Here is a 62,050-nt window from a genome sequence, read left to right on the forward strand (position 1 = left end):
GACGGGGGCAGGCAGCGCCCAGCCACCCCGCCCGCGCCTCCCACAGCCTCACCAGGGGAAAGCAGCCATCTTGGCGCCCCGTCACATGACGCCGCGGCCAGGATGCGCCTTCCGCCGCCATTTCCCAGCCCGCCCCGCGGCGCCTCAGCGCTAGCGGCGGCGGGCGGGTGGGGGGCTGGCGGGCGCCGCGCCTCAGCGCTGGCGGCGGCGGGCGGGTGAGGGGGCTGGCGGGCGCCGCGCCCCGCGGACGCTGCGCGCCAGGCCTCGTTTTGGAGTCTCGTGTAAAATAGCAGACAGGGCTGACGCCACAGCCAGAACTGCTCACGGAGCGGCCGAAAGACCCTTGTTGACCAGTACGAAGTGCAGCGAGGTGGGAGGTGGAAGGCTTTGCACCATAGGGTTTGCATTTTCCTAATGTTACATCAAGTGATTTTTTTCAACCCAGAAAAAGAAAAGAAATGCAGTTCTTAAAGATGTAGAGTTTACTGTGCCGTATGTTTTAAGTAAAAAGCAGGACTGGTGAAAATGAACTGAAGTACAAAAATAAATACACTTTTATAATGATATTACAATTCCACACAAAGTAAAAAGATAAATATGTGTAAATACAAAACATCAAGTACAAAACCAAATTCTGGCACTTGTCAAGAGAAAGGCCTCATGAAAGTTAAAAAAACTCTCGTGCTACCATGTTTTATTACATATATTGGAAGCATGCTTAAAGTAAAAAGAGGTTTAGCTGTGAAACCTGAACAGAAGGTAAGTACATTAAGGAAAAATTAATGCTTAACACTTAAAACTAAACCTATTTTTACATCAACGTGTTGCCTATGCTAATAATAAATACAGCACATAACATCCTTCAAAAACATCAATCTTAAGCACTGATACATGAACAGCACACTCTGGCACCTGTGACACAGGCTACTGTTGTCACTTCAAATTTTTCCCCTGTTGAGATCTTTTCCACAACTATGGAAAGCTGGGAACAAAAACAGAGGTTTGGTGCCTACTGGGTGAGCAGGAAGCTTACCTCCGGCATTTTCTGTATTAAAAAAACATTTCTGTCTGAAATTTTAAAGAACCACAGCATTTGTATGAAGGGAACAAGGTCCTTCACTGGTGAAAACTCTCAAATTTACACCATTAGCGGAGGCCCCCCGAAGCTTTCAAATAAACGCTACAGTAAAGAGCCACCGACCAGTGTCATTCTTAAAAGCATTTAGGCAGCATTTCTGCCTTTTTCCCAAGTATACAATTTGGTAACTTACTGCATGGTATAAAACATTTGTTTTGAGCAATGTCACTAGCTGAAGAGGACAGACTCGGTGGTAGATAAAAGCCACAACTAGAGCCACAAACAAGCCAATTCACTCATCATTGCTCCTGAAGACATTCTCCTCATCCCACCATTAATGTCCCTCTTTCATGCTGACTGTTTAATTTAACACAACGAAATTTTTGGTCGGTCATTTTTCTCTTCTATCTGTGTCAACATGTTACAAAGCCTCCAAAGTTAGAGCATTGCATGCTATCAATACTGGGAAAGCAATGACATATAACTCATTTCACATTCCGGTGGTCAGTTCTCTACGACTACCGTTACACAGCAAAGCAGTAAGCCTGCAAAGACTTACACAGCCAAGCTTTTCTCTATTGGGCTTTGAACGTTAACGTCATGTCTCAAGTTCCTTAAAAGGCAGAAGTTACAGAATTATGCTCCCCTCAAGCTGAAGGATAACATCCTTCAGTAGGAAGACCAGCGTAAAATACGAGCATGATCTTTTAATGTTAGATTTTCATAAATATAAGAGTGTGGTTGTTGGGCTTAGGTAGGGATTTTTTTTTTCCCCCTGAAATCATGATTTCGGTACAAAGGCCTGTTAGATCACGGTAGAAGAGAAACTGCTCAGAAAAATTGCGACTGTTATTAATGAAACTTAAGGTATCAGAATTATTATTATGGACAATCATTTGTAAGTCTGAAATGGTAAAACATTTAAAATCTTGCCTTCTGAAATTTTTGTAGAACACATACTTCTCTTCATCTTGGTCAAAAGTTGTATCCATAAGAAAATGCAGTAGACAGCAAGGAAAAAAAATCCTAGGACTCTTCCAGCACAGTGGTTTGATCTACGTGTATAAATGCGCAATTTCAGTATAGTCACTGAAAGCATGTCTGTCTGCCCAGAAGTTAATCTGGATCCATATCTGTCCAACTCAGCAGAAATGCAAAATATTTAGGCCACTAGTATTTAAATTGAGGTAATCGCATTCATACAAAAAGCACATTCAGAAAGGCTGCTGACAAATCATTGATGGAAGAGCTCAGTTTTGTCTGAATGAAGTTGCCTTTTTTTCTTACTTAACTCCTTTAACTTTATGGTATAAAACTAAGAATATATACACACAACTAACTTCTGGTGGCAACCATACACGGAAATTGCAGTTTTAAGTAATGCAAAATGCATATGTCAGACACAAGAAATAGAAAGTGTGAAAAAATCACAAATTAGCTTAATGTTGACTTATGGTGGTCTTTAAATAAACAAGAACATGAATCTTACGTGTACACAGTAGTATGTATATATAAGTTTTAGCATGCAATTTTTCTACAGGTATTAGAGCTTCACAGCCCTTTATTACTTCAATCTGCTTGTATTAACGTGTCATTGTGTGTCTATCATTTCTGAATATACATATATGTATAGAAGATGCAATATTTGAATCAGTGCTGAGAATGCCATTCATGCTATTAAAAAATAGCCATTTTATCCTAGCGAGTGCTGTCGTCTTAAATTGTCACAACATTTGGCTTCTTTCTTTGGGTTCTTCCTGCATATGCTCCTAAAAATGAAGTAGAAATATTACCATTTTAGAAGTAGTAGTTCTGTTTTTTTGTAACAGGATTATCCAACAAAAATAGCTGAAAAGTTTAGGACAATTTTTTTTTAAGCAGTATTTATATATTAAATAGCTACTTTTAAATGACAAGTTTTCATAATGTTATACCCCAAATGCCTTACAAAAAATACCTATATGTTTGAAAGTAACATTTAATAGTACTTCCTTCCTCACAGTAACTAATCCATCTTTGTTTCTGCTACTCTAAAATATCTACAACTACAATTCACAAGTTTTTTAAAAAATAAGTCTGTCTGTAACATCACCAAGACAGAGATTAAATGACTGACAAGTTTAGTAATGCCATGTACTACTTTTAAACAAACTATCAATTAAAAAAAAATTATACAAGTCAAATACTTTTCCCCAGCTTCCATACTAATAAACTAAGAGACAGTTGTAGGTTTCCATATGTCGATATATACAACCAGAATTAAAAGTGCAGTATGAATAAGGTCATCAGGCAGAGCCTTTATAAACGGAAAGCTGCTCAAGTATAAAAATAAAGAAAGAAATCTATCCACATGGAACAAGTATATACATATATATATACACTTAGAAAGCCAGATTATACTATGCATAGCACAAGTATCTTCCAGTAATAAGGGTTTAGCACTGCAGGCTGCTAAGAGTAGCACAACCCAGCATTCATTAGGTTCAGGCAGTTATCAAGTGTCCAGCAATGTGAGCAAACATTTACACAAAGCAGTGAAAATCATACCACATGGTGCAGAGTGGTGGAAATGGAAGACAGCCATGGAAGAGAAGTAACTACCAGGCAACTAAATGAATGTGACAAAGTAAGTGCCAGTCTTTTTTAGGATCCTCAGTTACTCTTTGTCAGAGTTGCAGTGGTTACTTACAGGTGTCCAAGGGCTACAGTCAGCACAGTGCAAAGCAGCTTTGGAAATGCCCAGAGACCTTACCACAGCGGGATCCCTCACATCTGAACACTGTTCCCACTATACAAAAAGGCATTCTTGCTGGCCCAGCACTCGCCAGTGCTGTACTCTTCAGCTCACCTGTGATCTCATAGGACAAACAACCAGGCTGACAGGCATGATGCTTTGTTAGTGATTTAACACTGCCTCTTAACTCCCCTCAAGTGCACTCCAAGTTACATAAAAATCTCACATACAGAATAGGACAGTATAGGGAAGTGTGAAAAAAACCAGCAAGCTAGACTAAGGAACTGAAGAAGGCAAATTTTATTAAAAAGAGTTATAGTCCTTGTGAACAGCATTATCCCCCAACCTCTTCCAGTGGCAAAGGGAGCAGTTACACAAGGCCTCTCTCCTATGACGTAACGACTGACTAGCTGTGCGTGAGTAGCTGGTCTGGCGCCTTCCTGAAGTGCTGCCCTGAACGCTAACACACGTCACAGCACACGCCATCTCACACGGGCAACCTGCCCCCTGCTCAGGCTGGGCAGGCATGCAGGAAAGACCATGCTTGGCCAAGTGCTGCTACCACCCAAATACTCTGTGTGCCTCATGCCCCATATTTCTTTTCCACAACACCAACTCAGACTGGGTAGAAACAACAGAGATTAATAGGTCTAGTCGCAGCACCTGCCTGATCTCAACCACCTTTCTAGCACGATCAGATCACATTAAATGCTCTGCCTGGCACAGCTTGGAGGCTATTGACTGAGCATCTCTGTCCTATTTAAATTTTTTTTTTTTTTAAATCAAAAAATAAGACTCGTTACAGATTTATTAGTTTGTACTTTTCAGCACAGAACTCTGGATTGAAGGAGTACAAAATAACAAAATCTAAATTTAGGATCACCAGTTGATTCCTAAAAGAAATGCCTTCTTGCTAGAAAAAGACAAGCAGCAATTGGGGTGGTATTAAAGCTAGAAAGCACTTTTCAGACAGAATTTAAAATGACAGCCAGAAGTGGGGGGGGGGGAGCGAAGAAAGTTAGTTGGATGAGTATGTTATTGTTTTCTTCTGAGGGTATGTCTCACATTGAATTTGAATGTGTAAGTGACATTTATATGTAATAGTTGTACTTTACTAATCCTCCTTCCCTTTTGCCCCTCTAATAAGGACAATTTAATTGTAAGTCAGGGATGAATGAAGACAAGAAATTAAATAGAAATATTATGGGTTAGGACTATAGCAGACTGCATAGTTGCAGATATAAATAACACTCTGTGTTATCACTGCTACAACTCTTTATTTTCTGACATGCACAATTTCCACTAAAATAAAAGAAGCATATGTATTTGTTTGGCTTTTTACATTTTCTTTTCAGACTGACTTGAGATTGTATTTTCTCTGTCCATGGTCTTTCCCAGACAGAATTTGTTGCCTCACTACAGATGACTTTCAAGGATCTCTCTTGAAAAGTATTTTTAGTACTTAAAAAAAAAAAAAACACAGATTAAAAAAAAAATTCCCCCCCAAAAAATTCAACATACTGCCAAGCCTTTCACTATTCACATTTTATCCACATTTAAAGAGACTTGGTTTTCTTTATATGTATTCAACATGTATTAAGGCTTTTCATTATTGCAAAATTATGCAGATTATTTCTTTCACAGCAAGTGTTCCCCATCTAATAATTTCAGAGCGCATTTCTATTTATTTAGTAGAAGTAGTCTAAGCTATTTATAAGGGAGCACAGGGAAGTACTGGTATTACGCCATGGGAACACATGTGATGTCCGAACACTAAATGAGGTTACGTTGTGTAATCAGAACTAGGCAGCATACAATTGGTGAGACACATCTGCTTTAAGTTCCAGGAAGGCCACTACAGAAGGCATTATATAGCTTTCCAGATATTCAACAAATAGCAATAAGGAAAGGCAGAGATAAATTTAGAGATATATCCCAAAGGATTCTTTTCATTGCCAAGTATCAACTCTCACAACTTAGATAATTATGACTAAGATAAACTCAGGGGCTTAGCAGAACAGCACACACTGGCAACACAGAAGAGAAAGAATGTTTTAAGTGGCTGTCTGATGCCAAACGCAAATGTAAAAAACACTGTAGATCATTACGAGCTGAGCATGAATTCTATGAGATTGGGGATGGCATCCAAGTGTTGTATTAGTGCTAAACTTGACACTGACACCACCCTTACACTACTTCTCTTTTACAACCTCTGTAATACTGTAACTGGTAGAGGTCTTGATTGTTTTGTTTTCCCTGTTCTTCAGCACTCCCATTTACTAATTAATACCAGACACATTTTTGCAAACTTGCAGATGAAAACTTGCCTTAATGGCTACCTCTGGTTACCTGGTTGCTAAAATTATATTGCTTACTTAATTTTCTTCTTTATATTTCAGAAAGATTATTTAATACCTTTGCTAATTTTTCTGTAGTGTCACTGACTGCAACTGAACAACTGCCTGCTCCACTTTAGCGGTGACAGCACTGCCAGAATTGGCAACAGAAAAATAAATGAACAAACCTTGGTTATAATCTCATCGTTTACTTTTTTATTTTGTCCTTTTTTTCCCCCTCCTTCTTCAAACTGAAGTGCTACAGATGCATATGCATAGTTTCTTACTATACGTCCCTCTACAGCCACTTCTCTTGGCTTCACAAAGTGCTATGAGAAGACCAAACACTCTGGGAAAACATGACATTTAAACAGTGTACACACTGCACTAAAACTCGCGTATACTCCCTGCCAGCATTGTCCAGGGCTTCCCTTATAGGAAAGGTCTGATACTTAATACATAAAGATAATTCAGATCACTATGGAAAACAGGTGAAATCTTACTACATTATAATTTGCCTTATTGAGCCCCAAAATTCCCAATTTTTATACTTGACTTGTGGAACTCTCCCTTGAGAGCAACGTGTAATTAAGATCTTAAACAGTTTTAAAATGTATAAATCACTTTATCTTTCAGTAAATTAAGGCTTGTCACTTAAGAAATTTAAAATCCAGTTAAAAAACAACCTGAAATTGTGGAAGATGTTTCATAGTGTTTTATTCCCTTCGTGGCTGAACAGGCTGAAAACTGAGAGGTTTGGCACTATTATCAAACCTTTTTAATAAAAGGTAACCAATCAGTAATCTCTGTATGCAAGTACAGGAATACTCCACTTTTAAAATTAAGTCATTAAGACTCAAACATTCTGTAAGATACCCCAGTAATATATATATTTTAGGACTGTATGGTGACTGAACACTGGTAAGTCTGAAACTGTCCTTCCTGTCCTTTCAGTAGGCTTTGTGTTGAAGACAAGTTACACGTGTACAGAACTAAGAATCAAATGGCATTTAGATTCTAATCCAGGTCTAGTTTGACTATTAGCTTCTCAGTTACAGTGAATATATCTGGCAAACTTTTTTACAACTGGGCATCTGGTGAGTGAAAGCAAATGAGCCGTGCAGTACATTCTATATACTATGTTCATAGAATTTGAAAGTGGATGGTTAAGTTACCAGCACACGTTTGTTTAAAGAGATAGGTTAGATTTAAGAGATAGCAAAGCAGGTGCACAAGAAAAGGAAAACAATATATCCCCCATTTACTTTTTCTAGATACTAGTAACTTATTTACTATAAGATCCAAGCACCAATTTTCTACACACCTGAAACAGCCTTGTTAGACACTCTGCTCTCTGGGGCCTTCTTTCTATTTTGCTCAACCCCCTTCATTGAGGTCTTAGGGGTTCTAATTAAATATAAAAGAGTTAATAAGTCACTTGCATCAAAGTTGAAAGGCTGTATCCAAAAATATAAAGACACTATCAAACTGTGTTTGACAGGGAAACATTTTTTACAGTGTCCCACAGAGCCGCCTCCTGAGTACGTGTACAATTCCTATTGACATTATTATGGCTTAAGTAGATACATTAAATAGAACATCTCCCCATGAACAAATTTTTAAAACTCTATTCAAGAAACCGATTTAGTTAGGATACTGTGGCATTACAGTCTACGTTTAAAAATATACGTATTTCATTAAGTGGAAGCAAAGCTTCATGGAATGAATGTTACAAATAGAAATGTTGGAACAGTGTAAATGGAGACAATACACAAGAGGATGAGAACACTAAATATTTTCTTGCAGTATAAGGTAAAACAAAGCTTCATCACTCTCAAAATACTGTGAGAAGTAATTATTTTTACTTTGAACAGAAGTTGCACCAGTATGTGTAAATATTATTCAGAAATCACTGTGCTCTTGCACTTAGCATTTACTTTCATCTTTAGGTTATAAACATGCTATGCCCTTACCCTTGTCTGCAAAGCAGTCTGTGAACTGGGGCATTCTGTCCTTGATTTGGTTGAAGCACGCTGTTAAAACACAAACTTTTATTAGTGCTTTTTCCCTTCTTTAAATAAAAAAAAAAATCTCATAAGGAATACCAAATTATGCATCATGTTTCACATAACAAACTGCAGAAAGGCTGACAGGTTCTGTAATGCAGATGACACGTAGGCAAAAGTGTTAGGAATTAAAAGTTCCAGAATAGGATTACTACTTCCATAATTTAAAACGAAGAAACAAAAAAGCATACAGATAAAACTCCCTCAACAGTGCCTGGCGTTCCTAGTCATTGAGAAGAACATACAGGAAAAAAGGATTGAATTGCTTAAACTACCCAGTGAAGAATGAACTGTATTAGTAGGCAGCACATCTTCAAAGCTTTTGGGTAAGCATGGGATAAAAATGGTTTTTAAGGGATGACAGGTATCTGACTTTTTATACTAGAAAAAGGTGCAGACAGGCCTCGTAAGAGAAGGGCTGCTGTATTCCTGAACAGCAAGTATTGAACACTGTAATTTTTGTGATCTAAGCAAACAATCACACAATCTAGAAGCAAGAACTTTTCCTCATAACAGAAAGCCCCTTCTTTTCTGACAGCTTTCTAAACACAGCATATCAATGATTACATTGAAAAGTAAAGGGTATTAGGAAAAGTAGTGTCAAACTGAAACTTTGAGATACTAATAGTGTTATCTCAGAGAAAAACCTTGAACCTGAGCAGAGATTTAAAGCCATAAATAAATAATTTCTGAAGATAAACTTTCAGAACTGACTCTGAAGAAAATAAGTATTTTCTAACTTCTAATGAGCTAATAAACCCCTTTCTCAGACCATGCTAAATCAGATTTCATTACTGTCCATCATAATAGTGGCAGGAATTGAGCTGATTGATGGCAAACGAGTGATGCAGATCAAAGAGTCTATCATCATAAGACAGTTCTTTAAACACATCCTAATACAAGTAATCTTCACTCACCGGCTTTCAGGAGTTTTTTGTTTTATGATTATTTTTTTACTTGGCATTCCCATTTCTGAAGCCCTAGAGAAACAAAAGTATTGAAACATATTTAAATCATAAAGTTGTCATCTAGGTCTTAAACAGAAACAGTAAGAGAAAGCCTACAACAGGATCTACATCTGCATGTAATACTGCCAGAGCAGTACTACAGATTATCACCTTTTACTCATGAGCAAGTGTAAGACAACCGTTCAGTCCACTGTGTTACAGGATATTGCCTGCTACCACCCCCCAAAAAAACTTTGCCAGAGATACTCTACCAAGTTATCTCTTTTGCTAGGCACTTTAGAAAGATTGATAAAATAACTTGGAGCACTTTTTACAATTTACAAAATCAACCACAAACCAAGTGCACAAGGATCATTTTGCTCACCAGTGAAATGTAGCATAAATGCACAACTCGGAACATTTTTCTCCCATACAAACAAGAAGTCTCTTAAAGAGAGTGAACTACTATTAGAAAATCACCACACACCTCAAGACTTTTATTATTCATTCTTCCTACAGAAGATATTAGTTTGCAAAGAAGCTGTTACACCAAAAACTTCTTTTCACTATTTCTAATGCCTCCTACCCATCCTCTTGCACCCTGCCCACCACCACAACAAAGGGAGAACTGCACATACTTCATGTACTTTTTCCTGTCCAGAGATTTTTGTGTAGCTGTGGAAAGCGTTGCCTTCTCTCTTGGGCTCTTTACTTTATCCTAAAAAAGCACAAGAACCGATAATAACACTAGTTACTGCTTTTATTGAGCTTAACCCCATCGGACCTGCCCCTTCTTAAAAAAACAAAATTAAACAAACAAACAAAAAAAACCCCAACAAAACCCAAACAAAACCAACAGTGTTTTCAGTACTAAGTTCACATTCAGGCTAAATTCAAGGGGTTTTTTCTTTTTCTAAATTAAAGGACCTTCCTTATATTATCAGATTAAAAATATTTGTGTGCCATAATGAATACTTATTTAAAGTATTAACTTTTTGTTATTACTTTGAACATGTTTTTCATTCTATTTTTTTATACATCTACACACTACGTTTCAACATAGTAATCTCCTAGTACACTGACCTCTTTTTTATTTGAAAAAATTTATCTACAGAAGCATAATTAAACAACAATTCAGATTTAAAAATAACCTTTTTACTGGGTGAGGAAGAATCTCTTAAAAGCAAAATTATTCCATACTTAAAGTCTTAAAACAGTTTACATTCTCTTGACTGCAACACACCATTTGCCTGAGCATCTTCTCTTTAAGAACTTCACGATCATGACGCAGAATATTCATTCTTTCCGATGCCTCCATCGTAAAAAAGATGTCATGGATGTCATACAGAGCAGCTCGCAGCTGAAAAGAGTAATTAAGGTTTTAATAAAATATTCAGTCAAGTTAACATTCCCATGACCATCAAGCTCTTCTCACTTTCAATTGAAACAAAACACTTGAAAACATAATTTTGAAATCTCTCTTAATGTGTCAGCACAAAAATGGAATCTTCTCTTCACAGCGATAGTTTAAACCTTTTACTTTAAACAAAGTCGCTGTGAAGGTTTTAGGTATTTATATTAAAGCAGGATAGCTAGGAAAGAAGAGAAAAAAAAGGTTTAAATTGTGTCACCTGAGCCATTACTCTTTCATGAAGGGATGCATCTTGTGCTGAAACACTTCCTCTTTTTAACGGGGCTTCAGACTGAAAATTTTTAATGAACTCCATAGTATCCTGGGGAAGACAGGAAAATAAGATCAAGCACCAAGCACAATCCTTCACCACAAAGGAATCATTACAAACCGTACGCATAGGACATACAGTCTTTGTTTGACTTGGACCTTATGACACTAAGCAATGCAACACTCAAACATGTTCACATGACAGACATTTACAAATTCTTCTGAAAGCAGAAAATTCATGACTTCAGATATGAGCAAGACACGAGCAAAAACAAACAGGAGAAGCTGCATAATAAAAATGCTGATCTTACTTTTACAGTTTGCTTAAGATGTTTCAGTTTTTCTGTCCGCAGGAGTCTACGAGTGAGAAACCCCTTTGCCACAGCAGTGATCTTATCGAACTTCATTTGTATCTCCGGACTGAAAACCTTAAAAGAAAAGAAGTATCTTCTAAACATTTGATAAAAAGCAGGAATTATGAATTATTTTTCAAATAGCATCAATCAAGTAAGAAACAAGCTGTTGATAAGGGGTTTGGCTAGGCCAGAAGTACCCACCATAATATTAATTATTGTTAAATGATTATTTTGCATATATGAACAAGAAAAATATTCTACACAGTTCTCTTGTGTAATCAACGTCAATATAGGAAAGGATACTAAACTATTCTGTGAGATTTATTACTGCACAGCTATTATAAAGTTACCAGTGTCTTACAAAAACTAGAGGGCTTTTTAAGCTATAAATAAACCTTTTTTTCCTTACCTGAGTCCACCTCGTTTTGATCCTGTTACTTGGCCTAGACACTGAGGTTTTTATAACTCCGCTACCTGATGGTCCCCAGAGAAAGAATGAAGTTTCACTTGTTGAAGCAAAGGTGTTAGGTGTTGTAGTATGAGCAAAACCTGCATGCAAAGCAGAATGTACAGTTCAACACACGGACTTTGTTCATAAAGTAATGACTGTGTGCATATAACACATATATATACACACAAATACACACACACTCCATAAAGAACAACAAATGCAGATAAAAATCAAGCACATACATAAACTTTAACTCTGGTTACAGTCAGGAAGCCTCTTTGGGCTTAAGAACAAGGAAACTCCCAGTGCTGTTAGTTATTCTTACTCAAATTGCAGATTATAATACTTGTATATTGGGAGGAAAAGCATCCGTAAGCTACAGCATGAAAAATCACTTACCTAATGTTAAAATTGCTACAGAAAAATCTTACAAAGCATCTCAAAGAAAATGGTTTTAAAGTGTTTAATGTTGCGATCGTGGATTCTAAAGATGAGCAAGGAATAAGCATACAGTTCAGCAATTTCACTCTCAAATTAAAGTTCCTTTGCTGTTTGCTGGTTCGAATACCCAATTTCCATTTGTGTTTGATAAGCGCATGTTAAGATACTCAAGAAACAGAGCTCAGCTCAGAGGTAGCAGCTTTGTTTACAAGGTCAATTACAGGCAAGAAGCAATCTGAGTATTTCTGATTCATTTCCTAGCAAAATTTACTAAACAGAAGACAAAACAAAACATTTCATAATGTACTGAACAGGTGAGACGTGTTCCATCAGCTATAGCCGTACCTCCTTGCAGTCAAGACCCCGTGGCAGAGCCCTTCTACCCCTCCTACACAAATGAGAACACTTGGCCCACTGCTGTGCAGCTACCTGGCATGAGGATGAACCTTCTGTGACATGATGCAAGTCCATCTCCTCATCCTTCATCAAATCAATTTACTTCTAGCTTGTTTTCCTCAAAAAGGCCCTCTAATAATTATATACAAATGCAATACATGAAACAGTACAAGGATGGCTCAAAGTGTGCTAAATGCCAGCTAGACAAAGATGCAACACGGAATTTGTTTTATGTATGTACTGAAGGCACCAGCTGTCCGCATATCCTGACCAACAAGTTCCCTAGGACAGGGACAGTGGGGCAGCTGGTCCAGCCAAGCACTGCAGAGTAAAATATATCACAACATTTAATCTATATTCTACCCTCACAGTTTTACCAATGCTGGTAGAGTTTGCATTATGGACCGTCTCCAGCTGAGACTGCACACTTTCCAGCAAGCCACTTTCGCTTTTTTTCCTCCACTCCAACTCCATCCTACTGTTAATATTCACTTTGGAAATTTCTATTTCCGTTGTAGCAACCTTCTTTCCTTTCAACTTTCTCTCCTGCTCTTCCAGTTCCTACAAAAGAAAGAGTCAACTATAAGACTATTTTTCTAACTCTGCAAAGCAATAGAATATACATTTTAAAACCAGTTGCTTCCTGACAAACTGCAATACAACACACTTTACTTAGAATTTGTCCTTTTTACCTTACCTTCTGCAATTTCTCCTGTTCTCTCTCTTGTTCAGCTATCAGAATTGACAGTTGTTGCGCATGCTGTTCTTCAAGTCTCTTCCTCATTTCTTCAAAAGCCAACATTTTTGTTTTTAAAATATCTTCTAAGAAGATACGTTACAAAAAGAATCAAGCATTAAATAATTTCTATGTGATCTTTGCTACAGACATACATGCTTTTAAGAGTAGTTTGCATCATCCATAAAAAAGTACAACTGTCTTTGATATTAGATTTCCATTATGTACTGCAAAGAACCTCATCATTTACTACAGACCTTAAAAAAATTTGCATGTTCATATTTGTTGGATAAGCATGTGAATGGAACAGCAGTAACACCAACTGAGCCTATATTAAAATAAGGACACAAAAAAATCTAGCTATAAGAATAGTATACCTACACTTGCTTCAGTAAATTAAAATTATTTATGCCACTTCAGCTTGATTTGGTAGAGACACATATAGATGTAACAGTCTTGAATTGGAAGAAAATACCTATATAATGATTTGAAACCTGTTAAAAGGTATTTTAATTCAGAATCTTTTCTTTTAGTAGTCTTATTTACGCCTAATGGAATAAGACATTATTTTCTTAGCAAAACTAAACTTTCTACATTCCAATGGGAAATTAATATTTGTGGTCTCAAATGATACCCTTGAGAATAAATACAGAATTCACAGAACTGATAACCAATGTTTTAGCTGATGCTTCCTCATAAATTGTTTAATCAAGTATTTGTTCCAAATAGCTGTTATAAGACTTTTGACTCCAAGCAACTCCTCAGACAGCAATTACTCCATTCTGTAGCAGTCAAAAACAGCTCAACTATCAAGCTGAATTTCAGAATGGCAATTGAAAATTAGAGAAATAATGAAGTTGCTGAAAAAAAGATAATTTACATGCAACAAAATTTTAGTGTTTTGATATTATATACATACTTAGAACCACCAATGAATGACTAAAAATAACTGGAGGGTTTTTTTCCTGAAAGATTTATAAATTGATAAAGTAAGCTTAAGAAAAAGCCTCAACTACAGGAAATCTTTTACCTTTTGCCATACTATCAGGGACAGCATTCTTGGCAATGTAAACTGGTCCCACAGGATATTTCTGTTCTTGCAACCACTGCTTCTCTTGTTCTTCCTTTCCAACTGTTAGAACACAGGGACTAGTTTCTTTTTGGCAGTTGTCGGTGTCCAAATCAAGTCTACGTTTTACCTTTTCAAAACTATTTTCTAGAACCTGCTCATTTGCTGCGGAAACACTTGGAGTGTCCATCTGCTGTGGCATATTCTTGTTCTGCATTAGTAGTGGGGATGGGTTTTCTACATCGTAAGATTTATTGAGTTCTACTGGTGAATTACATTTAGTATTTTCTAGCAAACTAGATGGTTTGGTTTCATTCACAGCTAGGAGCTTCTGTGTTACTGTAGACTGACTGATGGCAAACGGCTCATTCAATTTTGGAGCTACAATATTAGTACTAGTCTCTACTTTATATGGCCCTCTGCTGTCCATCACTACCTGTCCTTCCACTGTAGCCGACAAAGTTCCTTTGCTTTCCAAGTGTCCAAAGGAATGGCGATTTGGTTTGCCAACCCCCAACCCATCACAAGGACCTGAAGAATTCCTGTTAACACCAGGAACTCTGCTAGGGCAAACCATAGTGAAGTCCACCATGAACTTTGGCACTGATTCAGACACATTATTTTTATCCGCAATATCTTGCATGATTAAATCCATCGCTCTACCCTTGCCTTTAGGACTTAATTCGTAAGCATTCACAGGGTTATTTATAACAATGTGTCCCATTGATAAAGGTCTTGGGCGCCTTCGGTGCATTTTAGGGCTCATGCTTGGCTCTGGGCTCGGCAATTTGGCATAAGAGCCTGTGAGGCTCCTGACAATGCTACTGTCACGATCAAACATAGAATTCTTTTTAAATTCTTCATCCGAATCCGAATCCACCATTGGGGGTGTTCCAACTCTCATAGGTATGTCCACTTTAGAAAAACTAGATAAAGTTGACATACTTGTGTTATTTGTATGAGTAGAGGCACCTTGAAGAAGGGTATTTGATTTATTAAGACTGGGTTTATCAAGTGTCAGAGCAGTGCAACTTCTGCCTGTCAGCTTTACCCTTTCTTTCACAGAGTCAGTTGTTTTAACTCCATCATTTTCTTTGTCTGAATGACTTTCATTCATACTCCTCTTTGAATTACTTTTTGAGCTACGCTTGATTTGCTCTTTCTCTATGTACTCCCTAGATTTCTTCATCAGGTTCTGAAGACTCATTACGTATGGATCTTGGACTTCCTCGTCTGGTGGCAGCACTCCTAGTCCTTCTTGCTTTTGCAAAGTGTGTGACACAAGCTTACTACGTGTGTTATCAGGAGATGCAGCCCTTGAACAAGGTATATCTTCTGAGAAGTGACTCTCACTTTGCTTTGGAAAAACATTTTCTTCTGATGCTTTAACTACTTCTGTCACATTTGATGTCACCTGCTGAGCAGCATCTCCTGGCATAGGTTCTGGTGTCTTTTCAAGCGCTGTGGGACCATGCCTGTCAGGAGAACATGCCAAATTGACATCTGATAGAGTTGTGAAGTCAGCTGAAGCTTTTGAATCTGAATCAGGGCAAGTATTCTCAGCCTCCTGTGCATTCACATCACTCATACTAGGTCCTTTCCTGATCTGCAAATAAAAATTGAAAAAAAACACGTATTTTTGATGAAATCTCCTCAGATTCCTGCAAACTTCCCCTGAATTTAAAAAAAGAATGCTACCACCTTAAAACCAATAAAAATTTTCAGTTCAACTGTTACCGATTTCCTAAAAATTACAGTACAGAGCTCTTGGCAATGAGAAAGAGGTTCTTGGAATTAGAATATAAATTTGAATAATGCTCCACTCAGCATTTTTACTGATACCAAGTATCTGAATGCAAAGATGCCCTCTTTTCCATAAGGTAATTTGGATATAGTCAAACAAATGTATGGCTTCAAATTATCTTGCAAGATTCCTCTTAAAATATTAATACATGCTTGTATTAAATAAGAAAAGTAATTGAAATAGTACAGCATGAAATATAGACTAATCTATAGACAACTAAGAACAAATCAACAGAATTCCTAATAAAAATAGTGGAACTATAAAATAATTTCTTTACTAATCCAGAGACAATTAAATACGAGTTTTCATTTGTCAAATACTTGAAAAACAACTTTATATAAGTGAGAACTACATGCTACTTCTAGCCAGCATTTGTTTAAAAGGATTTTCACACTAAAATTATCCTATAGGTTTATCCTATAGGTTATTCTTTGTGTTGCAACTCAATTACCAAGGACACCTTTGGGGGAAAAAAAAAGTGAATTTATTTTTGTATTGAACATATGTTCCTGGTCTGCTCTTCAAATCCCAAGCCAGGTGACTGTTGCCATGTACACTCCAGTAAACAAAGCAAACTAGTAAGTTTTGTTTGCCACCTTAGTAACTCAACAAATTCAGTGTTAACTGTACTTGTATAAGCAACAGGTTATTATAAAGACTGTATTACAACTGTTTCAAATGCAGATAATACTGCTTGATTAGATGTATTCAATATTCTTTTCAATTTAAGCCTCTACTAAATTTATCATTGAAGCAGCAAAGAAAACATAATAGTTGCAGTAAAATTATAAAGGCATAGAACAGAATTACAAGTTGTTGTGAAGGTACTTTTAATTCTGTAATCATGAGAATGAATATAGATTATTTTCTGATTAAACTATGAGCTTGCAAATAAAGCAAGCCGGTTGCTCTAACACTGAAGGGTTTGTTCATTTGTTTTTACAATCTATTCCTTTCAAACACAGTTACAAAAGCAACAGTCAGTCATCTGGTGTGGTCAGTCTTTTGGCATATTTCAAAAGCAGCAGTGAAAAGCAAGTCCCATGCATTACAAAGAATGTAGATATTCTCACTAAATGATCAATTATCAGGTCACGTAGCATGAAATACTAGCAAATGTTGGTTCTGGAGAGTTAACTGCTCCTAATTTCATGCTTATATTGGTGAATACTTAAACCCCAACACTTTCTCAAAATGTCTATAAGCAGAGAAGGTGGCTTTGGACTAACACAACCTGAACATTTTCAAGAATCTCCTGAACACGATTCAATAGAGCTCTTTTCCGGGAGTTCTGTCTCCAGGTCTCTAGGTCCACTGCTTTCTGTTTATATTGCTGTATTTCCTTTTTCTTTTCAAGGCTAAGCTGCAAAACAGGGTGTAAGAAACATTGTTCATATCACTAAATGCCAACTTCAATACAGAATTACAGAAATAAATTAGAAAGAAAAACAACAAAATAAAACAATAGAAAAACAATAATCACCCAAGTTGAGACTTTGCGTGCATTTTAAACAACAGCTTCTTTTTAACCCACTGTACTTTTTTTTAATGGAAGATACACCAAATGCCTTCTTGGCACACATGCAAATGAGCATAAATGTAAAAGGGCATTTATAAAAAATTTGCACGAATATTACATGCTACAGTACCAACTTCAAATGACACAGGACTCAGACTGAAGGATGGGTCTTTCCCAGTCCCCTATGGATGATGGCAGGATTGGGTATCTGGTAGAGCCCTCTGTGACCCATCTTCCTACCTGTACTCAAACTATTAAGCTCTATGAAGCACTAGCTCACACTTGCCCTCTTGAACCAGAGGTGAATTTCACAAGAAGACAGGAATGTATGCAAGCAGTCTTCTGGATCCTTTCAACAATCAGAATCTGAAAATCTTCTGAGTTACTGCTTTAGAATATGTAGCTTGGATAAAAGTCAAAACTAGATCTACAAAACTACATCTACAAAAATTGGTTTCACAAACTTCTACAAAATTAAATAGTCTCAAGTCAAATTATGCATTTCTTCCATGAAACCTTAAAATATCCACCCATTTGTTAATGAAAAATATTACAATATATCATTTAGTCTCCAGTGTATATCTGTATCATGATTTTTGGAGATCATTTTTAGAGAGTCTCTCCATTCATACTTCCCATCACTGAAACAAGGAAGTCAGCTGCACTGTTGCACAAACCACCAACAGTCTTCTCCTAGGCTCTGTTTGCATTAAGCATAGAATGACTTAACGTAATTGATGAGCCTGTGAAATACATTAGAGGAAGCTGCAAATACATGAGAAAAAGAAATTTACTTAAAAGCTTTTTAACAATCTCAGTATTTCCTATTTGGACTTTTTTTTTTGGACACTTTTAAACAAACTCACATATTCAATATTTGAAATGTCAACATGATTTTACATCAAATTAAGCCCAGCAAAGAACATTAATCTATTTAATGCCACATTTTTATTCCCCTTGTGAAGATAACAAGTTTCAAGAAATGAAAGCAAACTGTAGTCAATGCGGAAAAAAGTACATTTTACCCCTTTACTTTGAAAAATTAAGGCTGGGAATGCTTAGAATATGCTAAGCAGCAGGCCAGATGATACCTCAAACAGACCTGTACCTCCAGTGGAATCATTACATATGGACATTGAAGCTAGTGCAAATAGCACCGTTAGCACACCAGCGAAGAAAAGAAAATAAACAGGAAAAAAAAAATCCTTACCAGCGGGGAAAGCACAGGAACTCCATAGAATTGAATGAGGGAGATATTTTTGTGCTGAACAGTGAAAGAGGTTTCTCTTTTTATTACCTCTTCTTGGATTCTGGAAAGATGCTTCTTACAGAATATTTCATAGTCCTCCATCTTCATGTTAACTAAGCTGCAAAGAATAATAGCATTACTCTTCCATGTACCTCCAAGACCACAAAAGGAAAACACCACCACAACTAATTCTGTATCACTATATTCCGGGAAAGAAATTATACATTAGAAAAATCACTTAAGTTTCTTTTCTTCCCATCATTAAAAAAAGCTGCGAAGTTGTTCTTTTGTTTCCCCATATAAAAAGAGAATCCACATATATGAGCAAAAGAAGATGACCATGGGCACACTGAGAAGAAAGCAAGCATTGAAATAATCGAGATTTACAAAACTACACATTCTACAGATAATTTTCATATTTTCTGCCAAAAACTAAACCAGGACTATCAAATAGATCTGTTCAACTGTAAAATAAATAAATAAATAAATAGCATGCAGCCAAATTTTAAAAATAATTTTTAAAAAAGCATTAAGCTGGTATTAAAGCAAGACCAGCTTTTACATTTAGGGGGCTGAGAGGAATTTGTGTCTCACTCCCATGAGCCTCCTCCTTGATACATCGCTGTGTGAACAGACGCCAATGCTTCCACCAAAAAATAAACTACAGCCTTTTTTTCCTTAAAAGAGCCTACATATCTCACACTGCTCATCCCTTCCGGAGTAAGAATTCGGAGCCCAGCACCTTTTGGCCAGGCCTGCCAACGCTTTTGTTCCCCTCGCACATCACTTCGGCTGATGTCTGCCTTCCTCCGGCCCTCCCCGGGCCGCCAGCGGGACCCCTGCGCCCGGGCCCGGGCGGCAGCCGCGCCTTTCCCGCCCCACACCCGCCTCCGGGAGGCAGGTGGCACCGGCGGCGCTGGGCCCCGCGGCCCCCCCCGCGCCCGGCGGCAGCGCGCCCACCACAGCCGCTGCCCGTCCCCGCGGGCCTCGACCAGGCGCACAACCCCCCCGAGGCCCCGCGAACCGCTCGGTACCTGCACGGGGCGCGGAGCCCCGGCGCGACCCCCTCGCTCCCCGCAGCCTGCGCGCCTCGCGCGGCGCCGCCCCGCCGCCTCCCAGCAACCGCCCGCGCTCCCGCGCCGGGTGCCGCGGCACTACAGGCCCCAGCGCGCACTGCGGGCCCGCTCCGCCCCGCCCTCCCCGGGGCGGGCCGCGGGGGACGGGGCGAGGCGCGGCCTCCGCTGCGGCCGAGCGCTTTAGGGAAAAACCTCTTGATTCGGTCTAGGAGAAGAGGTGAGCTCGATCTACAAAGCTCTTCACATGACTGAGCCCCGCGGGACAAATCTGTGCGTTTCGGGCGAGCTCCCAGGCAAAGGTAGCTCCAACTTTCCGAGGTACGAGGTGGGATGGAGAGCCATCCTGGTGCTCTGATTTCCAGTCGTTCCCACCCATAGGCCTCCAAGACCAATTACCCAGTTAGCACGAGTGAAGTCTATTCTGCTTTAGCACATTAAATATCATATGGCTGTGCAGTCCTTGTATAGTCAGGACCACAAATGTGCCAACAGCAGGTATCGGTTTCACTGAACACGCTGCGAAGGGAAGGATGGACATGAGAACTCGTTAATACACTCTCCAAGGACAGCATCGTGGTGTCACCGCAGACATCCTACCCCTCCCGCCGCAGGCGGCAGCCAGCTGCTGGCCTGGCCAGGCAGAGGAACAGGTAACGCTCACCCAGGAGGCTGGTCAGGCAGAAAATACACCCTTGTTTGCCAGCATTCGGCCCAGGCAAAATTCATTTAAATTTACAGAAACGTCTAGTTCCCAGAGAGCATTTGGAGATATTAACACTGTTGTTCTTGTTTCAAAAAACAACTCTTTCATCTGTTACCTCTTTAACATGTTAAGTATTATTGAGGGTTTTTTAAGTCTCCATCTTTAATCTTAACAAATGCTGTTGTTTATTAAAAGATTTTTAAATATGTAAGACCCTTAATTAGATGTTCCATTATTTGTTATGTGTCTGCATATATATGTCTGATTTTTCTTCAGATACACTGACAGAAGCACAAAACCATTCACAGAAAAGAGTAGCTGAGATGCTCAGAACCAGCTAGGACAATATGTGACAAATACTTATCTCAGTTATTAAAAAAAAAAATTAAACCCAGTTTAGACGATTGCCTTGTGCCTGCTGCACCTCTGGTTGGCAAGAGCTCCTCACTGTAAAGTGAGTTTCTTCCCAAACACAGAGAACACAAAAAAAAAAAAGGTCAAAGTCCTTTATGGGAATGCAAACTGCTATTTCCTCTGCTTTGCTATTCTATTTCTAGACTAAACAAGCCCAGTTTCCTCAGCCTTCACTGATTTCCCTGTCTAGTTACTCTTCGCTCTGGATTATTCCTTGCTTACACTTTAGTCATGCACAGTGATACAAGTGAACTTCCCTCTCCAGTAGAAGCCTCTCTTCACCCGGGAGGGAACTGCTGTCCCTTGGATGGCCCTTGGGATCTCAGCCCTCCTCACAGTATCAGGGTTTTAGTCTCGCCTGTGAGCAGGCGTGAATGGATAGTTAGCTACATTATATAGATAGCTATATAATACATATGATATATGACATTGTATATAGAAATACAATAATCAGCCGGAAAATAATGAATATTAATATTATATTTCTAACTCGCTGGCATAGCTGGAAAAACCCTCAACGCTCTCCAGACAAACAGATCTTCTGCAACTGTCTGGGCAGCGGTACCTTGCTTTCAGTTAACACCATTTACTTTTATCTACGCCATTTTTTATCCGGAATAATCCATATTTTCTTGGAGAGCTCCTCCGACCTTTTCCTGAGGGGTCTTCTCAGGCCCGGAGTTGCCTGCCCTGGCCCCGCCGTCCCTCCGCCCGCCTGCGACCGCCCCTCAGTGCCTGCCGGCGGCGCTGCCCGCTCCTCGCGCGTGCCGAGCGCGGATTGGCTGGCGGTGACAGCTGCCCCGTGCTGGTTAGCTGAAAGCAGGCGAGCGGCGGGCGCCGATTGGTTCCTGGTGGCTGCGTGCTGGTTGGCTGGTGCTGGGTGTGGCGGCGTTGCCCTTGTCCTGAGGAGAGGTGCGGGCTGGTGGGTGCCGCCGTCGCCATGTTGTGCCACGGCGAGGGCCTGCTGAGCTCCCTCACGGCGCTGCTGGGGGTGGTGCTGGCGCTGAGCCGCAGCCCGGCGCTGGCCTGCCTGCTGACGGCCGGCCTCTACCTGGCGCTGCATCTCTTCAGCCTGGAGCCCGCCGCGCCTCAGAGTGCCCAGCGCGTCCTGCGGCCTCGCGGCGCCGCCGCCCGCATCGCCCATCGCGGCGGCGCGCACGACGCGCCCGAGAACACGCTGGCGGCCATCCGACAGGTCAGAACGGCGGGCCTTCGCCGTGGCCGTGCCCGCCGCCCCTCTCCGAGCCCCTCCTCACCCGGCCCCGCTCGGCTCGGAGAGCCGGCCCTGCTCCGTGGGGCGCTGGAAGCGCGTTTAACATGCCCAGCCGCCAAGGGACGTGCAGGGCCTGGGACGAGGTTAGAGGCGTGAGGCAAATCTCTGCTCTGCAGAGACAGAGAGCACCTCGGGCAGCCTGTTTCCCCTAGGTCTGGTGGCTGAGAGACTGAAACCGATGGACAGTAATACAAGCCTGTGGATTATGTTTGATGATCTGTCTTTTCAGCAGGCACCAAGCTGTTGTCACCTGAATAACTCCAGCTTTTTCTGTCTTGCCGTAGGAAGCCGTATGACTTGTCAGTCCTTCATCCCCAAGCAGGTTCAGAACAGTTTGATCAGATCTTTCTGTGGGAACTGTGTTAGATCCTTGGTGTTGATGGATATTTTGGCAGTGTAGCAATAAGGAGTTACTGTATTTTGCTGATGTTGCAACAGAAGGTAGAGTGCAGACAGCAACTTAGTAACAGGCTGTTTGCTTTTTCAGCCTTGAAGACCTGTAATGAGAATCCAGAGTTATGGGAAAATCTGGTTTTGTTAGAGCTTCACTGTGTACAGCCCTGCCATGAAAAACTTACTGCTGCCTTGTCTGGGAGGCATCATGGTGCAGCCAGGGATCAAAATCAGTTTCTGAGGATCATTTGAAATCACGATTAGCAGTCTCTCTAATGTGTGTCTGTGATGATGAGATGCTGCTGATCTGATGGTTTCAGTGAGGCAGGGCTATTTATTCTGATAAGTTCTGAAGCTGCACAACGGAGATCCTTTACTTGGCAGATACCTCTACAGTAACCTCTAGTGCATACCTGGCATTGTCTTTCTGGTGCATTAGCCCTTTTCCCAGGAGTGCATTTGGCCTTTAGAACAATTAATCTTGCTTGCAGTTCACTCAGGTGCTTTTCTGAAGGAAAAGGAGTTTTCCCAGGAACTCCTGGGAAAAAGCCAGGGCAGGAGCAGGATATATGAAATGTTCTGAGGCAGCCCAGCAGCTTATTGCTCCCTGATATGGGGATTCCTCAGAAAGAAGCAGGGATTTGCCTATATACATCTACTGTTTTGTACAAGCATGGTAAGTGGTGCTTCTGGGAAGTTTTGTATCTACTGCATATGGTGGATCAACTGTACTGCACATGAATGGTGAATCAGACTCTCAAAGGAAAAATCGCACCTGTGTTCCATAAAAAAAAAAGGGATGATAGCTTTTCCTTGTGCAAGCAAAGACTTTTTGCTCTGATGGCCTGCTCTGATTTGGGCTTGTAAGTGTTAATCTGTAAATTATTTAAACTGTAGGCATTTGCTTCCCTTCTCTTTTAGAAAGTAACATAGCTTAAGGACTCGGGAGTTATTGAACCAGAAGGAGAGAGCAGGATTCTTTTCTGCGTTTTTGTTCTGAAACAGTCCCAAGATGGAGACGTTATCACAGGTTTTATCTGTAAAATAGATTGTATACTTTCAGTTGATCTATGAATGCTTCTCACAATAACTTGGATGAAACCTACTTTGTTCTGTAGATCAAGTTTATTGAAAAGAACATTAATAGTTTATTGTTTTTTACCAGAATACAAACTAATTTTAGCTGTACCTATATTAAATCTGTAAAGTTGTCTCTTCTGTTGTGTATGTGATTATTTTTTTTAAGGCAGCTGAGAATGGAGCAACGGGTGTTGAGCTGGATCTTGAATTTACTGCAGATGGTGTTCCCATTCTAATGCATGATGAAACAGTAGAAAGGACAACTGATGGGTCTGGAAGATTGTCTGACTTGACTTTTGATGAAATTAGGAGGCTTAATCCATCTGCAAAACATAGGCTATGGTAAATTAACTATTGCTATTCTGAAACTACGGTTTCAAGAGTAAAACAAAATGTTCTTGATAAACAAAATAATTGCTTTGATCTATCACTGATTAGAATTCTTGTAAATTTAAAACTTAGTTATTGTTACTTCTTATTTGATTTTAGAAGCATAGGAGAATAGATCTCCTTACCCATCTTTACAATAGGAACAGTGAAGCAGAGTCAAGATAATTGGCTTTCAAGGACAAAATACACAGGCACCTAACATGAAACAGGTTAATCTCTACGTAAGCTTCCCTTAAATTGGCTGCAGGGCACTAAAGATACTGGGGGTTTCACAATATGTCAAAACTGGCTTGAGTAATTACTTCTAAAATTAGCTTTAGTCACATATATTTCTTGACTGATTGTGTCTTGGGGATTCTAAACATCAGGTTTATACTGTTGAAAAGGAGCTAGGCAGATTTCCTGGGTAGTCTCAGGTAGGAGCTATGACCCCAGTGGCTGATTAGGTCTTTTCCAGTGATATGCTGGGGAAAATAGTTTTATACATTTTGATAACAATGCAACTTCTACAGTATCATAAATGAATCCATTTTAGAGGAAGAAATTTTAGTGTGTGTTCCATGTATTTCTGAGATACTGTGTTTGGGATTTCCAGACTCTTGTAAATATACCAGCCATGAGTCTGTTACTGGAAAGACCACCACCTGAGCCACTCAGGGAGAACTTCCACACAGGTAGTTACTGCTGATCAGCTGTTGTTCACTGTCACCTTATCAGGAATAAATTAGTGATGTGTGGAGCTGCTCCTCCTACATCCTCAGCTTGTCTTTCGTATTCTGCCAGGATCTGCATGTCTGGCTCAGGGCTAGGGAGTGCAGTCAAAGCCAGGTGAAATGGGTGAACAGGTCGTCAGCGTTCGGGACTGAATGCTTATTTGTGGTAGTTGAGGAAAGAGGCAGAGAACTGAGGTTAGTGGGACATGGGGTCAGTGAGCATCGGGTTAGACCTTGAATTTGGAAGAATATAATTGCCTAGTGGGATTCTGGTAGAAGCGGGTATGTGCACATATCTGTCTACATGAACAGCCTTTACTGGGTGAGAGCCACTGCTGTCACTGCTAGAGGTGCTTGATCCCACCTATAATACTAGTACATCAGCAAACTATGTTTAAGAATCCCTAGGAAACAGCTCTGTGCAGTTGGGTGTGTGTGCACATGTGTATCTTGACTGCATTCCAGTGAGGAGTTCTCTGTTTCTACAGGAGCAAATTCCAAGGTGAAAAGATACCAACTCTGAGAGAAGCTGTTGTAGAGTCTATGCATCACAATCTTATTATCTACTTTGATGTCAAAGGCCATGCAAATCAGGTATAGCTTACTGTACTAAGACACCTTCCTTCACCCTTTCTTTGGGTTTCTAACCTGCTTTTCTGTTGGTCTCAAACTGATATATGCGGTACAGTCCTTTCACTAATATGAGTGAGGCTGGATCTGCTATTTCTGTCATTCAAAGTTGGACTGTCAAAGCAAAGACATGTCCCCTCATCCCATTCCATTTTCCTGGGAAGCTGCAACTTAAAATTAGCCCGAGACTTGTATGAGTGGTGAGTTCAGCTCACAGCACCATCTTGAAACAAAGCAAAGCGAGTTTCCTGCCTGTGCTGAGGGGAACTGGAATCTCATCTTCAGCCTCCAACTAGGGAACATGCTTGTCTAGAATTTGCTTTACTGAAGGCAGACATAGGTGATCAATCGTTAATATTTTATGCAAAATAGAATAACTTTTTCTTTAGTATAGCAAAATATGGAAATAAATTCATTTTTCTGCTTGAACTAAACCCTAGGTAGTACATCAGAATTTATCCTCAATATATTTAAGGGTATTTCAAACATTGAGAATGCTACTCATTGCTGCAAACAGAATCATGAAAAGGACTTTTGTTGCAAAAACCAAAATGTCACTTCTATGTTAAGGGTATAAACAAGATGCTGTTTTTCTTCTCCCACCTTTCCATTTCAATCTTGTTACACACAACAGGAAAGGATTCTTAAAGGGGATTATTCTAAAATGGCTTTGCAGTGTAAAGTAAAAATGAGTGTGTGTATATAAACAAAACGTCTGTGTGTTATCTCTAATTGGCAGGCAGTTGATGCCCTAAAACAACTCTACCTGGAATTTCCGCGTTTGTATAACAGCAGCGTAATCTGTTCTTTCATGCCAGATGTTGTTTATAAGGTGATGTTTCCTAAAAGTTTATTTTGTATTTTTTTAGTTCTGTCCAGGAATTTTAGTAAGATATACAACTCCCAGTTCCAGATTACTTTTGGGTTGTTAAAATCGCCAAGACTTTTAAAAACAAAGGAAGCATAAATCATAAGTCTCTTGCATAATCTTATTAGATCACCCTGTGCTTGTTAGATGTATATATTACAAATATACAGCCATTCCCTCCATTCTGAAAGCTATGTAGAAAAAAACGCATTGCTCTTACAGCTGGCATATGGCCAGGTATCTGTGTGCAAGACCCCTGTTAAATAAACCTCATATTTTGATGTAAATGTAGACTATTCTTAAAACTGTTTCATAATTGTCATTGCCAAGTCTATTTACTATGTATTTTATTCCATTGCCTGATTGTTATGCAATTTTTTTAACATAAGAGCAGTTCCTTATTCCAAATGTTTTAAAGAAAAAACAGTCAAATATCATGAGCAGCTTCCTAAAAGAGTTACAGAAGTATGTGGAGGGAAGGGAAGAAGGATTCTGGTAGAGCTGCAAATGCAAGCTAGCACTTTGTATCTAACCTCTCCTGATTTATATTAATTTTGAATCAACTGGTCTTTTCTCCTTGATCTCCTAGATGAGACAAGCTGACAGAAATGTTGTAACAGCACTAACACACCGGCCTTGGCATCTGAGCCATTTTGGAGATGGGACACCCCGTTTCAGTTCCTCCTGGAAACATCATCTGTATATGATGATGGATATCCTTCTAGATTGGAGCCTACACAGTTTCTTGTGGCGATTGTGTGGGGTTTCAGCTTTCCTCATACAGAAGAATTTTGTTTCTCAGTAAGTGTTAAAGCTTGCTAATATGTCAGGAGGCAATATCAATCTATTAGTATATAAGGGTGGAGTTGACATAGTACAGGTTAATCAATATGTTCCATTTAGCGTTGTGTAAGTTTGTTCAGGTAGTTTCTTTACTGCATGTGGTTTTATTGTTTTAAATGTTTATCTTTTCAATATGTATTTTTATTTTATGTTAGATCCTAAGTTTAATCTCAAAGGGGCAGAGAACTGTTGCTTTTTCAAGTTTACAGCAATGAAACAAAAAAAGGTGATGTTGCAAAAGATGATGCGATACTGATGTAAGACTAAAACTCAGTTGTAGCCTTAGCCATGTCTGCCTTAAATATGGTAGTGCCAGCCTTCCTCTTATGGTGTCTTTGTTCTTTGCAGAGAGTACGTGAGGCACTGGTCCTCAAAAGGAATTCACGTGGTTGCCTGGACAGTGAACACATTTGCTGAAAAAAGCTACTATGAGTCCGTCCTTGAGTCCAGCTACATCACCGACAGCTTGGTGGAAGACTGTGATCCTCATTACTAGACTTGTGCTTTGCAGACATCCCCAGCCTAAATAAGCTGTCTTTCTCGGGCAGGTCTGAATTCCCCATCGAGAGGGTATCCACTGCTGCAGACAGGACCGCTAATGGTGGTTCTGGGAAAAGCAGCAGCTATAGTTTTTACTTCTGCTGTAAGGTCAGATCTTGAATGCAGAAAAGCCCTCTGTTGCAACACTGGACAAAGCTGAGGTACAGCTGTTCACAGTCTGAGAACAGCACACTGTAACATAGAAGGATCAGATTTGACAGGCTATGTGGTGGGTGCCCTGTATGTGCAGGTTGCTTTATAATTCTCAGACTATTCCTTTGCTGTTTAACTCTTGGTTATAAAGTTATATCAGCAATTTTTGGTGGCAAAATTTAAACATTTAAAACTTGATTTTAGTAATTTAAACACTTCTACAACTGTGTAGTAATTTGAGGTTGATTTATGGTATCTTAAAAGCATCTATATTACTTTTCTTAGAACAGAACCTGAAAATAATGGTGCCAAAATAGAGGGTGAGTCTATTTCCCTCCTACTGCATGGAAAGATGGCTGTGCTGCATCTTGACAAGGAAAGCAAGCCAACTTTCCATGTTCAATGTGAAGATTATGGGAATTCATGAATAAAACTTGAGCATCTTCTTATCTTCCAGACTTCTTGAACTGAGGGAGGATAGAAGATTATTTCTTCTAATGACACAGCACATGAATGTATTTATTTTTAAAAGCAAGTTATATATTGAGTGCTGGTAGAGCAAATGGAGCTGAAATGTCTTTTTACTTTGCTTATTGTTTGCATGGTTTAAGGGCACTCATAAGGGTATGTGGGAAACTGTAATCCAGATGTAACTGCAGACTCTTTTGGTTCCAAGTTAAAATAAACAAGTATCTGATGGCTCATGGGTGTGGTGTTCTCTATCAGCTGTGCAGCAGTAGATTGATGTAAAATGTCAAAATTAGTGCAGGTAGCTTGCTGTTTTTTCTAACAAGTAAAAACTCCCAGGTGTTCTCATCACCAGTTTTGGCTCTGCTCTGGAAGGAGCTAGTGGTTAGAGAAGACTGTCTGTCAATGACTAGCAAGAACAGAAAACTCTAGTGGAGCCAGCCCTAACATGAAGTAGACCACCTTTTCTTAATTGCCAATACATGGAATTAGTAAGTTTAATAATTTCATTTCAGAAGAATGTGATATTAATTTCAACAGGAATGAGGAATTTGAATGTGGACCTGGTTGATTGGGCATGTGCTGCAGGTTATTCAGAGGTGATCTCACAAGATACTTTAGACTGCAGCTGTAGCGATTTGTATGTTTGACTATGTGTAACCCTGTTTTAGTAAAGTAGCAACTTGTGCTGCTTAAGGGTTGCAGAATTCATAGTTTCCTTGTTTGGGTGTTGCTGTTTCAGGTGATGTGCTGCACTCAACCCCAGGGTGATTGCTTCAGGATGTGTGAGGGGAGACTGCACTTACCAGAAATGGAACAGCGCGGTGCATGGGCTGGCGGTGCAGTGTGTACAGGGCTTTGGAGGTACACTTTCCTGATCGTATGCCTCATGGCTAGAATTCCTTCTCATTCACAGAGCCAACTGAGATTTTAAAAAAACTTCTGTAAGGGAGGCAAAGGGTAATTAAAAAAAAAAAATCAGTCATTGGTGGAAAGAACTACATATACATAATTGTCCCAATTAAGGCAAGTCCAAATTTCTGAATTAACAGCAGATTGATGCTACCTTCTGTAAGGGGTGATGGACTTGTTGTTGTTGTTGTTTGTATCTTGAGCTATATATTAGCATAAAGAAACACAGGAGTAAGGAGGTGGTTTTTCCTGTCAGAATGATGAGAGCCTCTTTCAGTTCATGTCGCTCATCCACCCCATACCGCAGAACCAACAATCTCAGTCTTCTGGTGCATGTCCTATGTCACGTGTATGTTATGTTATGCCCTCAGCCACTTTCTGCCCAGCCATTTCATGAGTGCTGTACTTCTGCCTGTACTGCTGCATCCTACAGGCTTGTAGGCTCCCCGAGCTGCCAGCAGAAGAGTAAGTGACCCACCATGGCAAACAACCCTTGCTCCAAAGGTCTGGGTTTTGTTGCTGCTCAAGTTGCTGGCAGGGCTGAGTCTCTGCCCCCGGTGCAAATGCTGGGCCCTTATTCAGTGGTCACAGCCAGGCGCCACAGCTATACATGCAGAAAAATGTCATCTTGCCTTGTGGGTAAAGCTTGCCCTCTCTTCTGTACCTTTGGTGGCTGTTTTTGGGTTGTCTTCAACCTAAGTTATGAGCATGAGGAAAAGATGTGCCTCTTTCCGAAGGCATCTTCCTGGCCAAAGCAATGAGAGAGGAATAAACCAGGCAGTAGTAGAAAATGCGCTAAAAAAAAAATTATCATGGCAAAGCAACTCAAAGAAGAAGCTGCAGCAAGTGTCTCCAAGTCATATGACAAAAAAAAAAAAATCTCCATTGTGTTATTTCCAATCTAGCCTTTACTGGAAAAGATTTGTGTAAACTTTTTGTTTACAAGCAGTGGTTTCACACAGATGAGAATTTTGAGAAGTAGTCACTCTTAAAGAATTCTGATAGCTTTTAACATCAAAGCTGCTTTTAAGTGACTGTAATAAACTGTAAAAACGTCTCAGAAGTAAAAGTGGAATAGAAGCTTAACCTGTTTCACACAAGTTACTTTGCAGCCATTACAATGGCTCAGTCATTAAAAACAACCACACTTAATTTCCTTCTGTTTTTATTTGACTACTACTTCACTTTTGGTTTACATCAGATAACTGATAATATAACTGAATAATATAACTGATACAAAAATATTTTTAGACCAAAGCTTTGCAGTTAGGCACAAGTTTCCTTATATTTAGTCCACAACAAGCACCCAGCTGTGGAGGGACCCTTACTGTACTGAGGTAAGGGCCAGTCCTGGGGGAAGGTTGACTATGACCAGAATATCGCTACCTCAAAACCAAACCAAACACACAGGATAATCCCTAACATCATAATAAACTGCACTCGGGATGCACTGTGCGAGCTGTTCTATTTTGTCTTCCATTCAGGGTTAAAAAAAAAAAGTTTGAATGTTTTTTTCAGTCATTAGTGCAAATGAGTATTGCCTTCTGCAGGACATCAGCCAATGACTTAACATCTATTATTGATTGTGCCTGCTCATGGTCAAAAATCTTCGTTGTCATCTTCATCTTCCCACTGAGCTGCTTGTCTAGCACGCAGAGCGAGCGCCATGGCCTCGGACATGCCTGGCCAGCTGCTGGGCTGGGCTGGTTCGGAATCTGTTTTGCACAAAGGAGGTAATGTTAACTGTGCTGCTGTCAGTATAAGAACCACCCCCGTTAAAAAGCCCTGCGCTATTTAAGCATCTCATCTGTCAAGTGATGTTACATGTTTGTGTAAATCAGGAATAGTTCAAGCTACTGCACAAGTTTCCATAGCTTTTTTTATTCCAGACATACAATGTCCTAGGGACCCTACATCATTAATAACCTCTCCTGAGGTTCACATCAAGATGTGAAGTATGTCTCTAATATGATGTAATATTCTTGCCTGTGGCTGCTCCTGGAAGACAAAGTGGCTCATTTACCCAAAGAAATTCAACTCTCTGGTACACAGAAGCTTCTGATGAGTCTTCAGAAGTCACCACCAACATCGCAACAAGCTACCAACAAGCAGGTCCTATAGAAAACGTTTATTCCAGAAACCCAGGTTTTTATGTTTTCTCTTTATATAAGATACTAAATGTCTGTCTCTTACACCAAGCTGTTATATGCTGTGTCTGTACTACAGCAAACATTTTTACTGAGCCGAGCTTCTGAGAGTTGGTCTCTGTGTTAAGCACTTGTTGCTTACCTAGTGGGCAGCCAGTTCCTGTCCCCCTCAGGATCCCAGCAGAACAGGGATACTGAAAACAAAATTCACAGGTAGGTTTAGGTCCATGTTTCCCTTGTACCTGTTACCTTGTGTTTGAAAAGATGGCAGTTACCTGTAACAAAACTATACTCCCCAGATCTCAAGCTGGTCTGTGACCATGTGTATTCCAACAGCTATTCTGATTACATCTTTGTACCTGTTCAGATCAATCTTTACAATTATTTCTATACATACAGGATGTCGCCTTTGTTCAATGTACACCCATTGCCTATATCATGCCCCAGGCTCTACATAGGGAAATCTAGCAGAGACTTTCTTCTTTTGACCATCTCACCTCACTTTGGTTTCTGTCAAATACCCTTCCTGGGTAGCCTGGCACTTGCTGGGCAGGTTCCCTGGAGGGGTGGTATGAAGAAGAGCTTCTCTGAAAGACAGAATATTTGGCATTAACAGTACTACATTCTGGCTTCCAGTCACAACTTCATGGTCAGTGCTCACACCCAAGGCTATTACCCTGGTTTTGGGGAGATGGCTCTTCTACTAGATCCACAAGGAGATTATTCTGGCATCTCCTTTTGAGACTTGACCTTAACAACTACAAGAATATCCACATTTTGTAGGCTATCAAACCTCACCTCAGGAGTCCCACTCGTGACCCTGGACATGGCCACAGGGTTGTCTAGTGTTTGAAAATCCCCAGCATGCAGAAAATGCCCATTCACTTTAAGCTCCCCTCTCTACAGCCAATATTTATTTTCATTTATCACATATATATTTATATTTACCAAAATATGAATTATTATCAATATTTATTTATATTTATTTATATTATCACATTAATGATGGCCAGTCATACAGGGGTATTTGGTTTTTGATGGCTCAGCAGGCAGGACTGAGTTGAAAAAGAAATTTAAGTTTAAGAAAGACATTAGATGTTCATTTTGATGTTGTATGGGATTTAAAATGGGGTTAGATCAAAGCACTCAGCTTTATCTCAGCTGAAAAGATTGGTGGGGGCTATTGGGGAGGCACAAACCATAAATGCCCCCAAGGAAATCCAGAGTCAGGGGAGGGCAGCCTCCTTCTTAGTCTAGGCAAAGTTCAAGTGTGGCTGAACCCTTTAGTGAACATCACTGCACACCTAGATTAGGAATGTTTTCTTGCAGTTTCATAATCATAAATAATGTCTAGTGAGGGTAAGGACTTTTCTACATCTTTCCCAGGTTAAATTCCAGTCTGGGACAAATAGTTTGGGAACTTCCATGGTATCCTTTTGCTGTCTGGAGTTAACTAGTAATCGATCAAGTTAGGTGAAATTTTAAATACAGACATACCCCAAAATGGCAGCCTATTTGCAAGGCTAGAGGAACCCCATGAAATTGTACCAAGCACATAACTGAAACAGCAGTATCTGAACTATCGAACTGACCTGCTGGTCTTGTCCTCTTGGTGCAGATGGGTTTTGTTTTGCCCTTTGCAGTGCCCATAGTTTTTCAAGTAAAAACATTTTATCTTTTCCTTCCTGTGGTCAAGACACATTTGATCATTGCCTGGAACAGACTAATCATTCCTGAGAGGCTCAAGGCCTGTCAGTAAGCATTGACCAGAATAATCATTAACATTCCTTTAATTCTGATATAATCTGTCTACAGAGGGAGCTGCAGCAGCACAGCTCAAAGGTAAGATTATTTTGCAACAACTCCACTTGTGAATTAAGCTTACCCACAATTCAAATGGGGGAGGGCTCCCATCCTCCCTTGAATTGTCCTAGGAAAAGCATATTACAGCTCCACAATAGCAGGATGAGACAATCAATAAGGAAGCCAAATTTAAAAAAAGATAAAGCTGAAAGTCGAACTTACATTAATAATTTGCTTATGTAAGAGTTTGGTCACGGTCTTTCTTCCTTCTACTATTTGCCAGTAAAGATAAGTAATCATTCTAAACAAACAAACAAACAAAAAGTCCAACATATGAGCACTCATACCCGTGAGTATTTCCTCCTAGGCATTGCCTAAACAGAAAGTTATCCTCTTTATTTTATCCATTAGAAGATATATACACACACATCTATACATATATATACACATGCACACATACATATAAAAAAATTTATGTATACAATTACACAAGGAATGGTAAACAGGCAATGGCTCAAGACATTCTCTTGGAAAAGACCCGAAGACTTACAGACTTGTATTCAAGATGAGAGGTACAATTAAAGTAAGCCAACACAAGGTGCATTTCAGATAACAAATAGGACCCTAAAGCTCTTATCCAACTTTGTGCCATTTGCTTAGACATGTGCCTGGACCTGCAGTGACATCACGGAACACTGCTTCCAGGGCAATCCTGGTCCCACTAGAATGAGTGGGATCTTGCTTTATCCCAACAGGTTTGGGCTCTTAGGTGTGCATGGCCCATGCTAGCAGTATCAAGCAGCACAGCTACAACATCAAACCCTACCAGTGGGAACACAGTTTAATATGCATGTACTAGTTTTGACAAAATAATTTACTTCAGCCAAGGGGACAGTATGTGAACTTACCAAGAGTAGCTGGAAGCAGACTGCAACCTATTTACTAGCATTTCCCCATATGTTGTGCTCACTGTACCACGCTGCTTGTGCCCTACAGCACCCTTCCACCACCGCGGTGTCCCTGTGGTAGTTCAGCTATTCTGTACATGGTATCATCTCCTCTAAGGACTCAACTGATGAGAAATGGTCAGAAAAGACAAAGCAACCACCTCCCAAACTTCTGCTTTTTATGTTGCTCAGGGTCCTAGTATACATCTGGCCTGTATTTGCCTGTGCTTGTGAAAGCTTGCTCTTCCCCTACTGATTTATTCACCTCAGGGGAAGAAAAAAGGAAAAAAAGAGGTGAGGGAAAAAAAGAAGACGAAAAAAAAAGATAAGAAAAAGGAAAAAAAAAGAAAAAGAAAAAACCCCACCTGCCCAAAAAAAGAAACAAAAGAAGAAAAAGAAAAAAAGAAAAGAGAAAAAGAAAAAAGAAGAAAAAAAGAAAGAGGAAAAAAAAAAAAAGAAAAGAAATCTACCCTGCCAACTGTATGCAGCATGTTCCCTTTTGGTGATGTTCCTAAAGCTAAGTGTGCCAGAGGTAATAAGATCTGGAGCCCAGGCAGCAGTAAACTAGAAATATTCAATTAAAAGCAGTGTATCCTAGGGTCAACATGAAGCTGGTTTGTAAAGAGCTTTGGCATTCTAACACAAAAGGAATAGGTTTTATAAGTTCTTTGTGTACTTGAAATACATGAATTTCCAATATATTAACCATTTCTGATGATTTAAAAAGCACTTTGCAATTTTTATTTTTATGAAGAAAGGCTATGTCATAGCCAGTTTTTTCTACTTCAGGTCCTTTTCTAGTGCTTTTCATTAGAAGGTACTTACAGGACAAGAACGGAGAGGATGAAGAAGAAAAGTTCACTTGTAATTAAGTTATGGTAGATCCACACTACCCATTTTGAGGCAGTATAATTTTCCAGTATTTCTATCCACTCAGAGACTGCAGCATAGATAGAAGACAAACCTCTGAAAGGACCACATTGTTCGGAAGGTTTTAACCTGAAAGTGTGAGAAAACAGCTACTGAAAGCTTCATGTATTAACTAGTGATTTAGTTAATACCGTGATTTTGTACATCAAGACGCTCATTAGTTTGCTATAGCCCTCTGCTCTCTTCGGACCCTCGGGGAACTTCATGATCTATGTTTCATTTTTAACTTGGGTCACTCTCCAGCCACTAAAATGCACACCCCAGACTACGCAGTGAGAGATAAGAGACCCCGCTGCAACGGCTCGGTACCAAGCCCTGTAAAGGAGATCTTAAATGTAACAAGTCAATCACAGCAGCACAAGCTACAACAAATTGAAAATCTGGATTTTCAAAGTTTCACAACAGGTGAAAAGGGAACCATCATTTCACCTTGCCTTCGAGGATGTGAGTCATCACGGATTTTCAGTAACAGGATGTGGTGTAGTAAGGCAGCCCGTAGCAAGAATTAACAGTTTTGGGTAGACTGAAGTAGGAAAGTCTTTGCTTTGAAATTGAACCACGCCAGACAGTCTGAAATTCCCACTTGCCATCTGGAAATGTTTGCTCTGAAATATTTCATCCCACCTGGTTTCATGTGTAGCCACCTGTCCTACTAAATATTGAAATCATGTGGCTGAGAATTGCCAAGAAAAAGAAAAGGGGTATTCATGCTGCCCTCCTTACTGTGACCAGAGTAACATGCACATGAAGAAAGCAGCTTTAAAATACTGGTAATAACCAAGATGCATTACTGCAGAGGTCAGCCCTCCCTGCAAGAAGAGCCTTTGAAGTCTGTAAATAATCCAGAAGTTGACCTTAGTTGAGTTTTTCCAGGTGTTTCTTCACTGCAGACCCAGTATGGCCTATAACACAAATAAGTCCAGGAACTAGGACTAGGTCGTAGAAACTTCTAAGGAGAGGGAAAAGCCAAATTTGCTGTGACATTTAAATAGGAACCCAAAACTTCAATCCAGTTTTGTTTCTCCTCCCACTTTCTTATGGGAGGAGATTTTTATGGGACAAGTTACTGCATTAACCACATTCTTGCAAACTCACTGATCATACCTTGTTTTCAGAATACAGAATATCTCATGAACATCTGAAACCTTCCATTAGCAGTTAATATAACTTTTTATAGAAAAATGCAGATTCCTCTGCCTGGTATCAGGTCACACAGCATAAGATAGTAGGCTCGAATGGCAGTGATCTTCCATACCTCCAGACAGTGACTCCAATGACAGACAGGACTCCAAGGAAGGAAGGGAAAAACAGCAGGAACATGAAGGATGTCGTCATTTGAGCAGTCCTCCAGACTTTGCGAGGGGGTTGGCAATTCATCATCAGACTCACCTTTAAAGAGACGAAGGTACACTGACTCTTGGAACGGTGTTACCTGCCACTTCAACTCGGTTTAAGTCAATCTCACTGAAATTGGTGGCGGCAATTGCTGGAATACCATCTATCAAAAGTTTCCAACAACTTCTTTTATATGAATTTGATAGATATACTGTAGTTTTAGAAAAATTCCAGAATATAGACTTTAAATAGCAAGCAGCAAAATGAGGTTCTGACGGGTTCTTCAGGATGCTGTTGGGTAGGGTTTGCCTTCGCACCATACACAAACCCACATTCAGGGAAGTTTGAATCAATCTTTCTAGCTACAGCTTTGCTGTTCTACATTCAACACTACGAATGGTTCAATGACCCAACAAACAATGTATCATCTAGTCATACTACTGAGAGAAAGAATTCTGAAAAGAAGAAATTTCCACCATGATCTTTAGCTGAATCACCCTGCTTACACTTAGATAACTTGGGCGGCGGCGTTGCTGAGGAATAAACAGGAAGCCAAGGTCACAGCCACAGGCTGAGTGTCTGTACTGACATATGCACTTGTACACCGTTAATTCCCCAGCCTTTAATTTTACTACTTTATTCTCTCCCCTCTCTAACTGTTAACTTCTCCTAACCTTTCCACACTTTTCTCCCCTCTCAAGTTTCACAGGTTTGTAATTCAAGGGTGTGCATCTAAATTGCGTTCCTGTAAAGCCCCCCCCCCAAACCCAATCAACCAAACTGCTCCCCAAATGCCTGACCCTACAGCCTCCAGACAAAACCAGCCCTTTAACCCATTAAATTCTGCCCAGATTTCAAACAGTGCAAGTATATGATGAATATGTGTAAAGCTTGTTACCTTTTTCACATAAAATACAATAGAAAATGATATCATCTGGATACCAGGCAGCAGAGGTGAGAAGAGGATACCAATCCTACAAGAAAGGATTTATAAGAGAAAAGTTAAATCTTCAGTATTCACCACACAGCTCCCAGTGAACTGAAAGCAGAAAATATCACACTAACTTCACATACAGTTAGTGTGTGGTTATTTGGAAATGTAATTATATTAACATTGATCCTGTAACAGTAATTCAACTTTTAAAAATATACAACTTCAAACATATATATCTATGTACACATCAGCAAAACTCTCTTATAATTGGAGTAACATACTCATCCTTAGAAATAAGGCATCTTTTCCGGGGTTTAATACTGAGACTATTTCAAAAGGAACACCATTCCAGTGGGGAAGTAAACAAAACTCTAGGATGTTCCTTTTACAGGTTTCTCCCAGACCAGGTGGCCACAGGGTAAACTACCAGCTAAAGTGACTGTTATTACCTGCATAATTATAAAGAAAACTGGCAAGTCACAATCCTTACAAAGGTACTTAATACATCACCTCTCTCAGGCATTTATTCTGTTCTTTCCCCCATGATCAGAAGCGCCCAGAAATGTCAGAATAAGAATGTTCCATGGTATTTCTAAGTGCAAATGAAGTTTTGGCCATAAATGTAACACTTACCAGGTCAAAGTCTGAGCATAAATCAAATCTAAAACATTTCGTCCAATATCAAATTCGGGAAGCCCCAGGTTCACACAGACTGTAGTTCCAACAATTCTGGGGGGGAAAAAAAAACCCAAACCATAGCACAATAGCATTTGCCAAATGACAAAACCCTTTGTAGAAATCTCTACAAATGACCTCCTGAATACAGGCTTCAATGACAAATTATTTAGGTGCTGACCACGTGTCATGCAAAGCAGCTACATCTCATTGATTAGACAGCACATCAAAAATGAAACAGGATTTGGCAAAAGCAGATTGCCATAACACACAGCAGGGTTGAAATAAGACCTCAGATATTTTTCATGCAATTCAAGAAAAAAAAAAAAGGGGGGGGAAAAAAAGGATTTGTAACTATATCAGAAAAATACGCTTATGCTTAAACAGTTGGAATGGCAAGTTGCCCTAGTACAAAAACTGTAACAGCTTTTCAGTTCCTGAGTCCTGAGAATTTTCAGCCTCAATCAAAAAAACAGATCATGTAGACTGATACTCTTGATATATCCTAAAGCACATCCTACTTCAAACTAACTGATGTTGCAAGTAGCTGAGACATACACAGGTAAGCAAGTACTCAGAGGATTCCTACTGGGGCCCAACAATCCCTTTTTATCCCCTCATTTTTTCTGAGCTGGGGAGATTCAGTTTCTGCTTGTTGCAGCAAGAACAATAAAGATTTTGGTAACTCTCCCATCTTGCCTGGAATACAGGTCTTGGTACCACCTTATCAGCTGCATCATCAACAATGTTTCAGGGCTGGGCTTTCAGGGGGGTACTTTGAATACATACAAATAAATACGAGCAATTGTACTTTTAATCTTTCATGGCTGTAACTCTGGTGCTTTGGTACAGCTTAGTGGAGGACATTCACCACAGCTGACACTGCAGTTTTGGTACTGTGACCTTTTGCTGGGAGGTGGTTTCCTATCTGAACAGAAAACAAGAACAGGAGGAGGGTTAAAGTACACTTGCAAGAGCTGTGGAGGAAAAGTCTTCAAGGGCTTCTCAGTGTTGTTTTGTGTTAATTTAACATAAAGTTAACGAAGTCCTACCTTGTAAACCAGTCTTTCACATCACGTGCAAAGGGCAAACAATGGATCTCCCACACAAGTATGGCCAGGAAGCCTAAATGTTCTGTAGAGCTGGCAAGCACTTAAATAGTCTACTACCTTAAGTCATAAACATTTGGCAATAGGAAGGTACACACAGCAGATGTCAGAAGTAAAAGAATTTTGCTTACATGCTTAGCTGCATTCACGTTCAGCTAAAAATACTTTCTCACCATGTCGCAGAACTCTACACTTGAGAGTCATAGTACAGCCTTAATAAGGCTGATTAAAATAAGATTTTAAACTTGTGTGTGCTCTGTAGAGTGGCATAACTAAAAGGAAAAAAATTACAGGGGGACATACCAAGGAAAGCCAGCAGTGTGCCTGTGCATGTGCAGAAAAGCAAGGTTTTCTGCTTGAGACACTTGGCCCTTTGTCACTCCATTCAGGAGATCTGTGGCAGTACAATGTGGCTTCCTCCCTGCCTGTGTTTCCATCTCCAAAAGAAAAAAGGACACATTGGGAGAGCAGAACGGTACACACTCTGACCTCCTCCTAAGAAGGAGCTGCAATATAGACAAGGCGTGTACCCAGAGAGTATGGCTGGTAGAGACAACCAAGGAAGCTTCAGTGGTGCTACAACCAGGCTTCTGTTGGACTTCTGTTCTCACACTGGAAAAAAAAGACCATGTCTTTGGTGTCTTTGGTTAAAGGACAAAAACAAGATTAGAAAAGTAGTACTCACCTTTGTAAAAACTCTCCACAGAAAGAGCCAAGCAAACAAAATATGAAGTCAACTAGAACAAGACGATAGATATCCTGGCCAACCAGAGTTTCCCAGCACTTCATGAAGTAGAAGGAAAAAAAAAAGCATATTGAAGTCAAAAGTCATGTGATTCTAACATTGTTCCCAAATGCCTGGGCATCTGAAACTTGAGCTACGGATCAAAGATTTGCTAACAGCCCGACTAATCATAGTCGACTTCTCATTGAACAATGCAGCAAACCAGCGGAGGCTCGAGTTGGGTGATTCATTTTTTCTTACAGTTCATTTCTCTAAAGATGCTAATCAAAAAATGTTGGAGTGGCAAATTCAGCTTTCCAAGATACTACATGTACTTCTCTTTGCTGGAACAAGCCTCTTGTCAAAGTGGTTCCTAATCTGGCATTGTAAGTCAAAGATTTGTATTTCTGAAAATTTACCTGTGACTCTGATGCAGCCACAATGTTAAGCCAATAGTAGCACAGTATTCCAACAATTGATATTTTCAGGACGATATTTCTAAAAAGAAAAAAGTAACAGTAACTGCACTGACAGTTGGTCCATAAGCTCACTGAAGGGAATGATGGCAGGATGACCGTTGGTTACGCTTTATTACCTCCTCTTACAATAACAATAGCACTGCAGAGTGCCAGGACTAACAGGAGCTCTCCTCGGAGCTTAGGTGCAGCGTTATTCCATTGTCCTGGCAGAAGGGGAGCTGGGCATGACAACCTTGGCACAAGCCTCTGCTAAACAGGCTGCTGGCTGGGTATGTGGGCTCCACAGGGGAGGAAGGTCTGAGGGGCACCAGAGGTTACGTGGTGTTAATTCCAGGCATCTGTATTTAAGACCTCCTCACTCCTCTCTCTGCTTCCTCTCCCTGCGGGCCCAACAGCCCAGGGGCCATCTAGGGAAGCTACAAACAAAACAAAGCCCAGTGTCACACTGTGCCTAACTGAGAGGGAAACCATACCCTGTCCTCATGCAGAGATGTAACACTCCAGAAGGCTCACAGAAGACAAATAAACATGGAGGGAAGAGCATACAAAAGCCTTTGGAGAAGATGAATTCTCCTCCATAGCTCCCTACTGCCCACCACACCACCTAGACACAGCTTGCTGTCAAAATGAAGAGTCAGACAACTTCAGGCAAAAGGCACTAAGAGGTGCTAGTATCAAATACCTGGTAATAGTGACATATATCTGGTGTCCAGGACTCTGAAATCTCTCCAGGTGTCCAAGCCACGAGTAGAAGAATGGGATGAATGCGTTGAGGAGAGATACGACAACAGGTAGCACCAACATGGCAGCTTGGCTCTCTAGGTCATTTTTATGCCCTTTCACAAACAGCTTAGAGAGGAAAAACAAAAAGAAAACCCTAAAACAACCAAATAACCCCAACTTAGAGCCTTAGCCAAAATGCTGCCTCAAGTTGCGTCCACAGGGAAGACACCTGGCACACCTCCCTGTATGTTCTCAGGTTAGAGACTATCAAGTTTTATGGGCCCACGTCCAGCAGCACAGTGACCCTCTCCCCTTCCCCCACGCTACATGGGACCAAGGGTAGGAGCCCCCACTTAAATGCAGCTCCTTGGCAAAGGAGAGGCTCCAGCTTTGGAGCCTCCAGCCTTGCTGAGGCTTTTTCTTTCAAGGTCACCAGCTGCACTATCCCTAAGCTAGCCATAAGCCCAGGCAAGCAGCCGCTGGGGTGAGAAGGGAGATCTGCTCAGATCCCTCAGGTCCTATGCTGTGGTCCCCATTGGTGCTAGTCTTTGCAAACCAGCTTTTTAGGTACAACTGAAGTTGTGTTTGCACTGGCAGAAACAACAGCTACACTTCCCTACGGTCCTAGTAGTGAACAGAACCCTGCTTGCACTCAGTGTAAGATACCCATGTGGAAAACCGTATCTCCAAAAACAGACTGCAAAATCTATCCTTACCTTTAGGTTATTAATGGAGAAGAAGTACACACCAGCACAAGCAGCTGCTGCCGTTCCCAGGGAAGCAACCCAAGCAACAAGATGAATAACAATACAAACAACTCTCTCTGTTACAGAAAAATTTAGAACTTCTCGGCTTACTTCAGCGAGGTCTTCCTGCAAGGAAACAATTCCTAATGAAGAATTCCTTAGTCAACAGCATAAAGCAAAACTTGTTTCAAGTAACTACTTGAAAGACTGAATGAAAGATTATTTCTCTAGAAGATGTAAATATCCTGGAGTAATATAGAGTAATATCCTGGGATCATTTACTGGACAACTTTGTGTTCCTGTCCTAAAAGTCTTACCTCTTGACAGTCACACTGTATTTCACAGATAATATTACAAGCCTGCCTTTTTTTTACAAAATGGTTAAATAGCAGTAAGGAAAAAAAATAAATATTCTGTTTGGCAAATACCTAATAGTCATAGAGATTCAGAAGCATACAAGTATTTATGTGTAGCTTAAAGAGAAAATAAAAACAAGTAGCTAAGCCAACTCCAGGAGTTCAAACCAAATGAAACTTAACACTCAGGAAGACTTAGGCCTATTAGGAACCGGACTAACATGCTTGAGTCACTCTGCCAGAGACTTGTATGTGCATACACAAATTTGACTCATGCATGCTAGTTTTGTACCTTTCTACCTTTTTGTACCTCCTGTGTTTCGTACCTTTATTTGTGTGCTGAGATTTTTTTGTTTCAGCTTCACCGCTTTTTCGTTAGTTATATTGAAGTCCCAAGCGCAGAGAAGTTTGCTGGCATTTCCAGAGTATGTCTGAGGATTAATGAAGTTCCTGCAGAAGGATTTTGCCATGCTGCAATGAAAATTAAATTTCTGAGATGTGTAATGGGGAAATACATCAAGTCTGTACAGTAGGGCAAGAAGGGATATTTGTCAGGTTTTTCATCCTGTCCCAAGGCTACTGCACCTATGTCAGAGCATGTCACATAAGAAAACATGGAAAATAAACTTTTATGTAAGAAACAACTCTCACATTTCTTTCTCCTAGTTGTTGTTGCCAATCTTTACCTCTGGAAGGCCACATCAATACCAGAAGACATTAGGAGCAACAGCTTACAAAAGGGGGATCATGATATTCATTGGTTTGAACTGGGATTCCCTGCATGTCCCTTACTATTTTGCAGTTATTCTTCATTTGTCTAATAAAGATTTGATTTCTGGAGACTGTCTTTTGAGCAGAAACTTCTACTTAAACTCTAGACCTGGAAATAAGGACTTACATACTCAGATAATTACTACTGCGAACCATCGACGGTGTGAGGTGTTTCTGGTGGGATTCCTCCCCGCGACAATGTAAGTGAAATAAGATTATATAGTTAGTTTACCTGAACAACAAGATGAGAAAACAGATGACAAAATATATTCCAACAGTGAAAATATAGGCCAGCTGCATGTTGTAAGACAGACCATTCCCTATTTTACTGATTGTAGCATTGGTGTAAAAGCCATAGTAGAGTACTGTTTGTTGAAAATAACCCTGAAAAGATACGGACATAATTCAGAATGTTTGCTATCATCTGCATTTGGTGGGAATTATCATCATCCAAAGCTCAGCGGTGGCGGTGGGAGCTGTCCCATTCCCTACTGTGAAATCACAGGTGTGATTAAATTTTTAAATATCAGGCCCTTTTTTTTTTTTCCTATTAGCTAAAATCTAAATTTATAAAATATATAAATTACTTGTATCCTTCAGATTCATGTGGGATGGTCGTGAGCATTCAACAACTTTTCAGGATTTGGTCTTTTCTGAAAATTCCTGAAGAGGGAAAAGTTTAATTGCTTCTTTTTTAGGAGCAAGGTTCCGTACTGACAAATTGTATCAACTATGAAGGAACCAGGAAGGAAACATGTGACATTCAACACTAGTTACTACCTTGTAGCTGAACTCCTGCAATGGTGACTGTACTTCGCAGTTAAACAGCATTACTACAAAACACAGATAACACTTCAAAAGCTATTTGAGAAGGAAAAGGATGATACTTTTCCTTTTTAAAAAGATCTCTTCTCAACTAAGCATTAGTAAGAGCAGTCTCTTGTTCATAAACTAGAGAAATCCTTTAACAACAATAAGATTGGTGCATTTTTTACTGCAAAGGCAGAAGAAAAAAAAAAGACTAAGTTGTCTTCTCAGATCACTTAGTTGATTGGTACTCATCAAGTTAGAGCAGTGCAAAATCTTCCTTTAAAAACAGCCTGGGACTTTATTCCCCGAATGTGAAAATCCTCACACAATTAAAAGATCCTCCCGTTTCCAGGTCCCAGTGAGTTCAGCTGGTTGCCACAGAAAGGTCTGTGGGGTCCTTGGAAGAATAAAGCTTTGGAAACGAGCAAAATTCACAGGATCACATATAGAAGTCTGCACTGTATTTTCAGAGGAAAATTAGCATGGGAAAAATGTACTGCTGAAGACTATTGTAGCTATCTCTGGAAGGCCTCGCTTCCTTTGTGTCTCTTTCTGAAAGTGATGAAAGTCTTGAAATATTGCTGAACACAGCAATCATTTGCAGCGAGACAAAGACATCAGAATGAGTTCCATTCATCTCACTCTGAATCAATGTTTGTTGCAGCTTCTTTTTCAAATATGTACTAAATATTGTTTCTAGTCATGTAAAATTCTAACTCCACTTCTTAATAAGAAATACTAAGTTTTTTACATTATCGTGAGTTTTTTAAGTAGATTCGTTGCACATAGCACTAACACGAATCTGTTGTTGGATACTTACAGCTCCAGTGAACAGCTCCAGACCCGTGAATGAAAGGTTATTTGTTTCTGCTGCAACAAACTGAGGGATTGTGATGAAACTGAAGTTTATGAGGAATGAGAAGATGTTGAAAGTTAGCAGCCACTTCAAGAAAATAAAATAAGAAAGAACACTTGTTCCAAACTCAGCACCAATAATCTTCAGAGTCTTGTGCCACAACTGCAGTAGGTGAAAATATTCTGACAAGCTCTTTCCAAAGCGCCGAAATGACTGAAGTGCAAAAGAGGAGAGAAATGAATTTCAGCAAGCAGTCTTAAAGAGGACTCAAATTCTCACAATAAAGCCTCACACTTTTACAGTTCCATTTTGATAAGAACACATTTCCCCCACTACATGCACCATAAGATGCTTAACTGGTGTTCCTAAGTGCTACCATAATGTAAGTCATTATTAACAAACACTGCAGCAATTAATTGGTTCTTTGGTAAGTAACATAAAGCAAGATACCAGATACCTTGGGAGGCAGTGATAACACTGCAGCTGAAGTGGCTTACTCTGTTGTGACTGACAGAAGTTTCTGTCACTTACCACTACTGCTCCTTGCAGACACTGTGTACAACAGGAAAGTTGAGTACTGCGGTGCCTTGATTTTTTTGTTATTTCTTTCAGAACTTTATTCCTGTGGAAAAGCAGGGCAGGGAGTGACAAGCATTGTAGTATGAGTTGTAATTAAAACCAGAAGCCAAAGAAGCTGCTGCAAATACAGTTTCACACATGCACATGAACAGGGTTAGTAAAACATGAAGATGTTCTGCTGGTTCTTTTTCTATTAGCTGATACCATGGCTCTTGTCCATGCTGTGACAGCATGTTCTAACCCCTCCACTAACTCACTCTGAGAATAAAATTCAAATATATTCTGTGAGGAGACAACAGGATGGTTGAGACCATGTGATCTCTTCTCCATTTTCAATGGCAAACATCCAAGTTTCCTTTGAAAAGAAATCACAAGTCATCTCTCACAATCAAATCTTAAGGCCTTGATATTCTGTTTTATATTACCATGACAGATTCTTCTCATCCAGAGAAAGGACAATGAACCATCTTTAAATTATTTTCCCTTGCAAGATGTTAACTTTTTAAAAATGCATTAAAAAGTACTCTCAGTTCTTTCAAAGTGACAAACCAAAGCTGAGCAGATTCCAAACACCCATACTTCATAGCTTGTAAAACTAAACAGATAAACTTTTATTTTTACCTGGTCTCTCTCTTTTTTTTCATGGTCTCTGGCATCTTCTGGATTGCTTTAATCCTTTCACTGGTGGACATACTTGCAAGATTTCCAACTAACTTTTCCTCTGCATAAAACCCATGAAAAATCCAAATTTTGTGATAATAACACAGTAATTTTTATACAAAATCTGAAATGGATATAACAACATTCCCCATTTTCACTGCTATCAAGGTTTGGCAAGTTCTGAGACATAATAATACTCCCCAGAATATCCTCAGCTCCACCAATACTCTAATACATATGTAAGTAATTGGTACAATACTGGATGTTAGAAAATAAATATCACTAGTCTGATGCTTGTTTGATGTTAATACAAAGAGCTGCAATATAAAGGAAAACAAAATACTGGCAAACTCCAAGATTCTGGTCCATTGCTTGATCACTGTTTGATAGATACATTTCTATGATTCTACATATTGAAAGCTAAACTTTTGTTTTCTTTATTCTATAATTTTAGTTGATATTAGTGCCCAAACCTAGCACCACTTATGAAACAGACAGAACTGTATTACTTGACAATCGAGCTGTTTTTGCATAGTTGGAATTTGATGCTAATTCCAGATACAGTGGCTGAAAACAATCTGTTAGCTGGTCAAACAAACTCTAATAAAGAGTTTAGCTTTTCTTCCTACAATTTAACACATAGTCACACTGCACTGTGCTTCATTTATCATGGGATTTTAGTGTGCTAGTAGAATATAAAAGAGTAATCACTAGTATTAACACAAAACCAAGTTTTTCCTATAAACACAGAAAGACTGTACATGCAATTCTGGTGATAAACCAAGAATATCAACCACACCATCCTTGTGCAAGATGCTATTTAACATCGAACCACTTATCTAAACTCCTACCTTCTTTGCATACTGGATCTGTTTCAAACAGGCTGGAAGAAGTCATGAAGATCTCATCAGGTGGTCTTCTGTTGCGTCTCCGAATAAAGCTATCTAAACAACATACACTGTTTAGTAAGCCCAGATACCCCTGACAAATCGACTTAAGAAATTCAAATTTCACTTTCACAGAAAGAACTTAAAGGTATACCCTTCAATCTCACTACCTACATGCAAACATATGCTGCCCCACTCACTTCTTTCCTGGTCATGCTTGATGACTGTATGTAATTTTTCAGATACATGCTGGAAAAGAGGCACTGAGCCCAGTCTTCAGCTGCCATGGAAAACTGTCATCCAACCCATTCATGAATGTGCACATTGATTATTCAAGACTTTCTTCCTAGAAGACAGGTCCTCTCTTTAAAAAACGTTCCACTGACTTCAGAGGGATTGCTTTAGAATCACACACAACCATGCTGAAGAAGTTATATGTACCAGACTCACATTTCCCTGTGGCCAAAATGCAAGTGTTTTCTCAACATTCTTTCATCCAATTATTCAAACAGGAGTGACTATATTCCTTAAATGCATCTGTCTTCCACCTATGAAGCAGATGAGTTTAGCCATAGCTTTCCTTGCCCTGCCTTCCCAGTAAGCTAATGGCCAGTTTGTGCAATGTAACATCCCCTTTCTGAGCTCGACCCTCTGGTATGGAAGGCCCCAACTGACCGATGTGCCTGTTAGTTAATACACATGTTGCAGGCTCCTTCACTATTTACTATTTAGATCTAATGGTCTCCTGATGTTAGTGTCATTTCCACTTTGAGACAACTTCCTTTATAGCAATTAAAAGGAATCAGAAAAAGCATCTGTGCCTCCTTGTGAAGATACTTCTCGAACTGTCAGCACCCAGACATTTATCCTCTAGTTGATTGTGTTGGAAATGCACTCTCTCCTTCCTATCAGGTATTAAAAGACATGCATGATAGATAATGTTTGAAAATATCCTATTTCTGTGGTCACTCACAGAGTGAGGCATTTCCAGATACCAATAAAATTGTTGCTTTTGCCAAATCCGATCTTAGTTTAAAGATCATGTTCTTAAAGATGAAAAAGAGAAAAATAACCAAGAACCCCTCATTTTGAGGGAACAGAGAGATGGTTCTTTCAATGTATCTAGGTACCAATTCCAGAAAAGAACACCTAATTACATTCCAGAAGCAGCAGACAGGAACCAAACCGACTGTAACAGAAAAATGACACAATACAGAAAAAACAATTCCTACCCAGAATATGAACAATAAACTACTATGCTAGCCTAAAACAGAACCCAGATTATACTATTCCAGACATCTTATACTTTAATGAATATAAATCTCTAGTTACTATTATAGTCTAGAATTTACACAGAGGCACCACAGTGAAAAATTCACCGAAGAAAGTCTCAAAAATGCATCCTAGTCTCCCCTTACTTCTTCTTACAATGAGTCTCTACAGATAACTGTGTAAGTTTGTTTTATGTTGACCCACTTATAGGGAGCTTGAGTTAAAATGGGTAGGCATTATAGCCTTCATTGCTCAAGAAACAAGGATCATCACCTTCAGAAGGATACTGAAAAATTTGGCTACAACGATGTAGGATTGTAAAAGAGAATTTATGTTTTATGATTCCTTTTACTATGTGAAGATCTTCATACCTGAACCAGACAGCTTTTAAGTATCTATTATTTAATGAGGACAAGACTGATGTTCCATACTCTGATGCACCACAGTCCTTATGTCTTACCTTCCGATACATTGGAAATTCTGTGGGAATAGGGGGGATCCAGCAGATGGAAGGTGGAAGGTGGGCTGTATGCCAGTTCTGGCTCAGGCTCAAAGGAAAGATTATCTGTTGAAGGGAATCAGAATTATACAGAAAGGTGTATACCGCTGTGGATTAATTACACAGAATATCAGCCCTATTGACCAAATACAATTATACTGCAAACACAGCAGTAGATCCTATTAACAAAACTCCTGTATCTCGCTCCAACGTACATCCTAGCATTTAACAACTTATGTAGGCCATACAAGTCAGTATCTGCTGATATATTAACACAATAGTCAGTCCATGGATCTGTTAATATAACATCTGAACTACTTCTAGGAAAAAAGCCAAAAACCCCCACTGCCACCAAGTACAAACATATACTGAGTTGAGCTTTCCAGAGCTGCAGGACTCTGTCAGGACAGAGTAAACCATTACTTGTTCCAAAGCTGCTCATATGAGAAATTACATACCCGTGGAATTTCCATATGGACTTCTGCTTAGGACATTAACTCTTGGTAAACCTTCATTGTATTCAGAGCTATGTCTCATGGAGGTCATTGGTATGGCCAGAGCGTAATTCTGTCCTCTTCCACTGTGTTCTCCGTAGGAACCATGCAGTGAATAATCATAAGGGCTTTGGTGAGAGAACAGATTCTTCTGAGAATTCCTCCTGTGTGAGAAACAAAAAGGAAAACCTTGAATGCCACAAAAACTCTCAATAGATATCCTTAATAAATTGTTACCTATTATCATGAAATTTGAGTACATTAGAAAACAAACTCTGATACCAAGAGGTATTTTGTATTTAGAACTCCAACACCAAAATTTTGATTTGGTCATCAACTGAAGTAGAAAGACTAAAACTTTTCTCCACCTGAAGTTAGCTTGGACTCTCCTTAAACAGGAATAACTGCTTGGAAAATGAGGACATCCAAAGTTATAGCTCATTGTGAAAATTACTGGAACTAAAAAATATCCATGACATTATGCCATAAATTCTAAAATACATTTAATTGATAACTCAATCTAATATGTAAAAAGCGAACATCATATTTCTCTTGAATACTGCCTTCCTGATAACAGCTTTAAAAAATTGTGCCAGAAAATGCAAGCAAAAAGGAGGGATTAAAAGAATTCCACAAATTAAAACTCGGGAGGAAAAGTTTCTCCTGGATATAAATAAAGAATTTAATTTCTTATGGCACAGTCACAACAGCAAAATTAAATGAAACTCACCTTCTATCAATTTCCAGTGTCTCTGAGAAGTGGTAGTCTGGATTTTCAAAGGCTTCATTGTAATGATAAGACATGACAAGTCTTTGGCTTGAGGAATGAAATCTTCCTTATTTTTGCCTCTACTGCTTCATTAATATGTTAATGGGAAGACCAATTACAGACCTAATTACAAAACAGATGCATTTACATACAAAGTGAAAAGAAAAGAACTTCATTTTAGCATCTTAGAAGATTTTGCATTTTAGCATCTTAGATTTTGCCACCCTGCTAACAAATAACATGAAACAATATAAATAGGAAATGGTTCCAGCTTAGTGCTATTTACCATCAGGAAATTAGGGTCCATCAGAAGTTGCAGGTAAAATGGGAATGAATATTTCTCTATAGTAAGTTCTCTGCAAAACTAAGGAACTGGAGTGCCACATGAAGTGTTCCCCAGCACTGATGATGAAGCCACATTTTAGACGTGTGTTGAAGCATTACAAAGAAGAAAATAAGTTATCTCTTTTCTCCTCATACAGGAAAAGCCAAATACATAAATTTTCTCCGAGTACTACATTTCCAAAACCAAAGAGGAGGTGAAGCGTGCCCACTTCCTTATTAGCTTAGAGACCCACTCTTAATGAGAACTCTTCTAATGACTTAATGTCTCAATCCTGTAAATAGGTTTGGTTTTAGCTTTATTTCTCACAGAGTGCGCCATTTTAGTCTTAAGCAAACAAGACTTGGTCAGAGTTTAACGAACAGGAGTCCACATAAATCAGTGAAAAGAGAACCTTTTATCAGAAAAACAGAATCCAATTTAAACAGGCAGTTCTTGCAATTATCAAAAGTCACACTCAAAATTAAAAAGGAAGCAATTTTGAGCATTTGTTCTTAAAGACACCATACCAGGTTTTATCAGCTGGCAAGCTATTCAACAACAGGGAAGAAAAAAAAAAACCACAATAAAGGACACATCTGGCAAAACCCATCAGATCCTGCTTTTATCTCAGCTCCATTCCTGGAAAAGCTGAGCTGAATCTCATTTAACGGTACAGTCTCAACCAACGTTTCTGTCTGCAGTGGTTTTTATTTGTGATATCCACTGCAGTAAAGGAAGTATCACATGAAGAAAAGTATCTTCAAAATGGATAACTGTACAGTGTCTAGTTTCTGAAGGCTTATCAAAAGCTTCTCATTTTGCCAAAAGCTCTTAAATTACTAGTGTCATTCACACACCTAAAGATCTTGGAAGACAGTCTAAAATCTTGCAGTGTGACATACAGTTGTAAAACACTGTCCAGGTTTTGCACACTGGCAAAGAGATCTGCACACAGGTGCATCACAGGTGGCTGATTGAATTCAAAGTCCTACATTTTAATCAGAATATTGTCTACACTTTCATTATAGCATGCTATGAGGCCCATGTCTTCAGCAAACATTGAGTAAAAAAGCATACCAGGCAATTTGAATATACGATACGTCACCATAGTGAATGGGATTACTGCCAACAAGAAAGTATAAACATAGTCTCCCTTAGGTGAAACTTGTCTTTTTTCAGGCAACAATTTCACACCTACAGAGACAGAATGAGATTCTCATGTATTCAGAAAAGTAATTAGCAGAGATTCCTCCCATTATCTCCAAAGAAAATCAATAAACACCCCAGGAATATAAGGTTCTTACATAAAAGTCAGGGGAAGTTTAAATCTCCTGAGAGGTAGGTTTTCTTTGGCAGGAACCACTTAGCTCCTGACAATCTTTTGATAACTAGCTTAGAATATATCTGAAGTTTTACACAAACTCTTCAGGAATTAGTATACTTTGTCCTTATATGCCCCTAAAATGCATGGAAACAATTCTTGAAAAAGATAATCACGGTCTTCTGCAAAGAGTTGCTTGGAAAACTAAATTTCCCTCTATAAAAGTGTCAAATTGTAATGAAAAACTAAAGAGGAAAAGATTACTTTCTCAGGGGAAGGAAATTCTCAGACAATTCCCTTTGAAGAGTGTGCAAAATTACATTTTCCCATTTTTTGACTGGTTTCCCAGGAACCAAGCTCAGCCATACAGAAAGCTGGGAAGCCTGCCAGCAAGGCAGCTGGAAAGCTGAGCACTGATCTAAACAGCTCATCAACTTGCCTAGTCTTCATTCAAATTGTAGAGAGAATAGATATTTTGATGGAACTGTATAGGTTGTGTAGAACCAGCATTACCCAGAAGCAAGCTGGTTCCTACCAGCATCAACCAGCTCTATCAACCAACTTGCTAAAGTGCAACCAACTAGAAGGAACACATCAGCCTGGCTAAAAAAAATACATTCAGTGCTTCTCTTACTCACTTTAAAGTCCTCTAGGCATATCCACAAAGGCTTGCTAAGACACTCAAATAAGCCCAAGACAGACTGTCTATTGGTTCCATCATTATTCACTTTAGTTCCTTTGAGTCTTAAGATGCACTTTACACCAGGATTTCTATGAAAATCCACAGGGACATTTACCTTCTAACACTGAAGCCAGCATCTGAAGCCACTCTGTTTTTTCTCCACTCCCAAAGTTTTGCAGGATTTTAAATAAATTCCCCATGTACACTGAGGAAAATTCAAATCTTTGCATTTCATTCCTGAAAAAAATAGAGATTTTCCTCTTGCTACCTGAGAGCATTAGGTCCCAAACCTCGAGGCATCTGGAGTGCGCAAGAACAAGGACATGGATAATCCCTATGTTTCTTGATTGAGGCTGTAGTCACTCAAAGATTTCTATGCTACCTGATACATAAATGCTTGTAGGGTGGGATGGAGGTGTGTATGAGCAAACGTGCTCAGGGTGTATGGGTGGCATGCCAACGGTGTACAGATGGCACACCAATCCACTCACTTCATCCATCCAAAGCCCAAAGATCGTGAGAAACTCTTATCAAATCAGATGCCTTCATTACAGGTTTGGTTTGGGGTTTGATGGACTAGCAGTTTATAAATTTCTGACCAGCCATAGTTCATTGGAAAGAACCCAAAACAGATAATGGTCAAGCTAAACCATCTGTTTCTTCTTTCTGATCTATAATGGGATGCAGTAAACCATAGCTCCAGGAAAAGCTATGACATTTAGATTTAGCTTTCCCTTTAAAAAATTATTTTCCAAAAGGGAAACAAAAAAAAAAAAAAAAAAAAGCTGGAGAACAGAGGTCATTTTTGAAAGACAGAAAGCAGGAGCTTGACAAATCTTCCCTTTGCAGAGTGATGTCCATTTGTTGGATGACATTTTGGATTTCAGCAAGCAACTAGACAAATCTTGTGCTCCTCCTCTGGAGAATAAAAGGGCTTAAGATCAGTGGGTTTAATAATCACCAATATGTAAATAAGTTACAGGATAGGTAGAGAGTGGGTGCTTTCTGCTTAAATCATTGAACACACACTGCAATGATATAGAACAGGAAACTGCAAGCAGTGCAGACTCATGCTTCTGGATCATTTCCCAGAAAAATAACTGCCTTCACGTCACAGACCAACAGCTTGACAAAATATTCAAGGTTAGTTTCATCCATTCATGTACAGGTAATTCTCTGCTATAGACACTAATCCTCATTTATAATATAAATCAAACAAACATGAATGTCTTGCTAAAATAGCCCTTTGTCCTGGTATGAAGTTTCAGGAAAGCGACTTAGACCTTCAAGTCCTTTACCTGTAATCCCTCATTTAAAAGGATTACATAAAGCATGTTCTACTTACACAAATCTTGAAGAGAAATGGAAACAGTAAGTTCCAAAACTACATCATAGTTGACTTAATAGTGTTGAATGAAGGGGATAGAACTCATGGAAGAACTGATTCGGAAGGCTGAACGTTCTCTATTTCCATAAGATCTTTTAGTTTTGTAAGGTACTACTGGACAGGGCTTCACTGTTACCTAAGTTACTTTCATTCATGAATCCTTGTCCTGTTTAACACGTTCCACACAGCTTTATATTGAAAAAATCAGACTGATTTCTGGAAGCCAAAAGTGAGTTTGAGAGACAGACCAGAATTAAAACTAGATTACATGCTGCATCACCAACTAGGTTTCAATACTGATCACTACTCTTCCTCTATCTCAATCCCAACAGTTTCAACACTGCTGCAACAAACCAGTGAAGAGTCTGTGAACTGATTCTAATCAAACACCTCAAGAAAACCCGATCTTTAATTGACATATTAGCAATGAAACAAGCATGAATCATACACAGGAGTGAGAGTCACTTACTTTTTATGCATATTGCCAAAGCACCCAGTCGGCACTGACGAACGCCACCTCTTACTGGCCTTCCATTGTGTTTTTATTGATGTCAGCAGGGTGAATTACAGGAGCCAACATCAACTATTTATTATTAAGGTTATCTTAGACCTTCAATCAATTTCAGCAATGTAAATTGTGCCTCTGCTACAAAAGATCTTCACAGTGAAAGATGACACGGTAGCACTGAAAACTCATCTTACTACTTGCTTACTACTGTATAGGCAAAGGACAGACAATCAAACTGGGAAGGAAAAGGAGAGAGTGACAGCATCCCCATTATGGTTAGAACACTGCTGTCTCTCCCAACAGCTTGTTGGATCTCGAGCTCACAAAGGAAAGTACTTCCTAGTCCTGTGGTGCAATGCTACCTACCAGAATTCAGATCCCACCCCCCCTGACCCCACAGCCCTTCTTGGTGAGGGGGGTGCAGAGAGTAGCCAGACAAGCTGGCCGGAGGCAGAATAGTGCCTGTCTGACACGGGGAACATCCTACTGTCGGACTCTGTCTGCCCTCAGCTGGCTGCTCCCATTGCCTCCAGCTACTGCTTCAGCATTATGAGCTCTGCTCCTTACCTGCTTTTTAACCATTTTTTGCACCTACTCACTTGTTTGCCTTGTTCTTTCCATTTAACATTTCTCATCCCTCCCCACATAGTACAACTACAGTATCTTAATCCTGTTCACTTTGTTTGCAAATTAAATCTCTTCTATCACTTGTGGCTGCTTAGACAAGGCTTTTGGAGAAGGACCAACTACTTCGTATTTGCAGTGTCTCAAGCACTACTTCTTCACCTGAGTTTAGACATCTTTATTATAAACATGCTCCCGAAACATTAAAGAAATCGTTACAACATATAGTAAAATTTTAGTGTCCAGTACGGTGTTGTGAAGAGGTGGCACACACTTCAGGGTTTTTGCTTAATGGCAGTGTCTGGAAGTTCAGACGCATTAATTCTGTGAAATTCATAGTACCCTCCCTAATCTACCACACAAATCCCTGCTTCTCCACCCAAAAGGCCCCACAGGATCACAATTCTTACGGACTGAAGTAGATACCACAGTGACTTTGCATTATCTAATCCTTTCCCCAGAGACTACTGAGCAAGTCTCTTTTTGTTTGCTGCTTTGTTACTTTTATTTTCTTAACTCTGACCACAAGTTGCAAACTTAATCCATTTGGAAAACTATGAGCACTGACTGGGTAAAAAGGAACGATCAGGGATATATAATTACTAAAATTAGAAATAGGGAACTGAGTATACCTGTCAGAGAGAGGAACGATTAACAAGAGTAAGAAACTGTGAACAGAACTCTGCATTATTTCTTTAACACTTGAAAGACATTACCTAGCTCGTAGTCTGACCATTATGGGGAAAAAAAGGCTAAGGCAACAATCACTTCAGATCAGTGCAAGTCAGTCTTGTGACTAAATTTCCAAACTGCAGACTATCACGTTCTTTGCATATAGCAGGACTAAATCTTGCTTTGCAAAACAAGTTTTTTAAGTCTGTCTATTAGCCAACATTACCAGCTACTCATATTTGAAGGAAATGTCTGCTTACAAAAAAAAAAAAAGTTTTTGAGTACATGTTTGGAATTAGTTTTCTCCTTTCAGTGGAAAGGCAGCCTACCACACCAGGTCTATTAGAGGCATGAGAGACTGTTTACTTGAACAGTTCTAACATTTTGCCTTCAAAAAAACCTTTGTTTATTCTGTATTTGCAATGGATACTTATGCAGTTTAAATGCAACCTTCAAATTATACTTTAATGAGCGGTATCAGTTACGGGAGTCTCATTCACAAGTTCAATTGGAAAAGCTTATGAAAACTACACATACAGTCATTTTAGATAATAAACAGGGTTTTAAAGAGACACGATGTTGTTGAACTAAAAAAAAGGCATTGTTCTGTTTGTAATTTATAGCTTAGCTTCCTGTTAGGATATTGTCATCTCATTACTATTTGCACAAGCAGCATTTAAGATGAACCTGAGGGAAAACAAAAGCTATTCACAATATTCTAGCAAATCAACTAAGAAGCTAGAAAATGGCTGGGGAGAACCAGTCAGAAGAAAAGAGAACCAGTTTTGCCACAGGTTTCTCCTAACTCTTCAAAATCCTTATATGCAGTTTTCAAATTGGCAGACAAATAATGTCACATAAACTAAATACTTTTTCAAACAAAATACATCTATATTAAAAAGCAGTGTAACATGTTAGTACGTTAAGGTTCTCTTCTACAATGAACATACAGAATCTATGGACTATAGAAGTCGCAATTAGAGGCTTTTTCAGAAAAATGTGAAAGGGGACACTGCTGTAGAGTGCTAGTTCCGGTTATGTCAGCCCATACAGCCATACCACACCACCTCACCACTTTACCACTTTCATGGCAAGTGTAGAAGTCCTCCCAAAAAGCTTACTCAGGGCAGGGGGAGAAATAAAAGAAAAAGAAACTGAAATTGATTGCTTTGGGCGGACTACTGACATAACAGCCTGGAACAGGTGCCATTTTAACTGCATTGCTTAGCACAGGCAGCCCGCTGCTATCCCTATCCCGTCCCAGGGCTGTGTGGCACGGGCAGGGACTGACACGGCACCCACACTTGAGCTATCACACCTTGAGCATGGCTCTAGAGCTGCCCACTGTGCTTCTGCGATGTGGAGCAGGATCGGGCTGCTGTCGGTCCCAGGACTGGCAGAGGAGACTGCAGTAACAGTAGGTCCATGGAGGCAGAAGGTAGCACAGCTCCCATGCAGTACCACATTCTGCTTGCAGATTTGCTCTAACTAACAGAGCGTTACTAAGGGACAGAGACTTAGCAATAAAATCTTGGATGTAAAGATTTGGTTTTTAGATACATATTTAACCTTCTGCATAGAAACATTTCAACCTTTGTAGGTTAGGGCATAAAGGAAGAGACTGAAGAAAAAAGAGAGCAGTATTTAAATAGTACACCTGTGTGTTTTGAGGGAGTGACAGAATGGTTGACCACAAAGAACATGAATACTTAAACCTGAGATTTTTTCCCATCTGTTTAATACAAAAGTACTTCTGGCTTCCCGTTACATATCGTAACATACAAAACTCACAACCTGCTACTTGGAAAATGCAGTGCCACGTTTCATTCACTAGCTAGCAGACTCCGCCACGCAACCTACACTAAAGCGACAGCAGCTGTCAGGCTGCAAGCTGGTGATCCCAGCAAGGCTGGTGCAACACCTCGCGGACCGAAGCGCGGCACGCTGGCTAAATTCCTCAGGGAAGGACGTGGCTGGTAATGCCGCATGGGACCAAGCCTTCCAGCTGAAGACCGCGGAAGCTGGTATGTGACTAACGGGGCGATAAAGCTGCGAGGTGCCATGCAGCAGGGCTGACGCCGAGGTCAGGGCACCGCTCTGTGTGGCTATTTGCCTCTCGGAGAGCAGGAGCCGAGCACAGCCCCGAGCACGCACGCAGTCCGGCCCTAACGGTGCTATCACTCTGCACGAGCAGCGAGCAGGAGGGACCCGCAGTCGCCTGCCGGGCAGTTCGGGTGACCCCTCCAGGGCAGGTGCACGGAGAAGCCACCTTCCAGCCCCGCCACCGGAGACCCGGCAAGCTCCAGCCCCCGGCCCATGGCCGCTGCTGAAAGTGTGGAGCCGCCGGGGCGCTGGCGCAGCCCCCAGCCCCGGAGACGCCCGGCACGGCCCCTTACCTGCCCGCCGGGAAGGAGGGAGGGAGGGAGAGAGGGGCTGCCTGGCCCCGGCTCGCCCGCGCCCGCCGCCCCGGGAACCGGCACGCCGCCTCAGTGGCGGCTCCGCCCGGTGCCGCGATCCCGCCTCTGGCCCTGATGCCGCGGGTGCCGCCGCCCGCTTCCCTCCCTTCCCGGCCCCCCGAAGCGGCTGTGCACGGAGCTGCACCCGCGGGAAGGAGGAGCTGAAGCCCTGCTCTTGCAGCTCAGAGACAGAAAGGAAAACCACCCCAGAAAAGCCCTTTTCCTGTTACCTGCTATGGAACAGGTCGCTTTATTTCTGTTTGATCTCCAAGATATTCAGCCTCCTTCCCTCCATGAACTTGCTTTGCTTTTGGCCTGGATCGCAGTAACACCACAATAAAAGGACAGGGAGAAGGTTTTCAGACACAGGATGTGTTACCTTTATCCCCGGATTAATAATTTGTAGAGCAGAGATAAAGAACAATCTTGACTTTGCATATTTTGTTTGTATTACAGGAAGGCTCATCCAGGGGTGAGAAAAAAAAAATAGTTCACGCTAATACAGGCAGTAATTAGCAGCTCCTGGATGGAGAATTTAATACCAGCCCTGTCTTCCTCTACTCTGTAGGGACCAGAAGGAACTTGTTTAGTATGACACAGAGGTACTGATTTTTCTTGTCTTCCTCCTTTCCCTACATCAAGCAGACATGGTCAAAACCACGGACTGGACAAAGCTACAGCTGAGCACCAGGCAGGGTGCAACTCAGAGAAGCCAATGAAGTGCGGGCATCGTGCCTCTTGGAGGAATTTCTGTCCCAAAGCAGCTCAGCAGAGATGCCTCCATTACTTGAACTACTCTGCCGCAGCTGGATGCTGCCAGCTGGGCACAGGGTTACACCTGCACACCCACCACTCAAGTCACAGCCAGGCTGCTGCCCAGTGCCCTGCCTGAAGGCTAATGCTGTCCTCAGCACATCCCCAAACTGAATGTGGGGCCCAACAGCCGCCACTGCACAGGCGCTGGTGAAAAGGGAAACAGGGTAAGGACAAGACTGGCTCTGCTGTCGCAGGCCTGTGCTCTGCCCATTACTTTTTTCCTTTTTGCTAGTACTGCACAGAATTACAGAAGCCCAGCCACTTTTGTGTGAATACAGCTGGTTACGCCATTTTGGCATACTTTATCTCCCCAGAAAAAAACACACATGTTGGAACTTCTAGCAACTATTCCTAAGTAACTTCTCTGGTCAGCAAGATTAAAAACAAAACAAATGAAAAATGCCCCTGTCAACCTTTGGATTAAAGGCACCCTCACTAGCTAGTGGGGAATTGATAACAAACCAATTTGCTCCGTGTTCAGAAGCTGTGCCGTTGTAATGCCTGAGGATCACTTTTGCCAGATGGCTACTGCTTTTCCAGCGCCTAAACTGGGTAAAGCATGTTTCCCTTGTACCAGAGAAATTCAACATAGATTTAAGTGAAGTTTCCTAGTACTGCTTTAAGATTGTGTTTTGCCCACAGCAACATTCCTGGCATGACTGCAGAGGACTTGTCTGCAGATCTCTTGTACTGATCCAGGAGCTGCCTGCATGCTGCACAGGCCACAGGGCAAAGCACACGGGCAGTCGAACACAAGAACCCCCCCAAAATCAAAATGATCACTCAGAACTTCCTGAATGTTTAGAAGTATTTTTGAGCTGTGTGTCGTGGTTTAACCCCAGCCAGCAACTAAGCCCCACACAGCCCCTCGCTCACCCCTCCTGTGGTGGGATGGGGGAGAGAATCAGAAGGTACAAGTGAGAAAACTCATGGGTTGAGATACAGACAGTTTAATAGGTAAAGCAAAAGCCGTGCACGCAAGCAAAGCAAAACAAGGAATTCATTCACTACTTCCCATCGGCAGGCAGGTGTTCAGCCATCTCCAGGACAGCAGGGCTCCATCACACGTAACAGTGACTTGGGAAGACACCATCACTCTAAACATCCCAGTTTACATGCTGAGCATGACATCATATAGTCTGGGATATCCCTTAGGTCAGTTGGGGTCAGCTGTCCCAGCTGTGTCCCCTCCCAACTCCTTGTGCACCCCCAGCCTACTCACTGGTGGGGTGTGGTGAGGACCAGACAAGACCTTGGCTCTGTGTAAGCACTGCTCAGCAATAACAAAAACATCCCAATTACCAGCACTGTTTCCAGCAAAAATCCAAAAGATAGCCCCATACTAGCTACTATGAAGAAAATTAGCTCTATCTCAGCCAAAACCAGCACCTGTGGCATTATGAAGAGAAACCATACAAACGAAAAAGTGTCCTGGAAACACATGGTGTTACTAAGTGTAACAGGCACATCACGGGAAAGAGTATATGGCACTGACTTCCATGCTCAGCACAGTCTAAAAACTGCTGCTTTTGTGAATAAGGTACATTGGTCAAATAATGCACAAGAGGAACCTACCACACTCCTTGCATGTGACTGTTGGGCTCTGGCAGAATCATCCATTCTCTCTTCTTCAGCATGCCTGTCTTTTTGCTTTCCTACCTGGGATTGATGTGATCTATAAAATTAATTGAAACATTTCTGAGTCTCTAAAATCTTTCTCAAACTGGAAAAAAAAAAAAAAAAGGGAGACTTTGAGAATGTTCTCACAAAATTCCTAGGGAAGTCAATGTTATTTCAATTCCTCCAATCTTTATTTAAATTTGTTCTCACAGGATCATTAACCCAATACCTTTCTAGCACATGATGTTTCAGAAAGAGTCTAATTAATCAGCAAGCATATTACTTGCCTTTCTTTTTTGTATTCTTAGTGGTAAGAAAAGGAACATAAATAAAAAGCAAAACTGACACCCCAGATGACACCCCTAGGGAAGTCTTACAGCATAAGTATTTCTATTTAAGGCAGAACTGACATTGCTTTATGTTCACAAACATAGAGCTCTATGTTTGATGAGTTCATATGTTCGATATGTTCATATGCTCTATGTTCACCAAATACAGACGGCCAGCGCTTGGTTGGCTTCAAGGAACAAATAAAAGTGGGTACTTAGTCTCTGGTGGTGCAATACACATCCATATCTGGCGTATGAATCATACATTTAGCATGACTGCTGAACAACACTATGTGATTTTTCGGGAATGCCACCAAGGGGTTTCAATTTCCATCTCCTAAATATTCAGGACTGATCAACTGGAAGTTGTTCATATGAAGCCCATGAAATGTGGTGCTCAACCAAGGAGCCAAACCCACTCATGTAATGGGCTTTGGTGAGGTGTCCAGCTCTGTTAGAAACAAGGTGTTCCTGGATGCTCTCAAGCTGAAGCACAGCGCAGCCTCTCGGGAGGGCAGCAGGCAGTCATACAGCATCAGCCTTTGCTATACAAGAAATCCCACCTGGGAAAAATCACCCTGGAGATCTGTGAAAAGAAGGGGAAAAAGCAATAGGCTTGAATTCCTGCCCTCTTGTACTAGTCTCCTGAGTGACTGGATGAAGGTTATAACTATTTTTCCATGAGAATAAGCTATAAAACATATTAGTTATATTCTAGACCAATCTACCAGCACAGAGGCAAGAATACCGACAAAGGTTTTTTTGTTTGTTTTTTTTTTAAAGTAGTTCAGTGCAACAAGGAAGTTCCTGTACTTTAATTCCATGTCTCTGTATTTCACAACAATTCCCCTTAAGATATATCTTTCTCCTCTGCCAGTAATACATCAACTTACTGATCTAAATTACTTTGAGTACTTACATTTTTATCAATAACTTTTTATGGTTTTATTATGAAAACTGATTATCCACATAGATTCTTATTGCTAATAAAGCAATTTGAAAAACACATACCTGAGCTGATGACACACAGGTGAGCTAAGTTAAGAAATGTGCTCATTTATGTCTGATTCAGCATCCTGAAACCCAATGATGACTTAGTTTTAAAAGTATTATGGGAAGTGGATGAGAAATGTTCAGAAAAATCTGGTTATTGACTTAACTACCAGTAGAATATAGCAAGAAACACTATAAATGCTTCCCCCCCCCCCCAAATGTAATACTGTTGCAAATACTGCTGGCTTCATTTTCTTTTCATCACACATGCTGTTATTTTCACACTAAAGGCAAGAATTACTCCAAAAAATAAGCCTCTCAAGGATGTTTACAACTCAACACAAAACACACCCTCACTGTCAAATGGAAAAAGACATCTAAGCATCTAAAGATTTTCTTTGCTCCAGTCCACACTCCGTTTTCACATTCCAGGGTAAAGCTGTGTTGTTTCCGCTGCAGCCCGTGACACTGGATCGCTCACTCGGAACAGGCT

At 40.2% G+C, this 62,050-nt stretch overlaps 3 protein-coding genes across 3 annotated transcripts; 1 reads left to right on the forward strand and 2 right to left on the reverse strand.

Moving 5' to 3' along the window:
* Window positions 1-2,794: 2,794 nt before the first annotated feature.
* CCP110 (centriolar coiled-coil protein 110) lies at window positions 2,795-19,208 on the reverse strand (the record flags this gene model as incomplete). The annotated part of the gene is made up of 14 exons (XM_082006980.1): window positions 18,825-19,208; window positions 17,330-17,458; window positions 14,253-15,897; window positions 13,184-13,308; window positions 12,864-13,047; window positions 11,608-11,747; window positions 11,154-11,270; window positions 10,793-10,894; window positions 10,405-10,521; window positions 9,800-9,879; window positions 9,132-9,194; window positions 8,122-8,181; window positions 7,473-7,555; window positions 2,795-2,847 (listed from the first exon to the last, which is right to left on the reverse strand). The coding sequence occupies exons 1-14, from the start codon at window positions 18,969-18,971 to the stop codon at window positions 2,795-2,797; spliced, it is 3,045 nt and encodes a 1,014-aa protein (XP_081863106.1). The 5' UTR covers window positions 18,972-19,208.
* Window positions 19,209-21,996: 2,788 nt separating this feature from the next.
* GDE1 (glycerophosphodiester phosphodiesterase 1) lies at window positions 21,997-27,742 on the forward strand (the record flags this gene model as incomplete). The annotated part of the gene is made up of 6 exons (XM_082006981.1): window positions 21,997-22,251; window positions 23,969-24,144; window positions 25,394-25,499; window positions 26,275-26,367; window positions 26,993-27,204; window positions 27,595-27,742. The coding sequence occupies 6 exons, from the start codon at window positions 21,997-21,999 to the stop codon at window positions 27,740-27,742; spliced, it is 990 nt and encodes a 329-aa protein (XP_081863107.1).
* A 3,176-nt stretch (window positions 27,743-30,918) lies between these two features.
* Window positions 30,919-49,859, reverse strand: TMC5 (transmembrane channel like 5; the record flags this gene model as incomplete). Its single annotated transcript, XM_082006772.1, has 21 exons — window positions 30,919-31,034; window positions 31,969-32,053; window positions 33,059-33,151; window positions 33,492-33,570; window positions 35,042-35,215; window positions 36,402-36,535; window positions 37,380-37,455; window positions 38,049-38,144; window positions 39,885-39,982; window positions 40,343-40,421; window positions 41,085-41,251; window positions 41,842-41,997; window positions 42,554-42,698; window positions 43,231-43,382; window positions 44,629-44,877; window positions 45,196-45,286; window positions 45,865-45,964; window positions 46,755-46,847; window positions 48,523-48,627; window positions 49,020-49,219; window positions 49,786-49,859. The coding sequence occupies 21 exons, from the start codon at window positions 49,857-49,859 to the stop codon at window positions 30,919-30,921; spliced, it is 2,562 nt and encodes an 853-aa protein (XP_081862898.1).
* Window positions 49,860-62,050: the final 12,191 nt, after the last annotated feature.

Source organism: Phaethon aethereus (genome assembly GCF_964289735.1).
Source record: "Phaethon aethereus genome assembly, chromosome: 15".
Lineage (NCBI taxonomy): Eukaryota > Metazoa > Chordata > Aves > Phaethontiformes > Phaethontidae > Phaethon > Phaethon aethereus.